Source organism: Nuphar pumila, chromosome 7 (assembly GCF_984573655.1).
Source record: "Nuphar pumila chromosome 7, dmNupPumi1.hap1.1, whole genome shotgun sequence".
Taxonomy (NCBI): domain Eukaryota; kingdom Viridiplantae; phylum Streptophyta; class Magnoliopsida; order Nymphaeales; family Nymphaeaceae; genus Nuphar; species Nuphar pumila.
Window position 1 is genome coordinate 14,839,380 of NC_143255.1, and position 72,089 is coordinate 14,911,468.

The following is a 72,089-nucleotide window of genomic DNA, read 5'->3' on the forward strand; positions in this document are numbered from 1 at the left end:
AGGATGTGCAGTTTCTTGGTCACATAAAAAACAAAGTTATGTAGCTCATAATACTCGAGAAGCTGAGCATGTTGCATGCAATGCTGTTGCTACCTTTGTCATTTAAATATGCTGCTTCATCATTGATTTGAAGTATGATATAAATATAAATTTGTTGTGACAATCAAGCTACCATCTCTCTTATGAAAAGTGGAGTTGATAATTCAAAAAACAAATACATAATAGTAAAATATTATTATATTTATGCCATGATTGAAAAAAATAAAATTACAGTTAGGTACTTACCCACAAATGATACGATTGTTAATTCTTTAACAAAAGGCATATTAAAAGATTTGTTTTTAAAGCATATATCGTGTATAAGATTAAGATATGTCTAATTGAGACATCTAAATGGATGTGAAAAAAATGAAATACATCATTGTTAGATTTTTTTATGCAAGTGTAAGACTCCAATAGTGAGAGAGAAAACCTTGCATAATGATTCGGTTCGTATGGTCAAGTGGGAAAAGTTGATTATACATGACCCACTCTCTACTTATTGCATGCATGAACTCATTCACTAATGAGAGAGGTGGGCTCACTCTCTACTCAACACATGGGTCACCTATTCTTGGGCCTATCCAAATGAGGGTATATTCTAATGTGCCCCATTTGGATAGTTATCCAAAATGGTTACCTACAATGCCGGAAATCCGTTGCATGATACATTAGCTGGAAAGAACGGCTACCCAAAGGCATCAACCTTATCCCCAGCCTCTGCTCTTTTATATGAGCCGGTTTATCGATAAGGAAAAATATAATTTTGAATATCGATAAACATAACCCCTCTAAAGAAGGTCATTTCTCCTCCATCTCTCTCCTCTGTTTTATCTCTCTACGCACATCATCAACATCCTATTCCTCCAGGATCAGCTTGGAGGTATCTGATGCAATCATGACCTTGTATGCGAACAAGGTTATGATCGCAACTATGGTGCTCAGCCTTTGCGAAAATGTGATGAGCACCACATTACTGGACGTAAACTATTAGGAAGGTGATACGGTCTTTGTAGACATTGATGCAACTGAAAACACCTTTGTCACGAATCCCTCGGATCACAACATACACTTGTCATCTTTGTAACTTGAAAGTGATATTGTAAGCTACAGATTATATTAGCGTGCAAGGGCTTCATTTTGTGTAGTATTGTATATGAATCTTTCTATTCATTATACTGCTGTGGGCCTTGTTTCATTTCCTCTTCATTTAGGTTATGAGCATTAATTGTGCAGTGCGTTCCCAAAATGATTCTCTTCTCGGGTATCTCGGATATGAAAGATTCTCATTTGTGGTCCAAAGCAAGGGAGGATAGGTTCAATGTGATTGCACACTTTTTGTGTGATGCTGCACCTGATCACCTATGATCCATGGGTACAACCTGTCAGCTATGAGCCCAACATTAGATGGTGGGTGAGCAGGTGCAACAACACACTTGAAGTGCGCAATCACATTGCACCTGATCTCAATTCATCTGTTCACAATTCATATAACTAACATGTTACTCAAATGAAATAATTACATAAGATAGTAACCTGGAATCTGTAAATCTAAAATGCCAAAATCTCTTCTGCAACAATAAACAATAATTTCTTTATAAATGAAAATATATTCACATCAATGTCCAGGCGAGAAGTTTCATCCCCTACATACAAATGAAATTACATATGATATGTGATTGCAGTGTCTCAATTCCAAATTGCAGATGTACGCTATTAGAGGACTCTTCCTCAACAAAATCATCCTAAAACAAGAGCATCAGATACTTTCATCAATGGCTTATATTCTCGGTTTTTGCAGCAAGTATACAAATAACTGAACCATAAACAATCGTTCATCAGTCCAATCATACCCAAAAAATAAAAAAACCAATGGTCAACATATATGTATAGACAAGTATACCCTCCTATCCTATCTCCATGTATCAAAAAGTCAAAAATTGGTTCGATAAATCAATGGTCAGCATTGACACTATTTGCCTTTATCCACACTATCTTAAATTAAAAAGTCAAAAATTAATTTTATAAATTACCCAAAAAAGTAAAAAAAATGTCAATATATATGTATAGACAAGTATACCCTCCTATTCTATCTCCATGCCTATATCCACATTATCTCGAGACAAAAAAATAACAATTTGGTCTTCAATAGCAACATCTTCAAAACCTACATTTACCAAAACAATCACTAGTTAAAGATAAAGTATAAAAATATATAAATAAAAGAAATGCATTATTATAGCAATTTCAACTATTGATTTGCTTTTTTTTTTACTTCTTCCTGCATGCAAAATACAAGAATTAATGCTGAACATAAATTTCATATATATTATTTTTATCAAATACTTCTATGACATCAACAAAGTATAATATACCATCAAGTGTGTGAAAGTGAGTGTATCATGGGATTGCTGAAAAAAATGAGTATAAATTGTGGTGGTTTCTTCAAACTAATATGCTTCAATTGTACATCCTCCAATTCTAAAAAAATATCAAAAGGACAAACATTTTTTAATGGAGGTGCATGAAAGTTTTCGGAAATAGTTAAGCATTATTTTGTTTTTACCTTACATTCTATAGAAGGATTAATCATGTTGCACCTATTACATTTTCGTGTCGAACACAAAGGATAAAATAATTAAAATCATTATGATTGGCATACAAAAACATAATTATAAATGATAAACAAAATAAGTATCAACCCTTGAAACACATGTAAACTCACATTCAATGACCATATTCACTTGTGATTTAATGTTCTTTTCTGCTTACCCTTCTCGAGGCAGCTTTTGTTTCTTCTTCTGGTACGATCAACATGCTTCATTTTCTTTATACCTCTAGCGTTTTTTGGTTTGTCTACGTGATATTGATATTCTTGTGTTTGAGAATTATCATATATAATATCTGTTCTTTGAGATGACTGTTGAGTTAAGGATGACACTGGATGTTGGCTTGAAAATCTTTTATGATTGATTTGATTTGTCTTGCCTGTGTGCTTTTTCAATATGTGCTCAACCTCTTTCAAAATTGTTAAAGCTTAAGTTTGAAGATACTTATATGCCTACTCGTTTTCTGATGCTATTGCTGAGATTTTAATCATCTTGGGACTTAATGAGACTATATCGTATTGAAATAATTGACAGTGGATGTTTACAACTCCATCCTTTGCAGCTTTGGTTCACCTTCTCAAAATATAGTGTTGCAGAATTTGATTTATTCCCACATGATTAAATGCCGTTAAAGCATAATTAAAGACATAAAATGTCTTTGAGCTCAAAACTTTTGTATTTACAATGCACCCTAGTATTGAATGAATTATAACTTACAAAATATTCTTTAGGAGGTTTGCCTCTTTGCTGGTATATGATTTTATATATTTTTTTTTTCATTTCCCTTGAAATAATAAATACTATAATGTAAGACCACTAGTGTCTCTTCTCTTACCAGTTCAAAAACATGTGGAGTGTAAATATTTTGCAGCTTCTTTTACTAAATCTGTATACAACATTACTGGAGTTGTTTGGTTCCCTATAAGATCCTCTCCCGATTCAAGATCTCTTCAATCTTGCAACAACCTATTATAATGACGAAAAAATCGCAATAAATCCATGCTTGAATTCACGTACCTCTTCAAGGAATTATTCATGCTTTCGCTACGTTTACTTATAATATCAACACAAAATATGTCTCGATCATACACTAAAGCCAATTTTTTCTTTTAAACAATTTCAATAACCATTTATTATCTTCAAGGTTATGCTTCTGTAAAATGTTCTCCCATGCCAATAAGAAACTTTCTTCATCTTCACAAACAAACACACACTTATTAAAATCATATTTAAAGTCGGTAAGCTGATAAAAGGATAATGAAAAAACCACAAGAAATCAACAAAAAAGTTATAAAAAGAAATCAACAAAAAACAAATAAAGATATGATTTCACCGGATGCCAAAACCACAAAAAGATTTAAAAAAATTTAACAAAAATCAAATAGAGATCTGATTTCTTGTTGTGTTGATACGATTTGTACACAATTCACAGAAGTGTCGTTGCACTACGGCCATTATGGTTTCATATATACAAATATAGCCGATATTTTGAATTTCTTGTGATTTTTAACAGTCCATAAAAGTCCCAATAAAATTACAAGAACTTCAAAATATCACTTATTTTGGATATATTGCATTTTTTACATGTTTTCAAATTTTATTTATATTTTAAAATATAAAATACTAATTTTTTTATTAAAAATTCTGATTTATTGCAAGATTTTCTCTAGCCCCCCAAAAGAAATCCGAGAACGAGACTCATGACTATAACTTTATGAACTTATAGAGGAAACGCTTTGGGATTTGGATGAATCTCATGGTATGATACAAATTGGATTAAGTACCTGACCAGGCCCAACCCGACTCCTTTCCCCAGGTGAAAAGCCCGAGAAAAGTTGGACTCAACCTATATCCAACCCATACATCTGGTTTCCTTCCAGCTAGTACTTAGGGATGCAAATGGGTAGGATCATGGGTGGAGGTCGTTTTGCAATTTTTAGCTGTTACGGATCCGACTCTCCATTCATTTAGCTGTTCCGGATCTGATCCGTTTGAGTCCTTACTAGTAATATCAAGATCCAACTCGATTGACTCCACATATTGCCAAGTCCAGGTGGTGGCCTACTGGGTCAAAACTGATCCCACCCGTTTGTCACCCCCAAATATATATGTGCCCGAGAAAAGTTGGACTCAACCCATATCCAAGTGACTGCATCAGGTTTCCTTCCAGCTAGTAATTAGGGATGCAAATGGGTCAGATCCTGGATGGAGGCTTTGCCATTTTTAGCTGTTCCGATCCGACTCTCCATGTATTTCTCTGTTCTGGATCCGGATCCTTTTGCATCCTTGCTATCCAGCTCTATTGACTCTGCATATTGTCAGGTCCACGCAGAGGTCTACAGGGTTGGAACTGATCCGACCCGTTTGAAACCCCAATCTGTGTACATTATCCCAACTCAACCTCTCCTTATCTTTTTGTACTTGGGGAGTATCCTATACACCACACCCTTATATATATATGTAACTCTTACTTTTGACACTTACAAGCAATATCCATAAAGCTGAAGAAATGGGAAATGAAGAAACAGAGTGACTTCTGAAACGGAGCGCTGTTGGGGTGCTGAATAGCAGTCACAAACAATGGATGGCCGGAGGGGGCACATATGTCAATGCCTGAGCCGGATCTCGACGACCCGGCAAGACTTTCCAGTCACCGTATGCGAGGGCCGGCTAAAAACCGGCAATCTATTCGTCGAGAGCGTGCTCGGCATCGCCGGCTGGTTGACTGAGCTCTGCCTAAGACCTGGGGAGGTCGTCGCTATTGCAGCAATGAACAGGTCAGTCTCAATTGCTAGTCTTGTTGGTTTCTCCTCTGTTTGTTGTGGGCTGTCTGTGGTGCACTATTCATGATTGTGTCAATTTGGAAAATAACAAGCATGTCCCTTATCACGAAACCAAGATTTTTGGCCTTTTATTTTGTGGCTGAGCCTGTGTTCTTTACCATCATTTCAAATAGGATGGGTTCATCTAATATTCTATCCTAGCCATCCAATCAACGACTAGATGGTTATGCTGGACGGCTAGGATTGAATGTATGATGAAACCCATCATATTTCAAATGATAGGATCCGTATTCTTCGATAACTGTCCTGGGAGGGTAAAACTCCGTGGGCTTACCCCTTGCACTAAAGGAGTCGTCACCCTTTGGTTTGTGCAAGGGGTGACTGACGCCCATGGAATTTGAACCTAGACCGCCTGCCAAGAAGTCTACACTATGCCAATTCCCTTTGTGGCTTGGCTGAGTTGTGGTTTCATCAGCTAGGTGCTCACTTTGCCTTGGATGATCCTTTGATTCCGGCTGTTGGGTCTTGAATATAATTGGATGGTCTTGATTTTTGCCCCAGTTCACTGAGGATGTTACTTGAAGGAAGCACAGGCCTTGCTGCACATCTGGACCAGTGATTTTTTGGGTTTGATGGTCCAGATGTGAAGCTCATCCAAGCTGATTGAGCACCATGCTCATGTAATCATTCCTCTCTAAAAGCTTCATATGGTTTCTTGTGGTCTGTCCTCGGGTCGGATTCTGACTGCAGAGGGAAACCGTATCTGCAGGGCAGCCTGTGGGTCGGTCAGCTGGGGCTGTCACCGTGTGGGAACACCCAATCCAACTTGAATCATAATATACAGATATCGTTACAAAAAAGACATGTAACAATATTCTGGTGGGATTAATGGAGTTGACCCAGATATTATTTGGCCCGGTTTGAGAGCTGTGACTTTGTTGGATATCTGACCTGATCCAGACCTACCCAAGAATTTCTATATGAAATTTTAAGCCAAAATAGTTCTTACATTCTAGGGTCCAGATTTTGGATCTCATTTTGTCGGCTTTACTTAACGCAGACCCGATTGTGTAATCTGATCAGATTCGGGTATATACCCAAATGGGTCATGTGCCCGACATGTTGAGAGCACTATCCGTACCAGTGACTGCAAGCCTCTTGAATGTATGGTCGGATCCATGTGAAGCACAAGCAATTGGTGGACCATAATCCGATTCATCGTTTTATACATAAAACTTGAAAATTTTGGGTCCCAAGCCAGAGCGTTTGGGTCCGATTCTATCCCTGCTTTAGGTTTGCCGGGATCTGGACATTTACATTGATTTGGATCTAGATAAGGATCCAATTGAACTATCAAGCTACTTGGCACTGGTTGCAATAGCAAGACGACCTAGTCTGGATCCAACCCATCATTAATTACCACATAAACTTTTTGGCTGGCTCCAAGCTGGATTATTTTGTCACATTCTATCCAGATGTCTGGAGCCCTTCACAATTAGAATCTTTGACAAGGATGTGGACCAGGTTGAGACATGACGCTAGATGGATCTGGATTTGGGTTGTTCTAACATGGGTTGGATCATCACTATGATGTGAAGCAAACTGGATCTTCATCAATTCCAACTCTATCCAAATTACTAGTTGGAGTCAATAATTGCAGTATCAAGTCTTCATGCTATTTCTTTTAGCAACCAATAACATACTAGAAATGTTTTACAAATGTAGATGTGATTTTAACTTCCAATTTTTCCTATAATGGTGAACTTTTTTTTTGAAAGACAAGCTGGGGTTAGGCAGACCCTATCAATTTTCATTAAAATTAGAAACGTATTACACTATGTGATTTCCCTAGAAGGGATCCATTCAGGGGATGGTCCTTTCAAGATTTATGGACTCCCCCCTTTCACCAATTTGGCAAGTTGTCTAGGTATCATGTTGGACTTGAATTACTGTTGAAGAGGCCCTTGGAGGCTCTTATTTTCTTTGGATGTCTCCCCATTACTGGGCACCTTGGTTGGATTCCTGGATCGGTCCCGTATGTTCGGTTCTGTGAGGATGTGCTCCATACCCGTATTCTCGACCTGGTCCATTTTGGAGGAGAGATGTTCCATGAACCAGAGGAGAAGCCTAGGCCGGCGTTCAGTTCATTCTCAACTAGGTGTCCTTCCTTGTTTTCACTAAAAGCAAGATTAAGCTTAATTGTGAACTTGATAAGCTCTTATTTTGTAATATAAATTTATCATTTCTTTTTTTTTTAAATCTAATTTAGAGGGTGTGACCTTGTGGGCAACTGATCATGCTTTGTGTGTATGTTTGTGGGGTCCATGCAGTGACTTTTACATGGAATGGATGATGGCCATCACATTTGTTGGTGGAATTGTTGCCCCCCTCAATTATAGATGGGTAAGAGCCAAGGCTTGCTTATCATTTCTTTTCTTACCCTTACATCTCTTGTTGAGGATGTGAGGCTGCAGTATTTCTAGGTTACCAAAAGAAGATTTAAAATATATATAAAAAATATGAAATAAAGATAATTTGATTGTGGCATCATCTTCAGATAATTATCGCTACAGATGATTCTAGAAATTAAAAAACCTTACATTAATTAGATATTATACTTTTGAACACAGTTGGTAGAAGACCTCATCAGACTCATTTTCAAGTCTGTTCTTAGCTTTCTTTGGATGTAACTTCTAATTCTTAGCTTACTGAAGAATCTGAAGTTTGATTACAAAAACTACAAGCAAGGATGAAGTGATTTAAGTTTGCATAATGATGATACATGTAGAGCATTGAAGAGGCAAGGGCAGCCATGGAGTTGGTAAATCCAGTCATTTTAGTTGTTGATGAATGCTGCAGATCATGGCCATCAAGGGTTGGGGACATGCCTTATCTGAGGTTCTGCCTCTTCACTGACCCTGCACTAAACATTCAAACACTTGGTAAGTTCTCTTCCATATTACCCCATTGTGTGCAGGGATGTAAACGGTTCGGATTTGGGTCAGATGTTTTTTCATACCATATCCAACTAATTGGATGTTGACCAAATGGACTCAAATTCGAATTGGATTCTGGATAGTGAAGAGCTCTTTTTTCTTTTTCTTTTTCTTTTTTTATGACGAGGAACCCTCGCCGAAGCGAGGGAAAATCCTGGGTGGGGCCCCACAACCACCTTGCCTTACATGGCCAACCTCTTAAAGCTACGAACACACCTGTGTGCCAGCGAGGTTTGATCCGGGGTCTTCAACTCAACACCGTCACAACCACCAGGCCGGCGACCGCCACGGTTGTCTGGATAGTGAAAAGTTCATACTAAACCTGATTTTTTTTACGTACAAATAGATTTGGATATCGATCAAATCTGGATATCGAACGTGAATGTGGTTTTGGATTACCAAATCCAACTAAATGGAATCAGATTCATGGGATATCGGATAAAATCCTGATCCATTGACATTGGCATCATGTGACTGTGTTAAATGAACTCCAATGTTCCTAAGTTTGGCCTCACATAACAAATTTTATGACCTCATTTATTGCCTCTTCATTGAATGCTTTGTTTTCTATCTTTATATATTTTCCTTTTTAAATTCAAATCATTGATTGGATGACCTTGAAGAGTCATCAGGGCAGGAGCCCATGCTCCCCCATACAAGTCACATAATGGAGTCCTATATATGCCCTAGGGCCCATAGTATCCTATTCAGATGTAAACGGGTCAGATATAAGTTGGACCCAGGTTTTGCTCCACCGGTTTTGATCAAGCTCTCTTCTAGGCTTCTAGCCCCTAACTGGATAGGAACCTCCAAATGGCCGGTGGACCATATATGATCAGATCTGGATCCAACCATACATGTACCAGATCTAGGCAAGCAAACAAATTAGACATGGGTCGGGTCAGAATCAACCCAACACTGTCTCCAGAATTTGAACCATGGATCCAGCTATTGTTCTCTATCTGTCTCATGTCTCAAATTGTAGTTCCAGATCTGATAAAGAAACATGACCATCTGGTATTGGATCCAAAACAGGTATAATCTATTGATTTAAAAGTGAGAAAAGATAAACTGGTCGGGTTAGACCAAATTCCAAAACGGGTTGGATCGTATATTGTTATGTGATTCTGACTTGGACCTGAATAGACTGTGTATCCGTTCCAGATCCAACTCAGCTTCAGATGCTTACCATCCAAACCTGACAATATGGGTTGATCCAGTGAAGACACAGAACTCCGACCCATTTGTGATCCTAGCCAGATCTGAACATCAGAAATTCATCTACCATAAGATTTATGAGTTCTATCTACTACCTTATGTTTAGGTGCTTCTATTAATCACTTACTGAACATCATGATCATTAATAATATGCTTAACACATGCTTTTCTTCTTTCAGTTTTAAATTTTTGCTTTTATTTTTGTTTTTTGAAATTCATAGCATTTGACACAGACCATCTCAGGCAGGGTTGCTGAATATAATTCAGAACTAAAACTAGCCTGTTTTCATTTAGCGAGTACATGTGTAATCAGGGTTAAGGATTTAGTGTAGTGATGTAGGAATATAGCAGAAGATCCGAGTCCATAAAGATTAGTGTGAATCCATGTTGATGTTTTTGGATTTTTTATTATTTGGATCATTTTTAGTATTTGGATAATTTTGTAATGAATCTTTGATTGATATTCAGCTAAGAAATTTTTTATTTTTAGGAGTTTATCAGATTAGGTAGTTTGTTTGGATTGGGATTTGGGAGACCTCATCTATAAAAAAAAGATGAGAGCCCTAGGTAATGATTAGAGTTAAAGATGAGATAAATTTCAGTATTTTATTATTTTAATTTCCTGTTATTTCCTATTTTTCCAATATCTATGGTAAAAAATAATCATAGTTGGTAGTTTTCTCGTAAATTGAGCCCTCCCGATTTGCATCGTCTAGTCACATAAGTACCTGAATTGGTTGGATTGGAGAACTAGACTTAGATCTGGCTGGGCCTTTTAGTACTTAGTTGATCCAAGGTTGAGTTAGGTTGGACTTACAACAAAGACTCGGTTTAAGAATTTTACTGTCTTTTAAAGTCCTAAACCATTGTCTTTCAAGTGTGAGTTCAGTTGACAGTCATGTCCCCACATGCCAAATTTGTCAGATGGATCAACCATATAGTGGAGTTTGCTTAATTAATCAAGCCAGTAAAGTCATGTAATCTAGCTAGATCTGTAAATTATCAATTTAATTTTGTTTAATTATTTTTTTTTTCAAAGGGATAATTACAAGCTCCATTCGACTATCTCCACAAGAATCACCATCAAAATTTAGCTTCCGATCGTCGCCGGAGTCCGTCGCACTCATATGCTTCACATCAGGTAAGATGCTCAAAACTTGCCCTTAAATTCATTTGCACAAAGCAGTGTTTGCCTTTTGTAATTTCGTTTTTGTTTGGTTTCTGTACAAAAGCATATTTTTGAAATACCTGGTGTGTTTTGGAATCACATTAGGCCATGTTCATAAATTTCAATATTTCTGGATATGTCAAAACCTTGAAATTCATGAGCTTGGTCAGGTTTCATGAACTCCTTGTAATCTTGATTTGGGTTACTTAGACAATTGATTAGTATGTTTCTATCTAAACAAAGTTTTTGTAAACTACAATCAATCTCTCTCTCTCTCTCTACTTGGTGTGGAATTATGATGACATTTATTACAGTTACCCTTTTAAACAATGTTGTCAGTATCGGCTTTGTATCGTTTGGCCAATGATTCAGGTGAATCGGCCGATACTGATACTCAAGTGAATCGTTTTGAATCAGCCAAAAAAAAATTAAAAAATATTACATGTCAATCAGGACAAGACATGTGTTAAAGCTATTAAAATGGTATTTAAAAAAATTAAGTATTTTTTTATATTTATTGAAAAGTAGCTGATTCGTGGTGAATCGTATCATTTTTTTTGCATCGATACTGACAACATTTCTTTTAACTATTATCCTTGTCAGGAACCACAGGTAGGCCTAAAGGAGTTGCCTTGAGCCATGCTGCTTTGATGGTTCAGTCCCTAGCCAAGATTGCTATTGTTGGCTACAATGAAGATGATGTAAGTCCTCATCACATGATAGCATTCCATGGAGTATACGGATCCAGGATGGGTTTCATATCCTACATTCAATCCTACCCAGCCCATCAACAGCTAAGATTGGTCTACATTTTCACCTGGATGGACGGTTAGGATCGACCCATCTTATGTTAAAAGACTTGATCATTTTTGCATTCTATGGGCCCCAGTGCAACAGAATGCAGGCCCCAACTCAAAATGCGGCAGTGTAATTGGCTGGGCCAAATAAGGGATCAATCAAGAGATCCCTGGATCCCAATTAAGCCTCCCTCTACTCATGCTTTTCACCTTTCCTTTGAGATGCTCTTACATATGCCCCGGAGGGTCAATTAAATCTGGGTGAGTTCTAGAAACCATAATCTTGATCCTGGGTAGATGGGACCCAAACAGAATTAAAGGGTTGGATCTGGATTGAGCACATGTTATTGTGATTGGATGTTTTGGGATCCATACCATTGGCACTGGATAAAGATCCACCATAATCAAATCCAGATCCATACTCCAGTTGGTTGTGAATGAAGTTGACAGAACAGAAATTTTGATAAGGTTCTAGTTTGTCCCGTAACCTTCTGTACTTGCACTCTATTACTATTCTTTCCTTCTTTCTTTGTTTCTTTTAATGATGAAACCGGATCACTTAATGGGCCTCCCCTGGTGGGAGTCGAACCTGGGACGAAGGGTCAGCACCTTCTCCTCAGGTCCACTGCCACTCCCGCTACACCATTCTATTCATGAATATATCTAGTTTGTTTTGTAACATTTTTGGATTCACATTCTATTACTATGTATTATGGAATAGGTGTATCTTCATACTGCTCCCCTCTGTCACATTGGTGGCATCTCCTCAGCTTTGGCAGTGTTGATGCTGGGAGGTTTCCATGTCTTCATACCAAAATTCTCTGCAGAATCAGCCTTTCAAGCCATTGACAAGCACTCTGTGACCTCTTTCATCACTGTCCCCACAATGATGGCTGACTTGGTCTCCTTTGCCAGGTAATTGCTCGCCTTGTTAATTTTTTTTTTTTTACGAGACGAACCCTTGCCGAGAACTGGGCCACTTAATCGACCCGCCCTCAAGCGAGGCAAAGCTCGGATGGGGTCCACAACCACCCTGACTTATGTAGCCCAAAGCTAAGAACACACCCATGCGCTAGTGGGGTTTGATCTGGTGTCATCATCTCAATGCCTTCATAACCACCCCTAATTGCTCACCTTGTTACCACTCAACTTATTCCAAAAGTTGTAATGATGTCATATTTTCTGAAAATATCAAGTAAATAACAAAAGTAATTATTATTAGGCTGGCGCACACACATACACAAACATTCTATTGTTTGGTTTGTAAGAATTTTGAGAGCATTTACCAATGGGGGGCTCGGCTTGTCTGGTAGGAGCAGCTAGTGCACATCACCTTGTGTTGAGACGTTGCAAGTTCAAATCCCAATGGTATCATTGTATAACTGATAAGGGTCTGCCTAACCCCAGCTTGCCTATCAAAAAAAAAAAAATTTTTTTTTTGAGCGCATTTTCTCATTACTTGCATTGCCATGAAAGAGATCTCCAAAACTCCTAATAGTTGCCCACCACCACAATATAAAACTTGACTGAGTTCATAACCTCGGTATTTTAGCTTCAATTGCGTTGGGACCAAATTCATGAACTCTTACCAACAAGGGCTCCGCTTGTCTGGCATGAGCAGTTAGTGCACGTCACCTTGTGTTGGGACATTGCAAGTTCGAATCCCAATGGTATTAGTTGTATAACCGGTAGGGGTCACTTTGTTGCAGTTCCTATCCATTATCAAGAATTTGCTCAGATTTGCTAATCCCTTGGTTTTGTGGGATCATGAATGCCATGCAATTATCAGAGACCGAATTGCTGGGGTGAGTGTCAAGAAGATACTCAATGGTGGTGGAGAGCTCGCGTCTAGGCTGGTCAGGCAAGCCTCTCAAGTATTCCCCAATGCCAAGCTTCTTTCTGCCTATGGTATGTTCCTTCACATGCAATGTAAACATGACCAAGTTACCGTTAAAATTGTTGACTTATAGGCTGTCACAAAGACAGGGATACGAACCATGACTCTCTATGACAATTTTTTTTGTTGGTAAAACCCTTGAGGTCCCCTCTGCCCACCGCAGAGTACACCTAGCTTCAACCTTGTCACAAGGGATGCCACTCATGGGTTTCGAACTTGTGACATCCTGTCAACTTGGTGACATTCACAAGTCGCCCCTACCAATGAGCGGAGCCCTTGTAGGCCATGACTCTATACTAGTTATGGGTTAGAAAATTTTTCAAAAGTAAGACCATGGATACCATTGATTTTGTTCATTTTTTCTTTTTACAAAAATACTAGTGGGTGCTTAAAGGCAGGTTGAGTTGCAGAGTCTCAGATATTTAGGCATGTAGTTTGAAGCGATCCAGGCTCAGGAGTTTTAATATGAGTCAAAACTCAGTAGAATTGATCAAGTTGATTTAAGATTAACTTGGCCTAATTGCCAGTTCATATCGCGCACCCCAATTGTTTTGGGATGAAGGCGTAGTTGTTGTTGTTGTTGGCCTAATTGCCAGTTGATTGGTGGTTCATTGTAGTACTAAGTTGTAGACCAATCTATGCCAAAATATATAGATGATATTTTCAAAAATATCGTGATTTAAACCTATGCTGATGTTTTTGACAACACCACCAATTATAGGCTGATGGCCAAATTATACACAATAAATACAAGTAACAAAGGTTTGCCAAGTTACCATCTAGGTGGTATCCCATTTGCTAAGCTGGGTCCTGTGCCAAGCTGAAGGCTCAGGTTCGAATCCCTCTGCCACATGGGGCTTAAGAGATATCTGGTAGGGGTCTGCCTAACCCCAAAGAAAAAAAATGCCAACTATGTAAGATTCCAGGGAAAGGGGTAAGCCCACAAAGTTGTACGCTGTCAGGACAGTGATCGTAAGTACGTCCGGCAGAGCCAGACTAGGTCTTTGATCCTGAGGGCTGTTTGTCTGTGTAAATGTAAAAATAAAAAGTCCCATTTGATTCAATTGAACCCACCCGCGGTGCACATTAAGTAGGTCCAGGTCTATTCACACAGAGTGAGATTTCAAATTGGATCTGGTCATGATCCTAGATCCAATCCAACCCATAACATCTTATGTGATCCCTGTTTCTTCCTTCTGTAGGGATGACAGAAACATGCTCCTCACTAACGTTCATGACACTCTACAACCCAGAGGGACAAGGTTCTGGTGGTGGGCATGGTGAACATCCAGGATATAGCCATGATACAGTTCGGAGGCCTACCGGCGTGTGCGTTGGAAAGCCGGCACCCCACGTCGAAATACGGATCGGAATCCATGGAGATGTGGCCGGTGCTTTTGTTGCAGGGAGTATACAAACAAGAGGCATGCATGTCATGGAAGGGTACTGGAGCCGGAAACCAACTATGGTAACCATGCCTTGTTCTAGACAGAATGGTTGGCTGGACACAGGTGACATTGGTTGGGTTGATGACCAGGGCAACTTGTGGCTGCAAGGACGCAGTCAAGACAGGATCAAGAGTGGTGGTGAGAATGTTTACCCACAGGAGGTAATAATACTATTCCAGTTTTTACCCGTGACAAAGGGCCTGTTTGTTTCACAAGAAACCCCTCCCCGTGGAAAAGGCCCACTTTCTCACCGAGTGAAAATGGGAGCGTGCCATCTGGTTTGGTGGGTGGGCCCCACCATTTTACCATACACTTTTTTTTGTTTTTGAAAGGCAAGCAGGGGTTAGGCAGACCGCTACCAGTTATCCCACTATACCATTAGGTTTTGAACCTTTAACGTCCCAACACAAGGTGACGTGCACTAGCTGTTCTTACCAGACAAGCAGAGCCCCCTTTTTTACTTTTTACCATACATGCCTGGGGAGGTGGGTAGCCCTTTCCATTGAAAAGGGCATGCCAATTGTTTTTTTCCGACCATGTGCATTTTCTCACCAAAAGCATTCCTCCTAGGTCTGCTGAAACAAACAGCCTATGTCGCAAATATAAGTTGACATGCGATGCGAGTACAGGACCCGTAAGTTGGAAAATTTTGAGGGGAAATAGGACATGAGGACACAGATTTTCTTTTTTAATTTTTAATCAATATAAAACTAATTTTGCAATGTTTTAATAATAAAAATGTATAGAAAAATTAGAATATGCATACTACATGAATATGTTTGCTCCTATGTCACATGAGTGCGGCTACGGGTACGGGTGTGACACAGGTGGAGAGCAAATTCAAAAAATTTGTACACGGGGACACGGCTATATATATATATATATATATGGACAAAAATAGATTCGATCAAAGTTCACCGAGTCTAAAATTAATTTTAATAAATAGATAAAAATAGACTCGGTCAAAATTGATCGAGTCTAAAATGTGAACGAACTCAGCTCCGATGCATTGACCGAGTCTGACACTTTGTTGACCGTGTCTGCCTTGTGTTCGAAGCCACACCCATGTCGGGACGTGCCGATGTGGGTAGGTAGACCTTTTAGCCAAGTCCGTTCGACTTAGTTGCTCCCCACTACCCTTGATCAGAAACAACTTGTGTTGGTTCAAACCAGCAAACATATATATTCTAGATTTCTTTTATATAAATATATATACATATATCAACCTGCAGACATAAGTTGTGAATAATAAACCTCACAAATATTGCTGCAATATTGAATTTCTCACAATTTTATCAATATAAGTTCACAAGCTATGGACATCTCAATAAAGCCATAAAAAATTCAATATCATGACTATTTCAAATATATGCTACATTTCATGATTTTAATCTTTTATTTCTGTTAATTGTTCATGTTTCCATTGATTTTTTTACATATTTAATTTTAAAATGTGCCATGATTTTCCTGACCTTTTTTTTCAGAAAAAACAAAATTTCAATTTATTTGCAAGATTTTCTCTTGCCAAGAAAATCCTGAGAAACAGAGGTTTAGTGACTGTGGTAAGGATGGATGGAGTCATAACTGGGCTTCTGCTCCAACCTTTCTTCTGTTTGCTTGCATGGAGCAGGTGGAGGCTGTTCTATCACAGCATCCAGGAATCATGGAAAATGTCATCATCGGAGTCCCGGATGCTCGGTTAGCAGAGGCTGTAGCAGCATGCATTAGAATTAAAGATGACTGGAATTGGATCGACGGGAACTCGAGCTGTTTATCGTCCCAGAACACGAAAGAGCAGATTCTGACATGCAAGATTTTGCAGTCTTACTGCAAGGAGATGCATCTCTCTGGGTAAACATGCACTGTCTACGAGCTCAAGGATGCACACATGCATTTGCACATATTCTTAATGAATTGTTGTGCCTGTTTCCACCATATTCCACCTTTGAGGTGGACAGCCATTCAATGAGGTAGTTGTGGATGGTTGCTGGGCCATACTTTCCACTCATGTCACCAAGTTGATGGGCCGTCACAAGTTTGAAATGCACAAGTGTCATCCCTTGCCGCAAGGTCGAAGCTGTGTGCACTCCAGTGGGCAGGGGGACCTCAAGGGTTTTACCAACCAAAGGCGAGCCGATGTGCGGTCGGTGATGGTTTTTTTTTTTTATCTTGGATTATAAAAAAAAAGGGCCCTGTAACGGGAGTCAAGCATGATAACATTATGCATGACACTTTTGAAAAAAATGGAGACAGTGATGGCCAACTATCCACAACTGCCTTAAGGTATATCTAAAAAAAACAGCACAATTTTAGTGGTTGGACCAAGCATAATAGTACTATAGAGGGTGTTTTGCAAGAGGGTCTTCCATGGCAGACTGACTCTGACTAGAAATGTATTTTGTTTTGCAGGTTCAAAATTCCAAGGATCTTCATTCCATGGAAGAAGCCATTTCCAATGAACTCAACTGGAAAGATTATGAGAGACAAAGTGAGAGCAGAAGCCATGGCACATGTACATGTACAAGCACTACACAGTAGTCTATGAGGATCTGCATTTTCAGGCATTCACCATTTCTTGAATACTACCACTCCCAAAAGTTCTAAATATGAGACTTCTCAGTTGCACAGTCAACTGCCACAGATTTTTTCCAGGAGAACAAACTCATATTTTTTTTCCTTTTTCTTTTTCTGTAAAAATAGAGATGTCAAGTTATTTAATTTTATATTCACAAAGAAAATGTAAGTCCATTTCAAGAGTGCAACCATGTGATACTTTCTCCCCTCTGTGCAATCAAATTGTTCAGGCACATCCAATAGATATTTGACATGGCATGAGATGCCATCTCACAACTTGAGCTTCCAATTAAAATGCCAATTAGCAGAAATAACTTGCACTGATTACTACACAAAAGGAACTCAGATTCACCAAAGCAAGCTATGATGCTCCCATCTCAGTACAAACGCTGATCATTAACTCAACCAACTTCAAAAGTGTCAGGGTGGAACCTGGTTAACTGGGCGGCAGATCTGGTGCAATGTGATTGTACACTTTTAGTGTGCTGCTGCACTTAATCTTTTTTTTTTTAATGAAAGGAAATCCCTCACAGAGAATGGGACCGCCTCCCTGAAAGGGGAAACTCCAGGTCAAGGACACGACCACCAAACCTTATTGGAAGGCTGATCAGGTGCAATGTGATTGTACACTTTTAGTGTGCTGCTGCACATAATCACCCACCATCTGCTGTAGAGCCCCATAGTTTACAGACTCTGAAAGATGGTGGATGATCAGGTGCATCAGCACACTAAAAGTGTTCAATCAGCATCTGATCTCACGTGGTTAACTAAGCCTGATCAGCCCAGGTCACTAAGTCGGTGACCAGCAATAAAAATAAAAAATGACCTTCAAAACAAAAAATTAACAAACACAGAATGATGCAACATGCATATTTTGCATATACAACCAGAATAACTCCATCTACAACAGGCTGGGTTTCATACACTGTTTTGGTAAAACTTAGTAATTACTGATACCAAGGCGTTGCCTGCAAACGCCTCCTGATCCAAACCCGTTTTTGTCGGTCAACCATGAAAGCATAAACCCATTCTAACAGACCCCAGCTGCACACAAGCAGGAACAAAGAAACGATAAGGTATTCCAAGAGCACCTACACCTAAGGGTGGGCAACAAGTCAGCCCGGGCAGCTAATGGACCAGGCCGACCAGGCTGTTGAGCGGGCCAACCCAGTCAAAGCCTGGTTCGGGCCAGCCCATTGGGAAACCCCAGTCCTATGGCCTGCCCGTGAACCCAATCGGGCTGAATAAATAAATAAATAAATATATATAAATAAATATATATATATATAAATAAATAAATATATATATATATATATATATTGCAAATCTAACCCTGAGATGCATTCGGGGTAGTCCATTTACTAGGAATAGATTGTTGGATCATTGTAATTGGATCAAGAAATGCGATTTTTTATGCTTGAATATTTATGAAAATTCTAAGCTATTGGTTTTCAGCCCTTAGAAGATTCTTCTTATACATCATAATTGGATGATACAATAGTCTTTTTTTTTATAAAACCAAGCGTCTAGATCACATCCCCACAATTTTTTTTTTGAAAAAAAGTAAAAAAAAAATATAAAAAACTTGGTTCATACCAGTAAACATATTTTAGTTACCTTATATATATATATAGATATATAGGTCCCAACTAGACATGAGTTCACAGCCCGGCCTGTGTCGGGCCAAGCCTAGGCCGAATTTAAGGGCCCAGGCTCGGCCCATGATAGGCTGCACACGGCTCATTGCCCACCTCTACCTGCACCCACATATTAGAAGCTAGCAATTTTCACAATTCTTGACTTATTTGTAGATCAGACCTATATATATATATATATATTTGCACATGCATTCGTTAGTTAAAAACATTTTTTTGGATCATGTGATTGTGATGTACATGTAGGTTTTTTAAGATCTTTAAAAAATTGACAGCCAGCAATGTACCAAAATATATGACTTAAAAAAATTCTATCTTTAGGCCCAGAAAACATGATCCAAAGCATGATCCCTATGAAACAAACTATGCTGAATACATCTGTGAGGTCTGATTTCAAATATGCAGCCCATACCTATATAGGGTTTCGAGAAGGTAGGTGTCAGTGATCCAGAGAACCATTACTCTGTAAATTTTTGTCCAGGGTCTAAAAGCATTGTTACCAAAGGCGTCTAGAAAGCCCAGAAACATTAAATGACATGCTTCTTTTGTTCTTCCAAGACTTTATGGAAAGCATTCTTTCAAATAAGAAAAAAACTTTGTTTTTTTATATGAAATTATTCCATGCTGTTAGAAATAATTATACCTTTTTAATTATGTTTTTATTATAAAACATCAGCATATGATGAACATATGATGAACATTGAATTTCAGTATCATTAAATTGAGTTGTATGTCCATCTGTATAGAAGAGGGCATTCATTTTTTTTCAGATAAAGTCTGGACATGAGTTGCAGGTCCATCAATATGGAATTAGGCTTTCATTTTTTCTCAATTAAGGTCTGGACATGAGTTGTAGGACCATGAATATAGAACAGCGCATTCATTTTTTTTTCAGATATATGATCCAAACAGCCAGTTTCATATGTGCATAACTTTAGCTATTCAGGAATCATGACAATATAAAATGACCTAGCAGGTGGAGCTAATGTTGATCATGCTTTTAAGTACTAGTTAATGTAGCTATAGGCATATCTTATATGTAAGGAAAATGATTGTCCTTTTCTAACATGTGAATGACTTTTGAGTTACGTGGTCTTTATTGGTACACTTTTCTTTTTTTTTTGAAAGGCAAGCTGGGGTCAGGCAGACCCCACCAGTTATACAACGTACCATTGGGGTTGGAACTTGCAACGTCCCAACACGAGGTGACGTGCACTAACAGATCCTACCAAACAATCGGAGTCCCCCCGTTGGTATTGGTAACTCATACTTGCCATTAGACATAGGGGTTGGCCTACACCTTTTGAAAACCATTTTCTCACTGGTTACAAATAGGGGTGTCAATAGTTTGACTTCATCCAGAATCGACCCGTACCAAACTCTATAGGGTCAGGGTTTGGTGATAAGAAAGGAGGTCCGATTAAAATCCAGGTCAAACTCAAAGAAACTGATTAATATATAGATCCAGTTTATAAAATTTCATACTCTAGAGTTGGGTCCTACCCCAGTTCCAATTAAGATCCACAATTTTTTAATGTAAAAAAGGTAAAAATTGTTATTTTACAGGATCCAGGTCTGGTTCATGTAATTCTTAAAGGACCCTAGTATGGTTTCTCTTATAGTGGGTTCAGTTGGACCTTGGGTCGGACCCAGTACCAACACCTCAAATCAGATTTGGGTTTGGTCCCACTTGGGTCTGAATCAGATCCAATCCGTTGACATTCTCCTTACAAACATGAAAAAATGGACCCCGAGAGAATTCTCCCAAAAAAAAAAAAAATCTGCAGCGCTATGAAAAAAGAGAAAAGTGGAGTTTTGAGCCAATTGACTCCCTTTCTCATAACAAAAGATTCTCTGTCATTCAAAATCACAACTTCAAAATACTTGCAGATGTGCCCATAGTTTCATGCCAGAAAGAAAACCAACGCCTCTCTCTCTCTCTCTCTCAATATCCAGTCTCATCATTCAATTCGTGTTGGGGTGTCAACGGGTCAGGTTTGGTTTGGGTCAAGGTAGAATCAGACCTGGCCTCGATTTTTGGGCATGGTATCGGATCCAAACCCAGTTCTAATCAGATCTAGCATAAGAAAAACCATACCCAAACCCGATAAGAACAAAATGAACCAGACTCGGGTCATACCCAGTAAAATAATATTTTTTTTTATTTTTATGTTAAAAAAATTGCAGGCCTTAATCGGAACTCGGGTCGGGTATAAAATTTCACAAACTATACCTGGCTCTATGTATTAATCGGACCTTTGGGCCTGGACGAAAGTCTTAATCGATTTTTCTTATTTATCACCGTACACGGACCCTACAGGGTTTGGTATGGGTCGGCTCTAGGTAAACCCGACCCATTGACTCCGATAAATACATGTGATGCTATTTTTAAACATTAAAAAAAACTATGGATGTTAAATCTGAGGGTGTTGTGCATAATTTTTTTGAGTTTTATTTTTTAAGTCTAGTCTGGGTTAGGCATACCCCACTAGTTACTATTCATATCATTGGGTTTTGAACATGCAATGTCCTACCACAAAGAGACGTGCACTGACAGCTCCTACCAACCACGCAGAGCCCCCCATTGGTGGGTATTGTACATAAGTGACTATAAACAAACCAGCACTTGCAAATGAGAAAGGGCTATGTTGATAATTAATTTGATTCTAGATACCAAAGGAGGGGTGTTTCTCTCCCAAACACACACTGTAGCTGCAGTGCATGTTTTGGGTCTCGACTGAGCGCCACATAGCACTCAGTGGAGTGTACGAGTAAGCCATACACCCGCCTGCGGGATGTACAGCAGTGTATGAATCACTCGTACACTCATCTGAGCACCCCATGACGCTCAATCGGAACCCAGAACACGCACTGTAGCTGCAGTGCATGTTCTTGGAGAGAACATGTAACCTGCCCCAAAGAAGAAGGAACCAGGGACATCAACAAAGTCTCTGCATAAAGATACTCACCAGTTTATCACCATGGATTGTAGCTATCTAAATGGGGGCCCCAAACAAACTTGATAATGAAATTTCTTTGTTGGCATCCTAGTGAGCAATCAGTACCTTAAGAACAGGAGCACGTTAGAAATTGAAAATTTGTGGTTCAATTATTGCTATTGCATTTGCTTCTGGTGCACGTTGCATATACAAATAGAACACCATCCCCTACTTCAACACTCATAATGACTAAAAAGAACCGTTGTCTTTGTGCAACGCAAGTTGCATATCCTTGTAACCAATGTTGGGTGTTGCAAGTTCAAATAGTATAACCGGTAGGGGTCTGCCTAACCCAGCTTTTCCTGTAAAAAAAAAAAAAGTTTGCATTTCCTTGCCCTCAAAGGGGTTTAGTGTAGGGAACGGGGCCTACCCGCCTAGGCCGCTGGATAGGTGGTTTAGGTTTAAATCTCATGGGTGTCACCCATTGCGCAAGCTGAGACCAGTGTGAAAAATATAGGGAGAAATTGCCCGAAAATTTAAAATGGCAATTTCTCGCAAGATTTTCAAAATATCGTAAGATTTATCGAAAAACATAAATACCACGATTTAAATGCAATATTTACGTTTTAAACGGCTATTTATTACAAAAAACATCTTATATTTTTATTTTAAATTACTTTTTATTAATATTTTCTTATAAAAAACAATTATATATTTTTTAATTAATTTTTTATTGCCAAGATTTTGCCAAAAAAATGCTAGATTTATAGATTTTTTTCAATTTCTCACGAGTTTTTGAAAAACGAGAAATTACCGGTAAAAGCTTTTGTCAAAACAAGAATTAAGCTCATGAAGTTTTATCCTGTCAGGACAGCGACTGTAAGGACAGCAGACAGGCCATGGCTATGTCTCTGTTTTTAAGAGCGGTTTCTTCGTGTAAATATAAAAAGTTGTACTCTCTCTCTCTCTCTAAGACACTGGTGTCTGCGCATTCAAACGCTCCCTAAAAAGTTCATTTTATGCCACTTTTTACCGTAAAATGACAGCAGCAGATAAGGCTGACTTAAGTTCTCCCAAGTAAAGCCTCTTAGCTTTTAAGAGGGAGTCCTCATCCTTATTCCTCAAGTCATCTCTATCTCCGTACTCCTCTTTAGGATTTCATTGATGCATGTTGTTTCTATCAAATCTGATTTCATAGATGTGATCTACATCGTCCATTACTTCAAAACCCAAACAAGCCATCAGTTTTTTGAGTCCGAACAAACGAAAGAGAAAAGCAGAAACCCTTTGACCTTTCCGTCAAACAAACAAACAAAAAAAAGTTGGAAAAGAGACGCGTCTTGTGAGGCGAAAAGCCGGAGATCCTTGAAAATCGTTTCCCCCTGCTTCCGCTTATCAAGGGATTCGGGAAGGAGTGAGAGCACAGGCGTTTGTGGGAAAACATAAAGCAAGGAAACGGAAGACTCTCAAAGTGGATTTAGAGTGCACGAAAGGAAGGAAAAGTTTGATTGGATTATGGAGAGACTGCAAATCTGTTCCTGGAAAACGAAGGCTCAGGACAAAGGAAACAGTGTGAAGGAAAAAAATCGTTTTTTTTCTTCTTTTTTTGGGTGAATTTCTGCGAGTTTTCTTTTGTAGGGAAGGCGGCAGTAAAGAAGGGAGAAATCGAGTTTTTTTCTGATAAATATCTAGAAATTTTTGCTTGCAGAGAAGGAATAAGTGAATAACTAAAGGGAAATCGGAGATTTTAATTTTGCTTTTCCGCTGAAGATTTTCGTTTTTCTTGTTTTTGGTTTTAATCTTATAAGGATAGATGTGAAGAGCTGTTGAACAGTTGAATAATTCCAAGTGTGCGTTTTTTCACTATTTCCTGGAAGATCCGGGAAGAACTGAGGCGTTTGAGTGGAATCGTGGGTGAGATTTAGCAATATAGTGTTTCACTGTTCCTGAGAGGCTTAACTGCGGTTTGGCGAGCACGGAGAGGGAAAACCAATATTTTTTTCTGGGGAAAACTCGTTGAAGGATGGAATTATTCTGATTTTTTTTTTGTTTTTCTTTGTTCCTTCATAGAAGAGGCAGAGCTCCAAAGAAAGACGAGCGGGTCTTGCTGAATTCGGAAGCAGGAGAAGACGAAGACGGATCGGCGAGTTTTGCCCAAGGAAGAAGATTATGGTTATCCAAACGAGGAATTTCAAGAGAAAATCGGAAGCAGATCGTCCTTTTACGACACTCTGAAGTCAAATTGCGGCTAGGATTGCAATAGTTCTCGAGCGAAACCGGGGGCGTTTTTGGTAGTAGGTGAAAATAAAAAACCAGAATTTCTTCGCAGTTTCTGAATCTACAGGGCAGAACCATCGGAAGAAGGGAAAACATTTCGCTCTCACTCCTCTAGTAGTGAAACTCCGCCAGAAAATTGCTGAAATTAGGTTGAATTCTCAAAGTTTCACCGAAGAAGGTGAATTTCAGAATCCTTCCACCGTTTCCGTACAGAGAAATCGGATCAGAGTGTTAGAAAGAAGATACAACTAGGATTTCTTCCCACTGTGGCGGTTGGAAGCAAATTTCAGAGAGAAAAAGAGAGATTCCGAAGAAAAATCGCATTTTTACCATTCTCGGAGAAGAAATGCAGTAAGAGAAGACTCTTTAGTTTCCTCTCCGTCCGCTTTCTACTGCCTCAAAGATAGATACAAACCCCAGAAAGAATTTACTGTATCTGGAAGCAGAAATTCAGAAACCCCAAGAAGAAGAAATCTGAGGCGAAAAACCCTCAGAAATTTTAGCTAATTTCGGAATGGCGGGATGCGCTTGGACTCCGGTTCTCCTCCTCCTCCTCCTGCAGCTTTTCCGGCAACCGGCGGTGCCGGAAGCGAGAGATATCCGGCCGTCGATGCATGGGCTGCCGTATCAGAGACCGGTGGCGGTCGTCTCGCCGTCGACGGTCACCTTCTTCACGAACTCCTCCGACGTCGCTCTGCCGGAAGGCCTCGACACCGACGCGGGGCTCCGGCCAGCGGCGGGAAACGCGTCGTCAAGATCGGTGCCCTTCTTTCCGGTGAGGAGGAGGTCCGCCGGACCTGGCCGGACGGCGAAGGTCCTGTTGGTCGTCAGCGTCGTCTGCGGCGCCCTGGGCGTTGTCTTGGTGGTGGCCGCGGTTTACGTGGTGCTCGCTCGGACGCGGAGCTCCAAGTGAGTTCCTGTTTTGTTTGTTTTTTCCTTTCTTCCGGGTATTCTTTTTCGTGATCTTGATCGTGAAAAAGATTGGAATTAGTGTGACTTAGATCCTGTTTTCGCCCTTTTCTCATCTCCTCTGTTCGTGATTTGGAATCTGAAATTATTGAAAATTGATATCATGTGTATTTCTTTATTCTTTTGTGCCGTTTTTTTTAAACGAATAATTTTCCAATTCCGAATTTTTTGTCTTAAATTAATATAACGACCACAATTTTCATTTTTTTTCAAAGGACTGCCAAAATTTTGCCAATCCTCTACAACGCTTGGTTTAGTCTCTTCTTCTTCCGATTCCTGTCCAATGATCTACGACGTAATCTTGGAATAAAGAAGAGTAGATTTTTCGTTTCCTTTGATCCAATGAGATTTTTAGGAAATTTTAAAAAAAATGCACCTAAAGTTTGGGCATTAATAAAAAAAACACTTAAGTTTTGATTTTTTTTAAAAAGGCACATAAATTTTTGCACGTTACTCAAAAACAAACTTCCATCTAATCGAAGATGAGTTAAAGGAGTTGATTTACTACTTAACCCTTCAAAGACTCCTTTGAATGATGTTAAGGGTAAAATGGTAATTTCATCCTACATAGTTAACCACCATATTTTAAGTGTGTTTTTTAAAAATATTTTAAAACTTATATGGTTTTTGTTAATACTCAAACTTTAAGTGCCTTTTTTGAAAATTTCTCTAATTTCTTTTTAGGGTGTATTTTTTTATATGTACACGAAGAAACCGCTCCAAGGATGAGAGACATAAACACGTTAGTCTGCCCGCCATACTTACCATCATTGTCCCTGGCTTATCCCTTGCTCCAAAGAATCACCAAGCTTTGGCTTGTGCAAGGGGTGATGCACATGGGATTTGAACCTAAACCTCTTGCCTAGCGGCCTAAGCCCCGGGTGATGCACATGGGATTTGAACGTAAACCTCTTGCCTAGCGGCCTAAGCCTCATCCCATTACGCCAAACTTCTTTGGGGCATTATAAGAATGCAACACGGGAGCTTCCTGAAGGTTATCCATCCTGGCACTATTCTCACCCAAGCACACTTAACTTCGGAGTTATAATAAGATCTGGTACATTAGTGCTGGTATGATCGCACCAATGAAATGAGGTTAGGAAAAAGGAAGAAAGCGGCTTAAAGCATATATTACTTGAACGCCCATCGTGGGGCTCAAACACACAACCACAAGGTCAACAGCCTTGCACTCGACTAAGCTAGATAAACCTTGAGAAGAATTCTCATTCCATAGAAATGTGAAGAAAGAGAATTCTCAATCTGAAGAATTCTCTTGTTAGATAACCCAAGCATGCTCAAAGAATTCAGTTGATAAGTCTCTTGTTACTGTTTATTTTATCATAGAATCCATGTGAGAATTCTGACTATCTATAATTGGATAAAGACCTTATGAATATGGCATGTGATGAGTGTATTTATGGGTTAAAATGGACAAAAACAAAAAGCCAAATTTTCTGCAATATTTTAAAAAATAGTGCAATGAGTTGTCACTATGCCATATACCTCAACTCAGCCAACCATGTGCCTCATTAGTCAACTCTCACTTGCCCTGAAAAAGGCTAACCAACTTGGCCAATCCAGCGAAACTGAGCCTCACACCTACAAAGCTTCAACATGGCTAGAAGTAAAACCACATATAATCAACCACCACATATAACCTGATAAACAAACACAATCACCTATTCCACTCCAATTTGAACATCATTTAATCAACCACTATCCATTCAAACACAATATTATCATTGTTTCAGATTGTTTCCAGACATAATTTCTTCATTTTAGTTGACACCACCATAATCTTCTCACTATAAAACCAACATGCCAAATAAAACAAACTGAAACTAGTGGTTAAAAATAAAAATAAAAATAAAATACTATTTTGGAACTTAACACAATCCTGTAAGAATTGGAAGACCTTGGTTCCTCATCTACTTTCACAGATAAAACTAGTGGCTTCACTGAAAAAACATAGCATGCACAGAAAGTAGAAAATATACAAAAGATGGAGAAAAACGTGTTCAAAGGCAGACAAAGAAGAAGAGAATTGCAGCCTCTTCATTCATGCATTTGTGAATACCAGAAACCAAAAATTAATAACTGCAAAATCTGTACTCTTCTTTGCTGATAATCAAAAGAATATGCATTAAGTAGCATAATGAACAATCCTCACGAATTATGTGGTTCAAATTCCAACGTCTAACTAGTTATTGGAGCTGAATGAAAGCTAACAAAGGCTTTATATTTTACAGAGAACACCAAGAAAAAACCATGGCACAATTCATGCTCAAATTGAAATGCTAATGAAGTCTGTCTGTGTAACTAACATAAAAATTGCATGAAACCCATTTATTCCCACCTGAGAATTCACTAAAAAAACTCAAACAATCCCATCATCACCACCATCACCATCACCATTATCATCATCAGTATTGCCACCAACACTATTACCATTGACTCTACCACCACTACCATTGTCACCATTACCACTCTCACCACCACCATCACCATCGCCACAACTACCATCCACCACTCTTTAAAAAAAAAACCCAACTACCATCCACCACCACCATCACCATTATCACTACCACCACCACAATAAATAAAATTATATCCAAACAGGGCCTAAAAATATTACATTTTTTCATATATCATACCTAATCGATCAATGAAAAAATATATGATCCATTAATAAATAAAGCACAATTTATGTGAAACAAAATATTCTAAAGCATTTATAAAACCTACAACAATGAAAAATAACAGAAAAAAATTATAACAAATAAGAATTGAACATAACACTAAATCAAGCAACTAATCCATTGCCTATAAGAGGAAATTGATAGCCCATATATTGTCATTGTGTCAAACCGAAAAAACTACATTGTTATCAAGTAAAACCATAAAAGTTTTTGCATATCTGTAAAACGTATAACTATGCAATGATGTAATGCTCCCATATGCTGTCCAAAATATACTCAAATGCATGGATGTATGAATGAGTCCAATATACTCAAAATATATTGGATCCATGCAATTCATTAAAGGAAGAATCAGATTGAGAGATTTTAAAAAAATGGCTGATATTTGTGACTATGGGCCCAAACCAACATGGGGTTGAATCAAAATTTAATATCGTGCTGAGATTTTAGCTAACTCAATCCACTAAACATGCATGTTTAATTCAACATAATATATGATATATAAAACCCAAAGTGGAATTGAAAGACGACAATGAATTGGTTATTTAATTCCAATGTGCAGATTACTTCAACCTCATAAAAGCTTGGTCAATTTGAAAACCAGTTCAGAATCTCAGCAAAAATTCTAATCATCCATGGCAAGCAGATATCCAAGGTCCATCGCTTAGGATAGAAGGATATGCCAAAATAAGAAAAACAAAATTTTCTAAAACTTAGACAAGCATATGCATATTTGTCTTCAAAATGAAATGCTAGAGGGAGCCATGTAAAGTGCATACATATCTGTTTTTTCTTGATAATATTTATAATCTAAGTCACAGGAATTCGGCCAATCGGGTGCCGCACCCCGTTGATGCGACACGACGCAGGTGCGCGTGTGGGTGCGGCACCCAGTGCGGTCAACCAAACCCTGGGTACGGTCAACACACCCAGGGTCATTTGTGTTCAATTTTTGGACAAAAAAAAAATGCCCGATGAAAAGGGCCGAGGGGAGGAGGATTAAGGCAATTTTTTTTGCCCTAATCCTCCCGAGTTTGCTTCCTATAGTTGACGGCTTCGCCGACGCCGACACCTTCACTGACACTGACTCCTTTCGGCCGCTCCTCAGTTACCAGGTCTCTCTCTCTCTCTCTCTCTCTCTCTCTCTCTCTCTCTCTCTCTCTCTCTCTCTCTCTCTCTCTCTCTCTCTCTCTCCTCTTCGTCACTCTCAGTCACTCTCTTTCTCACTCTCATTTTCAATTGGGGGTTTTGGGCATTCCAAAAAAAATTCAATAATGTTATTTGGGGGTTTTGGGCTTTCCGAATTTTTTCGATGAATTGGTGATGCTATATCCTATAATCGCGGGTGCATGAAAGAGGTTGAACTCTGCATTTGCTAATACTGTGATTTGATTTTTTTTGACTGATTTATGTGATTTTGTTGTTGGCTATCGGGTTGTTAACATTGATCGTTAAGTAGAAAAAAAATTTGTGTATACACAATCTCTTTAAAAGTTTTCCTTGAAATAAAATATTTTTTATTAGATTCACATGTAATTGTTATTGTTTTCCTAGTACTTGGCGTCAAATTGATTCTCTGTGGAGTTCAGTTTTGATGTCCTCTAATGTTTGATAGTGATCATATGTCCTTTCTAATGAACAGTTTGATTTAAAATAAAATAGTTTTTTTTGCAAATCTGATTATTGTTCTTTTAATCCTGTTGAGATACATATCTAAAATTTTGTTCATCCATTCTCTGTCATCTGAATGCAATATCGAAAGTTTGTTTATTGTGAATATGCTTAGAAGGTACTGCAATAGTGCATGTTTCATTATATGTTTTTATATTATTGTTGCAGGCTTGCAGTCTTGAATATGCATTGAAAATTCAGAATGAATGTGAATTTGTCCAACTGATTCACATTTTTTGATATTAGCATGTCTGTCCAACTAAAATTTTGGTAATACCTGTTAAAACTGACTTTTATTGCTTTGAAGTTTGCACTCAATGTGGTTTTTACTCTTTTCTATTTCTCACATATCTTTGTTTTCAGTTGTTGTATACCGATTTCTTCTTTGCACTCAATATTATAAATCTTGATTGTGTGCATAATTGATTGATTTTAATATAAGTTATAACTTTTTTTGTATTTTCAAGAAAAAAATGATGGATAAAGGAAAATGACTTGCATTATCCTCATCCCCACATGTGAGTTCTGCTGTTAGTATTGCTGATAGTTGTAGTGAGAGTGATGATGCGAGACCATTATGGATATGTAGATAAGCTTGAAAAAACTGGAGGACGAGGTGGTAGAAACAAGAGATTTCGATGCAAGTTATGTGAAAGAGATTTTGTTGGGTCTTACACAAGAGTTAAAGCTCATTTGTTGAAGATACCATGACATAGCATTTCAAGATGCAGAAGAGTTGATGAAGCAATGTGAAAATAATACAAGAAAATACAAGAAGAATATGAAAAAAGAAAGACAATGAGTGATTCTTGTGCAATTAGTGTGCCATTTTTAAGCCACCAAAAAGATGCTAAAAAAAAAGAAAAGTGAATGTAGGAGGTAAAGTAAGAGGAATGATACAAGCATCATTCAATACATATGAAAGAGAAGAGATGGATAGAAAAGTAGCGATGTATTTTTATTCTAGTTCACTCTCATTTAATGCAGCTAAAAATCCTTATTGGAAAGATTTAGTTACTTCTTTGGCAAATTGTAATTTAAGTGGCTATGTACCTTCGAGCTTAGAAGAAATATGAATCATACTTCTTGTAGAAGAGAGGGCAAATGTTAAGAGATTGTTAAAAATTAAAAATATTCATGGGAGCAAAATAGAGTTTTCATTGTTTCTTATGGGTGGACAGATATTCAAAGGCATCCACTAATCAATTTCATTGCTTCTTGAAAGCCCAATATTCTTAGTGGCCCAGTATTCTTGAAAGCAGTTGATGCATCGAGAGAATATAAAAATATTGAGTATTTGAAGAAGTTGTTTATAGAAGCAATAAAAGCAGTAGGTGATCAGAAAGTAGTACAAATCATCACAGACAATGCTTTAGTTTGTAAAAGTGTAGCATTGAGTTTGGAGAGTGAGTATCCTCATATTTTTGGACTCCCTATGTAGCACACAACTTGAATTTGACCCTCAAGAGCATCTGCAACCCCAAAAAAGAAGAAAATTCACCAACATATGCTCTATGTTCATGGATTGAAGAATTAAAAAAAAATGTCAAAAGCATTAGGAATTTTATTGTCAACCATCATCATACTAATGTTATATTTAATAGGCATTCTGACTTGAAATTCTTGATTAAAACACATTTTGTGTCCATCATTGTGATGGTGAAGAGGATTAAGTAAGTGAAGAATGCTTTGGTTTTTTTAAAGTGTTGCACCCCTGCACCCGCATCCATGTGACATAGTTTGTAATCGATATAACAGACAGAAAATTGAACCTAAAATAGACAAAATATCAACCATGGCAAAAGATGAAACCAACCTTCAATATATAACTGTTTCATCTATAAAACAAACAAATGTGGTAACGAAAATCTGTAGAACAATATGAAGCAGATAAGTAATAAACCAATTCATATGGAACAAGAAGTGTCAAAACCATATAAGTAATAAACAATACATCATACTTTTACTTAGATTAATATATAATCTTTCTAGATAAAAATTAGCAGCATTTCCCTAGTTTTCATTATGGGTTCCAGATTGGTCAGAAACATTTCTTATTAAAGGGGTTCCCATTTAAAAATATTCCCAAGTTTTCACCCAAACGGATATTACACTGACGTGGCTCATCTAGAGGCTTAAAATTTAACAAATTTATTCCCCAAATCAAATTATAGTTGACAAAAACAATACAGGAAAATCATATATTCTGGACTACATGGAGCCAATCGAGTGCTTAATTTCTCTCCTTCAAAACATACCACTATAATCATAATTTTAGAAACATAAATCAGAGCAATCATATGCACCAGAAAAACACCAAAAATCACCATAAAATTGATATCGGTAGAACAAGCAACATGAAAAGAATAATCAAATCATATCAAAACTATATAATATCTATAAACAATAACAAATCAAGAAAAAATGATGATGAAGAAGAAAGAATGGCAGATTTAGGATGAATGAAAAAAACACTTCAACAGTTAATCAAAGCCTTGAACTCCTCCCAATCACATGTAACATGGAAAACCCTAATGCCATTCTCCGAAACTATCCTTGTTTTGAAAAATCAGCAACAAGTAGAGATGATTCATTTTAGGGTTTCTAATGGCACCAAACAATTTCATTCATATATTGATTTTTGGGCTCAGAGAGAAGGTAGATGGAGGGGAATCTGATACGTTTCACATTTTAGATATTAGGGTTCAAACAAAATCCACTAAATAAGGAAAAACAGAAGATCAAACATAGATATATAACTATAAAATAAGGATACAGAGTGCAAGAAAGGGATGGACGATCGGGAGGGAGGAGAACGAGAGAGGTATCAAGAGAGAACTCCCAATTAGGGTTGGGCATCGGGCCAGCCCGTGCCCGTTTAGAGCTCAGCTCGCTCGGCTTTAAGTGCGGCCCAGCCTCAAGATGGCTCGGCCTGTTTACTAACTGATCGGGTTTCGGCCCAGATCTTAACGGGCTAGGTTTTGAAGAGCAGCCTATGGCCCGACCATTAACACCTCTAATAAACACCCATCCCAACTACCACAAGGTAGTTTGACCAAGTTTTTGCCAAATTCATTAACTCCTATCCCAGCTCCTAGTTTCCAAAGAGGGCCTTAATTACCATGTGCATACATTATAGGGGTTCCTTACCCTTACCCCATTAGATTTTATCTAATATCCATATGGATTTGACTCTATTTATTCAGATTTGGTAAGTCAAAACGATATTCGATTATAATGAAAAAACATTTGGATTTGATGGATATCCGAATTCGATAGCTTATAAAAATGAAAAAACTGAATATGGTATGAACTTTTTGCCATCCGAATTCAAATATGTTTAGCCAAAATTCGATTTGTGGATCTGGTATTGGCCACATCTGAACCGTTTACATCCCTACGTGCTAGGGTAGCATCTTAAACATAACTCAAGTTAAAAGGTTACAACAGGCAATTTATGTGAATCTATGAGTGAAATATTATTCCATTACATTGGTCCTTGATGAGAATTATTTGCCAATGGCAAATCTCGTCTTAGATAGGGGTGTCAACAGGTCGGGTTTACCCGGACCAAACCCCATAGGGTCTGGGTATGGTGACAAACAAGAAGACCCAATTAAGACACATGTCCGGACTTGAAGGTTCGATTAATACATGGACCCAAGTATAGATTGTAAAATTTTATACTAGGCCCGAGGCCAAACCCGAGTTCCGATTAAGACCCGCAAATTTTCAATGTAAAAATGATAAAAAATCTTATTTTACCAGTTATGGTTCAAGTCTGGTTCATGTAGTTCTTATCAGGTCTATGTATGGTTTCTCTTATAGTAGATCTGGGTTCAGACCCGATACCATATCCGAAAATCTAGTCCAAGTCTGGTTTCACCTGGGTCTGAACCAAACCCGACCCGTTGACACCCCTAGTGTTAGATATCGAAACACGCTTGTGATCCAATTGGAGGTAGGATTACATTCGAGTTCACTGTGGAAATTGTTGTAATCTTATTGCCCTTAGTTGGATTCTTACTTTTGTTAAGCTCTTAAACTTGGCATGTTATGCTAGATTTGGACTCGAACGGTTTGGAAGTCTATAATATGGATAATGGGTCAAATAACTTCATTTTTGGATCGTACGACTCGATTCATTACACCATACAAGCCTTTTGACATTTTTATTATGAATTTTACCCCTGAATATAGATCTCAATTGGATTCAAATAAAAAATATATATAAAACTTATGTAAAACAAATAGGCAATCATATTTTTGATATACAAATGTTATAATAGGTATTATGTTGGATCCAATTATTAATGTGTGTCAAAAAAATTATGTATTTTTGATCTGAATATGAATCTAAAATTGGATTCATATACCAAAATAGTATAAAACTTATGTAATTTGAAGAAATAAATAATAAATAAAAAATAGGAATTCATAAACTTTCATTCATTCAAACATAAACTTGCTCATATATTCGTTTATTAAAAAATAAACCTACTCATACAATCATTCATTTATTTATTAAAAAATGAACTTACTCATACATTCATTCATTAAAAAATAAACCTGCTCATACATTCATTCATTTCAATCATTCAAAAATGAATTTGCCCATACAATCATTTATTAAAAAATGAACATACTCATACATTCTTTTATTTTATTCATTCAAAATGAAAATACTCATGCATTCATTCCAAAATGAACATGCTTATACATTCATTTATTTAAAATACCAAATATACATAATAAATCATAAATTTGTATTCATTTTAAAATAAATATTCATATATTCATTCATGCATTCAAAATCAAGTATATAAGAGAGTATCATAGTATACGAAAAGCCAAAATGTTATCAATAAAGCAATATAACAAGAGTATATAAGAGAGTATCATAGTATGCTAGAGTGTATCAAGTAAAATCAAAGCCAAAATTAAGTTATATAGTATGTCAACCGCCCACCTCAGCCCAAAAAAGTTTATATCACCCTAGCACAAAAATACATCAAAATACTAGAAAAAACCAGAAAATTAGGAAGAGTAACACAACAAGAGAAATGTAGCATCCCCTCGAACATCATCTAGTCGTTCCTAGGTGCACCTCTCGTTGTTGCATCCACCTTCTCTTCGCCATATACTCTTGCAACTGATTATCAACTTCTTCAAAATCAGTGAATGATCTGTGCATTGCTCTACTATATTTGTGCATGTGTGGTTGGCATGCCTCCCAAGAGTCATAGAGGCTTCTAGCTCTCCCCTCGAATGCAATGCAATATTTACGATATAGCATCATCGTCTCGACTCTTAAAGGCAATAATATAAATTAAACATACAATGTTATTAATCAAGCACACATAAAATATAAATTTTATTAAAACACTTTTGCTAATCATACAATTACAATCATGAAACTCATTTAATAAGTAATAAAATCATCAAATATACTTACTGTGTCACCAATCATTCTACATTTGAATTGTTATTGCATCTCTCAAATCATTGTTGCTAACACAATTAACTCATTGTCTTATATTTTCCTCTTCAGATTCAAGTTGACGTAAGATATTATTATCATTTTCAATTGTGAATTGTTTTGCATCTAAGTTCTTTTTCAATATAAATTTATATAATATGCACATTGCATGAGCAATTTTAACCAGAGTGAGAACTGAGTATTGTACTTGTCACTTTAAAATTAAAAACTGAGCTTTTAGCAAACCAAAAACATGTTCTATTGTTCTTCACAATTATGAGTGTCTATAATTGTATAACTCTTGTAGTTTGTCGATTGGTTTTACATCGGGTGTATTAAATTTGACAAGTGATAATGATACCCTTTGTGCAAAGTTATAAACCCAACAAAGTTTGGATGTCCACCATCTATGAGATAATATTTGCCTACATACACACATTTGGTTTAGTTTGGCAAAATTTATTAGTCATTATAAATTACACACATAATATATATTTAGTTATCTTCAGGTATCCATAGAGGTTGGTCAAGATCATCAAGTGCATTGTACAACATTTTTGCATCAATTGTGCTTCCTTCCCAACCAGCATCACATAGTGAAATCACATGTCAAACCCTACCACAACAAACATGTCTTGTGATAACCACCTTTTTTTATTTCAGGACATCATTTGTTCTTTCCTTGATATGTGTATAGGAATATGTGTTTCATTTATAGCCTCCAAACAATTTTATCATAAATAATATAAATGCAAGTTACTATGCATGCACACACGCGCACGTGTGTGTATTTAGCTTTAAATATGAGTAGAATCTTGACTCTCCCCTAATTTTTGTTGGGGCTATCATCACTACGTTGGCCCATGAATCAATGTTCAATGCTATCAAATTAAAATACTTGTTAATTGTTTCTTCTTAGTGTTGGAAGACATACGGCACTACTCTATTTCGCTCGTTGTGACCCAATGTTAATAAAAAAATTGTAACTTGTTTTTTAACCCATACATCACAGACAATAATCCACTGCTAGGAAGAGTCTCACGTAATGATATGTATGTGTGTTTTTTCACATCTAAGAGGTCTGACTCCTATATATAAAATAATGAACAATTGCCCTATGTTAGGGTTCACTCAATAACAAAGAGAGCACATTCGGTAAGGATGCCGTGCCGGAGAGGATGCCGCTGCTGGGAGGGGACATTGGAAAGAGAAGGGCAGTCAGGTGTGGTAGAGGGGAAGGGGAGGAGCTATCAGTGGGGAGGAGCTATCAGTGTCGGTGGGGAGTTTTTTTTTTTAAGGGGTGTCCAACACTGTTCGGACACCCCTGCTCCATGGGGAGAGGTGGAACAGCTATGGATGCCGCCCACGCACCCACATGTTTGGCATTCGTGTGAGCATGTGGACCCCACGTTTTGCAGGGACGGGGAACAGTGCCATCCCCACAATCAAATAGGCCCTCAAGGTCCAAGGATCCCCTACCTTCACAGGCACATGTTTGCTGCAACATTTCATATTTTAAACCTCTTGTCCCCATGAGCCACCAAGGCTTTCAGTATGGCTATATAAAGATTGCCCTTATGAGTTGTGTGATGCATGGAGGTTGAAGAGATCACGCTCACGACTTAAAAAAGGATACACGTAAGTTTTGATCAAGGTCGCCTCAAAGGGGGTTGTCGTACTGAAGTTGGGCTCACACCCTCAGACAGGTATTGAGGTTCAAATCCTGCAGGGATCACATCACTTGGTCTAAGCCGAGGCCCAGCATAGGCCTTAGGAGCAAGGGTCCTAACCTCAGAGTTTTATCCCTTGGAAGGTCAATGTAGGATCTACCTGACACGAGGGTGTGGGCTTCTCTGTGTAATATACCAAAAAATAAAAATAAAAAACTTGATCAAGGTCTTAGCAAATATGGGATTGCCACTGGGTCTCAATCGAATCAAGATGGTAATCTTTCTAGGTCATGATGGGTTATAGTTTGGGTCTTCACAAATCAGCTTTGGACCATGATCCCTCAAGTTTACATCAAGGAGCTTTGTGCAAACATAACAAGTTTAAATCTGTTATACACCTTAGATTTGGGCAATGGTCTGCTATCATAACTTGTTTTGGTAGTCAAGCCTAAGTGGCTGCAATCATAATACAAGTTTAAAGTTAATGAAAATTAACAAAAGAGATGGAAAAGATTTCTTTTACTCCCAAGCATTTTTTCGAATTATCACTGCTTAGCTTTCAATTTAAATCAATTAAATGAAATGTGATAACCCAACACCCCTTTCTTTGAAGCAATCACAATACCTGCCTATAAAAAAAGAACGCCAAGCGTCCTACTTATAGTACATTATCTCAACTTATAGTACATTATCTCAAGAATAAATAAAAAATATATGACATGAATGAAAAGAAAAATATGAGCTTCGCTTTAAAGGAAATGCTGGGATATTTACAATGAGCAAAATGTTAACTTAGTTTACATTAACACAAAATGAAAAACGAGATTGTATTGAAATTAATGAAGATAGTGCTGCGAAATACCATAAATTCAAAAAAAAAAGTCCTCACTTCTAAGAATTAAAACTGTGAAATGCATTAGACCAACCATACTGGACCAGGTTTATTCCATTGGTGAGATTAGGGAAAATTAGATTTTAGAATTTAGTGAACCTGAGCCATGAAAACCTGATTGTCTAATCAGAAAGTATATTCTTCTACTAAGAAAACAAAACCGGCACCCTGGTCAGCAGATCACCCAATATCAACCAGTAGTAGCAAAAGAATAGCAGTTAGTAGATTAGCACGCCAGATGGGGACACAATCTGTCCCCAATTCATCAAAATCCAAAAGCTCTATGAATCAAGTAAACCTTGCAATTCATAACCCTGCAGAACAGGTAGAAGACAGATTAGCCAAGCTTTCCTTTCTGATTGAATGATGGCTAAAAGAATCATAAAGCAGCAGAAAACTTCACAGTACAACAAAACATGTACAGTACTTGCAGAGAAAAGGAGATCAATAGATCTATTTACAACCAGAACAGGCATCCAACCTCTGTTCAGAACGTTATTCCCTTGTTTCCTTCCCTTCCCTCTTTTACTGATCTCCAACCTTCACTTCTTTTTTCAACCTGCACGAGCTTAATGAATTTGGCAAGCCTTTCGTGTAACCGTTTTTTTTTTTTACAGCTCTTTTCTTGATCTTTTGGTTTTCTCTGCAGTTTCCTTTTGAAACTGTCAATTTACAGACCACCCAGCCATTGTTTCTTAAACTTCTTTTGGTTGATCAAGAAAGAACCCCAGGACCTTCTGCGCCTGGACGATGTTTCTGTGATATCAGAAAAGAGACCTGCAGCCAATGCTTGCTGAAGCCAAACGTCAAACTCTTCATCCCCTTTTTCATCTGTCATCTCGGCATCCAAATCCCATGTGAATCTGCAGTCAGATTTTGACCTTTGAACCTTCTTCTCTAACCCAACCATATTTACATGGAATGTTGGCCTGTGAGTATTTGGCTTGCAAGCCATTCCCTGCCCAGACAAATAAATCAAGAAATGTGTATCAGTTCCGGTCAATTATCTTTTAGTCTGCCAGGCTGGAAGTGATTTCCTTGGTTTAAAATTTTACTGTCATTGAGCCAGCAGAAAAGAAGCAGCTGCTGGTTTTTCTACAGCAGCATTTTCATATTATCGTCAGGGTCAGTGGTACTTTATGCCTGGTGGCATGACCGTGTTAATGGAAGTAAGGAAGGCAACCAATACTGAAAGGATATAAAGAATGTGACTGTTTAGGTGTTAGGACAGATGCAAATTCCACAAAACAGATTATAGAAATGGAGCCAGGAAGCAGATAGTTGAATTTGTAGTTTTCGGCTGGTAATATGGTTACTTTTCTATTTCTAAGTTTTCCATGCTGTCCTTTTCATTGCCTTCTATAAAGATAAATAACAGCTTCATAAACCTGGCAAAGCTGGCCTTTCAGTTGAACAAAAGAGCTGGTACAGAAGGTAACCTTGACAGGAAATAGATAATTTCATCACAAGATTATATTACTGCTCATCTTTAGTACAATCACCAGGACCATCTTCCAGCCAATAAGAGGCACATACTCAATGCACCTGACAGACGCATAATTAGAACCAAGAGCACTCCCCATACATCATAGTGCATAAAAAGTGTCTAACATCTGCCTATCAAAAAAGATAGTCGAGGAGAAGAGTGGATAGGACAGATGTTGGAGCTTTTTACTCATACAAACATACAGTGCACACGAACCCTCATAGTGTATAAAAAGTATCTAACATCTGACTATACGAAAGACAGTTGAGGAGAAGAGTGGATAAGACAGATGTTGGAGCTTTTTACTCGTACAAACATACAGTGCTCACTAACCTGCTGAACAACCACATGTTGAGCACCTGCATTGAAACTGTGGTTGACGCAGGCATGACACTTCCTACATAATGGTGTATAAGGATTGCTATCTGAACAGAACCACACAAAGTAGCAAATGCTTTGTCTTTTCTCCATTTATTTCATATAACATAGCATATGACAAAATCAACCAATGTCACAGGGGCACACCATTTTGGTGGAGTGTCCCTGATGACATGAGCGGACATGTGGACACTGACAATGACACATACGGTCCATATTTTGATATTATTTTATTATTTTATATTGTTTTAAGTTTTATTTTAATAAAAAATACATTTTAAACATTAAAATATATAAAAAAAGTTAAAAATTGATTAAAATTTTCAAAAAAATCTGTGTCCTCGTGTCCCCTTTCCTAAAAAAATCAAACGTTCGAGTCGAATCCGTATTACGCGTCCTCATGTCCGCATGTCTTTGTGACATAGAAATCAACATATCTGCAGATAGAGTCTCACATTTATTGTTTTAAATATGATAGGCTGATAGCTGTACCTTTGACAATATCATAAAACACAGTTAACATTCAGAATGAGGCTCACTTTCTTATAAAAATTGTGCACGCTTATTTTCAAAGGAAAGAAAATCAGCATAACCACAGTTGTGGAGTTAACCCATCTATATGTCACCAGGGTGGGTCTATTCTTTTAGAAGAAAACTGAGAACTGTTTCTATGCATTACCTGACAAATAGCCCATTCTGAGACATCAAAGATCTTGCTTTCACCACAAACATAGGCACGAGGAATATCTACCTGTGATGCCAAGTATTATAAATATGTTATTCATAGCAGCACAATGTCCAGTAGAAACAGGAATAAAATTCAAGAAAGTTTCCAAATAGCTAGAAAGTTTTTAAGATACTAATAATAACTTGCACCATGTTGAATAAAGGATGACAGAAATATCAATGTGAGCATTTAGAATAAACAGCTCAGCACTCTTTGAGGAGCTTATGCAGGAATATCATTATTACGATGAAATAATTTTTCCATGTGTATTTTATAATTATCTGATAGAATTTCATCTGCACCTGCATTAAGAGAGAAAACAGAGAAAGAGAGGGGGAGAGAGAGAGATGAGAAGAGAAAACCAAAAGGGGCCTCTGCGGCTGTCACGATTTCTGTATCTCAGAAATCGTGACCTAATGCATTGTATAAAGGCACTTAAGTGTACATGGGTCGGGTCGGGTCTAATATAATATCCGAACCCAACCCAGAAAAAAGAAATACATTTAAATTTTACACTAATACATAAAATGGAATGAACTCGGGTCTGGTATAGGATCCAGATCCGAAACACTATACACCTTTTTCACCCCCCCCCTCAAGTTGATCATGGTTATGAACCATGCACAACTTGCCTTTGAGCGTCCAAAAACGATCCTTTGTTAATCCTTTCGTAAATAGGTCCACAACTTGTTGTTCAGTATTGACGAACTCAGGCTCAAGCTTTTTTTCTTCAACTTTCTGTCTCACAAAGTGTTGGTCAATCTCAATGTGTTTAGCACGACTGTGATGTACTGGATTGAATGACATGTTAATAGCACTTTGGTTGTCACATAGCAAGGTAGTGTGGGAGATCTTTTCTCCTACTTCAGTCAGTAGATGTCTGATCCATGTGACTTCGGCAGTGGCAGCAGCCATAGATCTATATTCAGCCTCAATACTTGATCTAGTGATAGCTTTTTGTTTTCCACTGCTCCAAGAGACTAAATTTCTTCCAATGAAGACACAATATCCTGATGTAGATCTTCGTTCATCAAGATCCCCAGCCCAGTCTGCATCACAATATACAGTGAGTCCATGCTCATCTTTGCCATATGATTGTGGTGAGTAAGTCAATCCATCCCCAATAGTCCCTTTCAGATATCTAAGGATCCTCTTGACAACTTCCATATGTCCAGTACCTGGCGCATGCATAAATTGAGATACTTGATTGACTGAATAAACAATATCTGGTCTAGTGAAGGTCAGATACTGTAACATTTCTATTATGCTTCGATACCTGGTGGGATCATCACACAAATCTCCATCATGGGCACTAAGTTTTTGATGCAGCACACTCGGAGTTCCCAAAGGTTTGCAGTCTTTCATACCTGCCTTGCGGAGAACATCTACGGTGTACTTGTGCTGAGTGAGTGTCAAGCCATGAGTTTGATTATCAACTTCTACACCAAGAAAATAGCGTAGAGTTCCAAGATCTTTCATTTTGAACCTCTGACCTAGTAAGTCTTTCACTTCTTGGATGTGAACCACAGAGTTTCCTGTGATAACAATATCATCAACATAAATTAATAACAGAGTGGTCACAATCTAGCTTCTAAAAAAGAACAATGAGTGGTCCAGCATGAAACGCGAAAATCCATGTTTCTGAATCTCTAGTGAGAAGCTATCAAACCAAGAGTGAGATGCTTGTTTCAGATCATAGATAGCTCTCTTTAACCTGCACACATGAGTTTTACAATTTTGTTCTTGATATCCAAGGGGTTGCTCCATATACACTCCCTCCTTCAAGTCCCCATGCAAGAAGGCATTCTTTACATCAAGCTGACTCAACTTCCACCCATGTTCAACAGCTAGAAAGATAATAATCTGAATTGTTACCATTCTTACAACCGGACTAAAAGTCTCATCATAGTCTTGCCCTGCTTCTTGAGTGAATCCTTTTGCTACGAGCCTTGCCTTGTATCGCTCAATAGTTCCATCTGGCTTGTACTTTATCTTGTAGACCCATTTACATCCAACAACATTTTTGTCAGGCGGTCTGGGAACGACTTCCTAAGTTTCACATTCATGCAAAGCTTGCATTTCATCATTCATGGCTTCTACCCACTTGGTAGAAGTGGCTGCCTGGTAGTACATAGTGGGCTCATCTTCTTTATTGAGAGCAGTTAAAAACAGCTGAAGATCCAAGGAGAAGTTGTTATAGCTGACCCACCTGTCAATGGTATGTCGTATGCGGCTTGATTTTCTGATCTCAGGAGTGTGAGAAGGGGTCGGATTGATGACTGAAGCATGATCTGAATGGCTTGATGTCATCGGTCTCTGTCTGGAATAGACAAAGCCTTTGTATCTGCCAGGTATTTTTTCTGAATTCTGTGACCCCGACGTCTCAGTGTTTTCAGACATCTCTTCTTCTTGCTGCACGCAATCTGGTGAACATGCTTCGCTAGAGCTAGCAAAAAGTTCTGAACTCAACCAAGGATAATAAACTTCAGTTGGTATATTGGTTGCATCAGCTTTGTCATCGAAATTTTGCTCATCAAAGACAACATTTCTTGAGATTTTGATACGTTTGTTGGTGGGATCATAGCACCTATATCCTTTGTAGTCATCTACGTATCCCACAAACCTACACTTCTAGGCCTTGTCTTGAAACTTGTTTCTCAGGGACCGATCAACCTGCACATAGCAAACACATCCAAAAACACGCAGATCATGATAACTAGGATGAGCTCCAAAGAAACACTGATAAGGAGACTTGTTTTCCAGAATGACCATTGGCAATCTATTTATCACATGCATGGCAGAATGAAAGGCTTTTTGTCCATAGGTTGGTGGGAATATTGCTGTCATGAAGCATACTCATGGCACTTTCAACGATATGTCTATGTTTTCGTTCAGCAATCCCATTTTGTTGAGTGTGAGGGCAGGATACCCTTCTTCCTATTCCATTATCTCGAAGAAAAGAAATAAAATCATGGGATGAAAATTCCCCACCTCCATCACATTGGAAAAACTGAATGGACTCAGAAAATTGGTTTTTGACCAAGGAAAAGAAATTTTGAAACAAAGAGAAGACTTCTGACTTATTTTTTATGAAATATATCCAAGTGTATCGAGAATAGCTATCAACAAAGATTAGATAATATCTGCTTCCAGACCCAGAGACAATTGGGGCGGGTCCCCACACATCAGAACAAATGATCTCAAAAGGTTTTGAAGCTCTCTTATTAATTGAATGGAAAGACAATACATGACTCTTGCACAAAAGGCAACCGGAACATTTATGACTACTCTCATCCCCTTTAAGACTTTCTTTTGGAATGGGATTATTAGAAACAAGTTTCTCAATCAAATGACTCCCACAATGTCCTAACCTACTATGCCATAAGGATGGCTTATTGCATTCAGAGATACTAAAAACACTAGCAGAAGAGGAGGAACATGACTCTGATGAAGGCTTCGAAATCAGGTGAGAAGGGCAAACATCACGACATGGAGCTTCTTCAAAGACATACATGTTGCCTCGTCTCTTTCCTTCAACGAATGTTTCCCTCGTGCGTAGGTCCTTGACCTGCACAAAGAAGGGAGTGAATTCAACTGAAGCATTATTATCATCAATAAGTTTAGAAACGGAGACAATATTTTTCTTAATGTCAGGGGCATGAAGAACGTCAGAAAGAGTAAGAGTGGAATGTGACATGGGGATGACAGTCTTTCCAACATGGGAAACAAGATGGCGGGATCCATCTCCAATGACAATCTTACTTTTTCCAAAATAAGGAATAGGATTAGAAATTTTACCTGCATCGCCTGTCACATGAGTCGCTGCCCCGGAATCGACAAACCAAGTGCCTTCATCATTCTGCTTCAATTTTAACTCTGACAAGGCAGATATCAGCAAATCTTTAATCTCTCCACTGTCTCTGGTATTTGTGAACTATCTCTTGATTTCTATTTGTGGACTCTTTCCTTTATTCTCTGGATTATGCCAATAATTCGCCTTGATATGTCCCTTTTTGTTACAAAGGAAGCAAGTATGGATGGATCTTGTTCCCTGCGCATGAGTAAACGTGTTTGGAGTGGGAAGCAAACCACGCCCTCCGTGTCCACTTCGCCCATTGTCCTCCTCGTCCTCATCCTCGTCCTCTACCATAGGTCACTCCTGTAGCAAAAACTTCTTGAGAATTTGAATGATTATGAGTTTCTTCAGAGAATCCCTTCAGAGTCATTTCATATTGGATCAATTTGGCTCGTAATTCATCAAAGGTAGGAAGAACAGGGAGACACAATAGTGAAGTGACTATCATGTTGTAGTCAGATCCCAATCCACTCAGGGTTTGTTGCACCATGTCACTGTCACTAACGGCACATCCTATAACTGCAAGTTGATCTGTGATGGTCTTCATCTTGTTCAAATATTCCATGATGGTCATGGAATCTTTCCTTAACAACTGAAATTCTCTTTTTAAAAAAACTACTCTTGCTTGAGAAACCTGCGAATACGTTTGAACCAGTCGTTCCCAGAGTTATAGAGCTCTACAATTGTCAGGAATGGCAAGAAGGATCTCTTGAGACAGGGTGGATGTGATGTATGCAACAACTGACTGGTCTTTTCTTTCCCAATTGAGGAATTCAACATTTTTGACATACACGATTGAACTCGCCCCTTTGTCATCTTTTTCTTCTCTCGGGCTAAATTTTGGTGGAACTGAAGTGGTTCCATCCAGGTGACCTAAGAGGCCTTGACTCCTTATGAAAAGAATAATCTGCCTCTTCCATATCAATAAATTTGAGGTATTCAACTTCTCAGAAACAAGTTGGTTGAGAAAACTTGAAGAAAGATTTGATTGAGGGTGGTAGGGATCCATAGAGAATAAGAATCAACAGACAAAAAGTTCAACCTTCTCCCAACACTCAGAGAAGAGAATCGTAGACTGTTAAAATCAGAAAATGAAGAAACTTGGGCCTTTCTGTGCACCAAAAGGGGCTTGCGCGAAAAGATAATCACACGTTAAGAAGTAATCACACGTTAAGAAACCCCTCCTTTGACTGTTTCAGCAAAGGGAAATCAAGAATGATAATGTGCAGCAGAGCACAGGGAATCAAAGGGAAGCACTATAACATCCGAATATGCAGAGAGATTTTGGAAAAGACAGAATGAAAAGGGAATCAAACGATTAATAGAAACAAATTTAATATCTCACGTGAATCAGTTCACGAATTCACGTGAAGAGATGTTAACCCACGATCTGGGAGAAGACTGATGCTTCACGTGAACCAGTTCACGTGAAATGCAGTCAATCCACGATCTGGATTCACGTGAATAGAGTGCCCGTGAATCACAGATTCACAAAAATGTAACTCACGTGAGGTGTGAGTACACAGGAAGATTCAGAAAGGGGGAAAGAAAAGAGACGAAGGAGAAAGAAGAACAGAAAGAAAATGAGAAGCGAAAAACCTCAAATTTTTTTGATCGTTGTCACGAGCCAGAGTTCTTTTTTGCCTCTAGAAGGATCTACGCTCTGATACCATGATAGGATTTCATCTGCACCTGCATTAAGAGAGAAAACAGAGAAAGAGAGGGAGAGAGAGAAAGAGAGAAGAGAAGAGAAAACCAAAATGGGCCTCTGCGGCTGTCACGATTTCTGTATCTCAGAAATCGTGACCTAATGCATTGTATAAAGGCACTTAAGTGTACATGGGCCGGGTCGGGTCTAATATAATATCTGAACCCAACCCAGAAAAAAGAAATACATTTAAATTTTACACTAATACATAAAATGGAATGAACTCGGGTCTGGTATAGGATCCAGACCCGAAACACTATACACCTTTTTCATTATCTATCCACCAATTAGGATAAATTACAACCTACTCATGTTAAATTTCTCACATGTCATAGATGTAACTGAGTATTCAAGTTTTCCTTCATTGTAAGTTTTAAAACAATGCAGTATCTTCCATTCAGAAAAGAAACAGGGTAAGTGTAGCGTCCATAGTGCAAAAATACAGTCTAAACAAAATTATATATTTTTCTAAACTTGTAACAATTGGCTTATTGGAAATTTAGGGCAGGCAAGTATATGCGCATAATGCTTGCTTGCACATTTTTTAACAATATTAAATACTACAAGACCGTAGTAATAGCCATCAGGAAAAAAAATAAAAGAGGGACCTTCACATAAGAGTAGCAGATCCTCAGGGGAGAGAGAGATGCAGATATTAAAAAATGCAATATGCTAATTACTGCTTGCAATAAAAAGCTAATCACACTCATTATACTAGCTATGAGCCTGTGGCTGTATCTTTCAGGTTGCTGCAGTTGCTAACTTTGAATAGAGAAATGCTATGAAATAAGGGAAAAAAAATTCTACTCCTGTCAGTGATATGGACATGATACTAAGATAAAGATAAGTAGATGATGTAGGCACTTGTTATCGCACATGAATTTCTTAGTCCATGGTTTGTGAAACAGCTTACAAGGAAATGATAAGAGTTCAACAATCAGCTATGTCACATGGGTGCGGGTGCGGGGGTGCAGCACTTTCAAAAAACTTGGGTGCCGGGGTGCGGCAAATATATATATATATATATATATATATATATATATATATATAAAGTCCAAAAGTTGGACATAAATGACCCTGGGTGCGTTGACTGCACCCAGGGTCAGGTTGACCGCATCGGGTGCGGGTGCGGCGCGGGTGCAGCACCTAGTTGGAGAGTCCCTGTGACATAGACAATCAGCAATCCATGCCTTGAAAATGCACAATTGTAACTTACCAAAATGTGTTAAAATAGCGGCCATTTTCTGCAGGAGGAAATCACTAATGGCACATTTGTTCATGGGAAAGGGGGCTATTTTGCATGAAAATGGCTTACTTTCTTGCCAGTATGAAACAAACAGGCCTGAAAGAAAATGTGGGGCTAACACAGTGCCTACATTGCAGCACATCGAGTACCGCATTTTCCCATGGGGCTTACCATTTCAAACGAAATGGATTCCCCATTGGGGGGAGGTGTGGAAACCAATTTGTATGAAAGGAGAGGCAGGATGGTTTTTCGAATCATGTGCCCCTTTTCATATGAAAGGGGTTCCCTCCCTTCCCATGAAATGAATGGGCATCAAGTGGATAATAGCTATGTTACAATATTCAAGCTTGATGCCTGGAAAAGCCAAATGCTTGGTAAGGAAGTGTAGAAGGGTCTTGCTAATTTCATAAACTACCTCTCCACTCCCAAAGCAATACCAAGGATTTGGTTTACAACAGAGACGGTTAAATTGTTATTATGCATTATCCAAGCCTCACAATAATGACATAGTAATGAATGAGTTGAAGCAGAGATAAGCAATTCAATTCAACTGCAATCAGAATGAATATTTTTTAATTTTTCTAATTCTCTCAATTGATTTGAAAAAGAAAACAAAGGAAAAAGAGGAACATATGGAAACCAACTTCTATATGAAATTCCAACTTATAACAAGATTTAAGACACTTCATAGCTCTATCACTTCCTAGCAAGGCTACAAAAACAGCTCATTCCCAACCAGAATCCAACCTATCCAATTCCAGTCATTCAAGATACAGCGCTGCCCCATATTGCTCAAAAGATGGGATATTGATTGATGTTGAGTTCATGTAATAACACCCACGAACTTTCCTGCATCTCCCACACATATAGTAGATATTTCATATGCTTATCAAAAGATACACTCCATAACCATTTGTAAATAGGTATCGGATGACAAAGAAATGATCTAGGTGGAAGCAGAGATAGATACAAGCTGGAATTATTTGGGCACATCCAGAACCAGGTCTAAGTCCAGATGAAACACCTTAAGCCAGTTCAAGATTTGGTTCCCCAGATATAACCTTGAAATATAGAAGAAGGTTACCAGATACTGTATTCATATGTGATTCCATAGGCTTCCTTCACCTGACCAATTGAGGCCTAGAACCTCCCCGAGTTTTTGTGCATTTGCTGAGTTCATTCTACATATCCAATACAGATATTTTTGAAAGCTATAAGATACCAGTTTTTCTTTCTCTGTAAACATGCCACTGAAATGGGGTACTATATCTATAGCTCTTGCAGGTTCAATAGGAAGCATTTCCTGGTATCATGGTCTGATGGCTTTGGGTATGCCCAAAGTGACCCCATATTCCTGGTTACTGGCTAGCATTAAGAAAGTTCAGATGTAACAACTCTTAGTGGCTTCTATAGCTGGTGGTGCACTTTATTAGAACTTCTGCATGAATCCATAGCCAATTCATTGTTAGTGCAATGCAATTGGTACGACAAGCACCTGCAGGAGGGACTTCGGATGGTAAAGCCACACTATCATACTGAGCGGTCTCAGGTTCGAAACCTAGGGAGATTAATCCCTAGATTTCCCATAAAGAAAAAAGACCCAGGATCGTTTTCCACTGGCTAGTGTGAGAGGATTCACTGTTCTGTCCTCCTTTCTTGCGCCCCTCCAGCCCTTCACCTTTTTTTCTTCATCTTGTTTGGTTGACACCTCATCAAGGATTAGCTCCTTTGACGTGTGGTGGGATTGAAGAAAAAGAAAAGATGGATATCTGAAATTTCTTATTGTGCAGACCATGTCAATTGAAACTTTTAGTTATTTCCATTTTCAGTTTTTATACCCGCCTTCTCTCAAACTAATTTTTATCAATCTCTTCTACACAGACATGGTTCCAAATTTCAACTGCCAAAAGAGTATAAAACATCCAACGTCAAGAATAACTAAGACTTGTGAATCATTCATAGATTAGTAAATACCTTCGGAGGCATCCTGGCTGATGTACACCCAAGTTCAACCCAACCATCCCCATCTCTGGCTTGATGGTATTGTCTACAATCCTAATAACAACAATAAGTTTTCACTAAAGGCTCAAGACTAGGTCAGCAAACTGTCTGTTTGATGCAATAACTGATCTATAACTAGCAAAGCAAATCAAACCTGACACCACCTCGCCTTTGCCTTAGATCTACTTGTGCACACCCATATATGAAAGTTTCCACATTTTGTGCAATGTATTCTTCTGGATTCCTCAGACCGATAGTCAACTCCATCCTAAAAGACAAACACATATTCAGCTCAAAGCTTATTGTAACTAATGATGGTGAGGTTAATGGCAGTGAAAACAGAAGTCATTTGTTGTTACATGGGCATGTGAATAAACCAAACAAGCATGAAAACTTTTCCAACTTAAAAATAACAAATAACTACTAAGATGAAGCTCCATCTTTTTATGGTGCAACTGAATGTTGTTACATAGGAATTCTGATATCTTTGAGTTCAACATGGGAGTTGGAAATGCCTGGGGATTTCTCATGGTCAATATATCTGCCCAGGCAAGTCGAAAGAGTTCAAACCAATAACACTAAACTCTAAAGAATTTTGTTGAGAGAAAACATTTCTTTTCCACCTCAGTTGCTGAATGAATTACAAATGTATGACACTGAACAAATTACCGGTTGAGAACTGCCACGGCTCCTCTGTTGAATACTGCTAGACTCTCTACATTCTTCCTTTCTTAATTGCTCATCATAGTTTTTCCTCTTTATTGAATCTGAAAGAACCTGAACAAAAGTTTCAAGGAAAGATCCTTTCATAAACCTTCAGGGAAAGCACATCCCAAGAAATCACACAATATAAACCATGAGTACTTGAGAAAGGCCTAGCATAAATTTTTAAGCTGCATCTTTTCAACATAGAAACTCACCTCATACGCACACTGAAGCTTCTTAAATGACTCACTCGCCATTGGAATTCCCATATTTTTATCAGGATGAACAAGCACAGCCTGCAAAAATGATGCCTTCATAAACCCATGAACATGCAAGTTTGGAAAGCATATTGCAAGCTTAAAACTGTAGAATGCATTTCATATAAATGAATGGAGGCCAATGAGTATATTCTAATCAAACCTTTTTCCGATATTCCTTTCGCAACAATGTCAAATCTATATTACTATTCCTGGGAAATCCTAGAGCTTCATAGTGATTCTTGCAATCTAATATTCGTTTTATCTCATCCAGTGAACTTGAATCTGCTTTAACAACCCTGCTAGCAGAAGCCTCTTGGTGGATTTGCACTGGTTGTGAGACACTGGACATTCTGCAAGATGCTTTGCAAGATGAAAATTTCTCGGATTCATCACTCTGAGCAGAATATTCAGAATCATATGTAAAATCTTCTACATGGGAACTAGCTTCATTGTTCTCTGCTGAAGTTGAACCCTCGCTCCCACATTCATATTCTTGAAGCACATAGTTCAATAGGTCATTTGATAAAAAGGCTAGGTTTAGTGACAGGAAAACTCCAAGTAACCCAACACGAACTTTAACACAGTAAATGGCATATGCAGTTGACATGAAGACCACTAACCGTGCATGATTCAAGGAGAACAGATAGCCTACATCATCAAGTCAAAGCCTTTAGAATACATATAAGAACAGAGAAACAGTAGATATTGTCAACAAACAAAGACAAATCAGTAATAGGAAAAGCATAACAGGAAAATCAAACTTCACAACATGGTTCTAGATACCATATAGGCCAAAAAGTTTTCCAAGGACTTGCAGACTAGTACAATCATAGAAATTGAAACTATTGTTGCTTCTGTATTGACACATGGACCAGCAACCCATGAGGCAAGAGACTTGGTTCTCCATATTCATCAACAGAATGATTTACAACCGACTATGGCTCAAGATGTGGCTAGGTTGCTGGAATTTGTTAGCCTACATTTTGCATATGAAAATAGTGTGAAATATAGGCTACACTCTAGAGTACCGTACTCTCTAACTAAAACTCATAGGTGCAAGTTTTATTTCATCAATTTGACCCTACAGATGCATTCAGCATGGTCCTTATACTAGGGAATGCACTTTTTGTCGAGTAGTTTCGATGTAAAAACATGACTATCTCAATCATAAAATTTAAACATGACTATCTCAATCATAAAAATTTTACACATTGTGCAACATTGAATTTTGAAGCCTTTAAAAATCTGCTTACACAATGCAATCTGACAATCTAAAACATGTTTTTGACTAAAAAAATCACATAGATCATATCCATAGGGCTTGATCCACAGAAAAATCAAGAAAATGTAATGGAACAGGATGTTTCCACTAGAGGGTACAGTACAGTCGACGGTAACCAATCATTTCCCAAAAATAGTAAATACATCATATAAACAGAAATTTTCTATATTGAATGGCAGAAGTGTTCATGACATCACCAATATATATATATATATATATAAGGTGGTTATGTACCATGATACCATACGGTGGTAAACATTCTTGATTGTATGGATCTAGGCACCAAATGGTAGATCTAACCCTAGAGATGTATTTAGCACAGTTTATTTACTATGTTAGAAGGTTTTATCATGTCTAATACATCATAAGATCCTATTTTTGAGACAATAAAAATCAACGGCTCACAATTCATGAAAATAAGAGTGGTCTAGGAATGGCATAAAACATCATATTTCAATCAACTTTAACACATGGAAATAGTAGATAGAGCATGTTAAACATGATCCAAAGGTTAGATTTTGCATTTGGAGCTTAGATCTATGTAAATCAAGTGTGTACCATAAGTTATGGTGGTACGGTACCACCATATAAAGTACAAACATGAGATTGATGCTTCCACACCTTAATAGAGCAGGAACTGTCATAACTCAATTAACACTACTCACCATGCACCTAACAAATATGCAGGATAAAAGAAAGAGGAAAAAACAAAACATTTAACGGAATAGAAGCACACAAGCATGAAAAATACACGGATGCCAAGGAGGGGTGACACCTCCAATTATGAATATCATCCCAGTTATCCACAGATTGCCATATATAGACAAAATCAAAACCCCAAATAGTCCAACGATGAAGAGTCCAGGGGTATAGCCCAAATAACGAACCGTGGCACCAGAAGCTCCCTGGAAAATAAAATTTTGTTAACTTGTCTTCTCTTAAATAAATATGTTCAGAGAAAACCAGTAGAATCTCAAGGTACATCAGTCACATCAACAACAAAAATTCACCAAAATTATCAAGACATATGGTACATACGGTTGTAGGTTCCTCTAGCACACAGATTTAGTGTCTTCAAATGGTCCAAAGGGCTTTCAGGAGATAACTGATTATCAAATAGTTCTAAGACAAATAACTAAATGGGTTTTGATAACGCTAGAATGAAAAGAAAGGCATATTCAGTAGCAGATATAGATGCAACCATCATAATTCAACATAAGGATCTAATAATTCCAGGAAATATCTTTGAAAAGAAATGCACAATTAAAAGTAGATGTTTTGCAATGAAGATATGGAGTGAAACAAGCACAATAGGAGGAAGAAACCTTTGAAATAGAAAAGTTCCCTAAAATTTATAGTTCTAAACAAACAATATGGCTAGAAGAAGGCCATGACCTAATTGTTAGAAAGGAGAAGACAATTCCCCAACTTCAGGTGTCCCAGAGAAAGTAAGGAGACCGCTGGAGTCCCTAAGACAACCAGTTCTCACACCATATTATCATATACTTCATATCATTCCATTTGCAACTTCATATTTATCCCTTTTAAATCCCAACAAGCCTTGGAAGCATTTTCCCACCATTTAAGCAGAAAATTTGAAAAAGCAATAGGGGTAACTTGGAACATCACTTATTCCTTGCCAGTTAACATGGTCCAAACTTAAGATTTCACTGGCTTGACCTATCGAAAGAGGCAAGATGCCCATCGCTAGCTTTCAAAGTTTAAAGTTGCTTATCAATTTTTTTTTGCACAAAAATATGCTCTTTCTGGTTAAGAAATGGAAAATCTCTTCTGATGCATGACTCAAATGTTTCAGTTTATCATGGAAAAGATGTATTGTTTTCAACAATGACTTTGCTTTTGTTCAAAATTTATCAACCACTCCAGGTTAAATGGAAAATGAATGCAAAGCTCCTAAAATTCTAAGCATATTTTAGGTAAAAAATGCCACTTCTTACCTCTAAATGATGAGATATTTTCATCAAGTTTAAGGGTCAAGGTGGTCCAAGCTCAAGATTTAACTAAGTTGACCTATTGCAACAGGTAGGATGCATAGCTTTACCCTTAAAAGCTTTTTTGGTAATGGATTTTTTGTCATTAAAAATTGTGCACCTCTTCTTCTAATGCATGACTCAAATGTTTCAATTCACCAGGAGAAGACTTTCTAAGCAACCACTTTGCTCAAAATTTTATCAGCTGCCCAATGTAAATTTCCTAAAATTCTTTTAGGTCAAAATTGCAAACAAATGTTTAAAAAAGATGAACATAAACCAATAAATATTTTGGTATTATAACAAGTTTCAACTTCTGGTGAAACGTAACTCCTGCTCTCAATGATGCAAAAATTCCTTTCAACAGAACCCCTTTCTGCAAAATGCACTCTTCCACTAAATACTCTTAAAAGCACTAGAACCTTTTATATTTTTAGAAAAAGCAAAAGAGCATTATTTATTAGAAAATAGGTACAATAAATTTTCAGCAGAAGTCAAGCAAAGAAGAGGACGAGAAGAAGAAGAAACATAACTAAATGATGCATAACTTAATCAAAAGCCCTGAGTGAAACTGATACACACTCACTCACCACAATAAGTTAATCTGCATGCCTTGCAACCCTAACCAAAGTAAGATCTCCTGTTTTATGTTATAATTTATTCTTACGTGGTCTCGGTCGACCCAATGAACCCCTTTGGTGATGTGAACTTTAGCAGTTGTGCGTAAAGCAAGGTGGTCATACATACATACATACATACATACATACATACATACATACATACATACATACATACATACATACATGAGGGTCAAGATTTTGTCAGGTCATCATGACGTCCAAATGAGTTTCTTTTTCATTTTTTTCATTTTTTTTTTGTTTTTCATGAAACCAACCTTACAGATGTGATACATGGTTCAGTTAGCGGGAACCATAGTAACAAATATCACGTGGAAAAATGTGATATAAACCTCAAACACAATATTTCCATTCTTTTCACGAGATATTAAAAATCTCGCTAAACTGAATGTCTTGCAATTTTTTTGCAAGATATTAAAAAAATCTAGAAATTCTTCCATCATCGTAATGGAATGATTCCTCCTTCCCTTATTTATATAACAGCATTTAATAATGCTGCATGGCGGGAAGCACATTTAAATGATGCACGGAAGGCAGCATTGATTGCTGCCCATCTTCGAAAAAAGCCTTTTAGGCACAGCGAACGAAGGCAGGAACCTCCTCATTTTATAGGATGTGGGAGGCACTCACTCCCTTTGATATGGGATTATTCCAAATTCCTTGAAAACATGTATTAGCAGTGCATAACGACATAAGCATTCCCATTAAACTTCCCCTACTCGTTACACACTTCACATTCTTGCTCAAGCCCAACACCTTTCTCTCTCTTTGTATTTATTTTTTATTTGCCAAGATTTTCCCAAAAAAAATCTGAGAAAAACTCATCTTTCGAAAATATCCTGAGATACTCTTTTACTGAGAATATCCCGAGAACGAGATTTGTGACTATGGTGGGAACTGGCCCTTGGATCGCCCATTTATGACATGTAGGCAGTATTTTGTGAGGCTTCAATTCAACATCCTACAATGTGTGGCATTTTCTTGGCTTATAAAATCATGTTTTTTCGGAGAGAAAACACGATTCAAGAGCTGACTGCTAGTGATTGGACCATGTTGAACACATCTATAAGGTCCGATTGGGTCAACAATATCTGCAACTATGATTTCCAGCTCATTCAGACTGTCAGGGTGCCATAATTCAAATTTCAAAAAGCCCACTCTTTTGGTGATTAAAACAAAAAACAAAAACAAAAATGAAAACTGTCTGTTGACTGTGCATGCTCAGTACCCTCTTCCCAAAACATAAAAGAAAACTGTAGACTGCCTTAAAAAACAAAAGATAGAAAAGGAGACCATTAATACTCTCTCTCTCATCCTTCACATGAAGAGTTGAAGAGTTATTTTGAAAGACAGAGAATATTGGTCATTTTCAAGATAATTATAGATTCTACCAATTTAACAAATTTCTAAACAACTACATGATTAGAATGCCCCTCTATCACCAAGGAGAAACTACATTTTTCGATAATTTTACAATACATAAAACATGTGACTGCGATTGGAATACAATTAACTCAATACGACCAGGGCATTTCTTTTAAAGTGGACTGGTATAGTTTTTCTATTAGAAATTCAATTTAAGAGACTAAGAGTCAATATCAACCTGATCTCCTGAACAGATTGAATCTAGTGCACTCTATTCAATCTGATATCCATGCCAAACTTGACCTATTGGCATCTTGACCTTAGTTATCAATGCTTTAGATTTTGTCCTCGCCATAATCCACCTATAAGATTTACTTTTAATTGGATAATCATGCTCAGATTTATAACTAGCTCAGGCTCAATTAGGTCAAATATCTTCAATGGAGCTAATGTGATGCAGTCAACCTAATGCAAGAAGGCAAAAATGACCATGCTAACAATGTCCTCCATAATCACATCAGACTCACAAGTCTTATTCTATTCTTATTGCGATAGATACAGGTGTCATGGACAGATTTTGTTTTCACTTTCTTTACTATATACCAGTTTTTACAATTTTTAGTTGCAAACTTGCAATACCATATCATTAAGCTACAAGCATTTGAAATAGTACATTTATGCAATGAATAGAGACCATAGTGTATTAACTATTCAATGAATATGCTTATTACTGTCTGATACCGGCCACTAAAGCTATTACCTATTAAATTATTTGGATCTAATCATAGGGATGCAACTTGAATGAACTTTGACAGCATATTCAATAGAAAAAACCGTTTAATAGGGTTTTGACTATAAATATATTTGATTAAGTAATTGGACGTAGTTAAGTAGTTTATCGTGTCTTTGTGTATAGTAAGGCTATCTAAATTTATGCACATCTAAGATGAAGCATGATGAAATCTTAAACATTGATATGAAAGTATAACTTCAGAGTTCAGTTGGCCAATTAAAAAAAAATGGTTTAGAATCGCTTCATGTTGATATTATGGCGATTGAATCGACAAAGACAAACCTAAACACTTCAACCTTACTACCTTAGTAATGTACAAGTTTAACCTAATACAATGCAGCCTATTTATCACCAACAGAGTAGGAATGTCCTACCAAAATAAGAATTTACTTTAGGCTTAATTAAATCCACACAAACACTTAGTGCTTGCACCAGATCCAAACCACTAACTATAAGCACACACGTGAACACAAGAGTGCAAAAAAAAAAACTTATGGTAAAAATTTCATATCTTACCAGTCCAGTTGTATTTTGGAATCTCCCCAGCTGGGTTTGTGCAAATGTGAAACTTGATAATAAAATTGATTTGTTCAGATTAATAGAGAGGGCTCATCTCATGCTAAATGAAACTAAGATTGGCTTTTAAACCTAATTCTATCTTTGAAATAGCATTGACTTGACACATTTTACATGCAACACATCATAAAATTTATACATATTATATCAGTATTAAAGTGAAAAAAATGTTATTAAAATACCAGTTATTTGTAATTACTGGATCATCAAACTTAAATTCATAGTTCAGTGTGGGATTCACTAAACCCAGAACCAAAATGTTTGATTATGGCTTGTGTCCAATTAAGACAAGTTTAATAGACTGAAGGCTTGAGGGGCCAGAGGAGCTTCATCTTCTCTTTCAGTGACTGGTGTTTTGCATAAAAAATCATGCAGTCTTTTCAGTAGCTTAACCTTAAAATGCAACAAAATCCAGTGCAATATCTATCTTGTATCTTAATGTCATTGAACCATTGATATATTGAACCTTATCAAACTATTTTACAATATGGCATGCATATATACTAACCTTAAAATGCAACAAAAGTCCACACTATAATATCTACCTTCTATCTTAATGTTATCGATATATTGAACCTTTTCAAACTATTCCCAATTCCATTGCTTGCATATACAGTAGCTTTTTATAAAGGTCATAATCAAAGGACCTGATAAAACTAACTTTCAGGCACCTTATTTTCATATGATAACACTTCTACACCAATTCTCTCCACCTCAACTTAGGACCGGGCAATACCACTTGTTTATTCTACGTGTTGGGCATTGTACTCAATGGCAACATATGGAAAGCGAATGAATGATCAAAACCTTGCCATCCCCTAAGTGAAGTATTCTCCGTGAAAGATGTCAACGTCTTTCCGTATTGTGGTCACGGTTATACAAGAAAGGTCAATGAAACCACAATATGAAAAGGGAAAATAAGTAAAAACATTCATGTATACAGACTTATGATAAAAGAGGCAAACTATGCACCACCACCACCACCAAATGAAAAAAATAAAGAAAAAACGAAAAGGGAAGCAACCGAGAATATGGACGAGGAAGAATTACCAGCACCAAAACCACACAGACCAAGCAAGATGTCGATGTTAAACTAAGAAAGCAGCTCCAGATTATGACGAACAAGGCCGCCGAACCCAATCCAAGCATCGAGCTGATGCCGCGGACAGCGCAATCCCTCCACTGCAACAACAAGAACAACAAGAACCCCCCCAGCTGCGAGCACCAACTGGAGAAAATAGGCCCGTGCCGGTCGGCGAAAACCGCAACCCGTTCCCTCAAGCAACTCATGAAGGCCTGCGCGCCCAAAAACACATCCTTCTGGGATCGAACCCATTTCAGTCCCTCCTTAAGCAGCCCTATATCCCCCATTGTTTCCCCCCTCTAAATCATCTCACTTTCAACTTCAAAAAACTCAAACACCAATTTCTCGAATTCCACCACAAAAACGATAAAAAAAAAACTCTAACTCGAGCAATCAATCACTGCCACTTCAGCTCACATACTCATCAAAACCACCACACCAGCATTCTCAACAAACCACAGAAATAAAAAAAACCCTAGATTTCTTCCATGTATCAATCAATTCCCAACTAAACCACTTCACATGCTTGCCGTGAACAACGAAATCATAGCAAGAAAAGAAGATCACCAGACGCCGGATTTCACGAGAATCCTCCGCTCCCGCCGAACCCAAAAACGAAAAAACCTAGAATTTTCTCGTCGACGAATTCACGTATTCCCCGCCGGGATTCCTCCGACATATTCTCCATTAACACTTCCTACATTGAGAACACAGCACTCAGAGCGATCTCAGAGAGGGGAAGAGAGGGGGAAACGAAATCGTTCGGAATCTGGCGAAGTACGATTTCCGGCGAGTATCCGGCATATATCGCTTTCGTTCTTTTTGTTTCCCGGCCGAAGTCTCTCTCTCCCCCGCTTCAAATGACGACTTCGAGACTCGTCTTTTTACCAATCAGCCACGCTACTGACATCACTAAATTCCAGAAAATGAAATTACCCAAATGGACAGAAATTTCTCCCTGAAGGACGAAAATCTATCTCATTACGTCCTTTTACTTGACTTTTGCAAAATGACGAAAGCACCCTTCATGCTGGATTCGGGTTGTGGTCTCGATTTTGGTCCAAGTCATGGTTAGTTGAAAAACGTCATGTGTTTGATACCCGAGGTGGGAAGCAGATCAGGTCATGCTGAACAAGAGCGTTTTTGCTCATGCTGACATCGTGGCCGTCTGTTTGCATTTTGGATGAATGCCACGTGGTTTTGTTTACTTTTGAGATGCAAATGGATGGCCATGATGTCGGCATGAGCAAAAACGCTCATGTTCAGCATGACCTGATCTGCTTCCCCCCGAGGTGTGTGTCCTTTGCCGGAAGGCCGAAACTAAGAGTATTCTTGACCGAAGTTAGGGTTGGATCCGTTTATACCATCTCGATTTGCGGCCAATGAGATCCAAGTTTTCCTTTTATGAAGTGGTTGAGAGAAGTGATACACAAAGTATGAAGTGAAAGTGTTTGGAAAATGACTTATTGATACTCATAGGGGAGGTTGTTTTGATCAAATTTGATATCATGAATGTGTTCAGCATAGTCAAAATAGTAAGAATCCTCCCTTGGATCATAGTTTTTCATTGTAAAGGCACATTTTTTATGTTTGAAAAATTGGTACATTGTATGAGATATTTTTTTTTTCAACTCTTATAAAAACTGATATATCCGTCCCAAAAACATGATCCAAAGGTCAGTATCTAATAAACTTAATATGTAGTTCACATCTAGAGGGTCGGATGTGTAAGAAAATTAAACAAATAAAACGTATATTTTTTTATCAAGAGATTTTTGTTGAAGGATGACCGCTATGAAGTTAAAGATCGACGATATTGATCATGGTGTGACCTAACCATCCAGCTATCTCATTCGACTCTAAAATCAGTGGTTTTTTTTACAAGAGGATCTTTCAAGGTTTTTTTTTTTTTTAAACCAAGTTACTAACCTAAACAAAATATTAAGAACTCAATTCTTGTAACATGAAAAGTGCATTTTCAGTATCAAAAAGTTTAATTGTATTGCATTGAAAGAAGCAACACTTTTCATTCTTTCATTCTCCAGAAGAAAGCTTTTCATAAAGTTTTACAAAGCACAAAGCGTGTATTTTTTAACATTTCTTCAAGGAGCTTATTGTAAAGTTAGTTTCCAAGGTTTTTAAAATGTTTGGTTCATATATGTATAAATATATATAGCTAGAGAGAGAACTAAGGTTATTTTTTTCAAAATTAAACAAAAAACAATATTTTTGGGGAACTGGCTTAAAATGAAAAGATTTAATTATACTAAAAGATATTAAAAGCACCTATTATTTTGATTCAGTTTTATCAAATATTGAGTTCAAATCAGACTGGACTTGAAGTTGAATCTCGTAGCTATTTTGCTCTAAGTTTTTTTGTCAAAAATTATCTACTAATATATATATATATGTGTGTGTGTGTGTGTGTGTGTTTTCTTTACTTTTATCTTAAAAAATAAAATAGAATTAAGCTTATACGCATGGTTTTCATATATTTTTTCTAACTCATTTTTGTGTAAAGCATTTTGAATGCCTTGTTTGTACTTTTAATGAATTTTTGTTGCTAATCTTTTGGGGATGGTTGTATTAATAGACTTCACATTATATGCAGCATTGCTGCATGGTGGGGTCGATCTCAAGAAATGTTGAGATGGGTGATCATTAGGAGCTTTTTTTTTATTTTGGATTTATAACTCGAAGAAACCGCACCCGGCACGAAGATCTGATCATGCTGGCTCAGCCGGCCAAACCTACGGTCATCGTGCCGGCAACGTAAAACTCTGAGACTAGGACCCCTGTCCCCCGAGCTGATGTTAAGCATTGGCTTGGGCAGAGCGATGCTCATGGGAATTAAACCTTGACTACCTGTCTAGCAGTCATGGCCCCACCCCACTAGGCCAACTCCCTTTAGGGCGTCAGCAACAGAGCTGCATGCTAATATTAATAAATCCTACATATTTTTGATATTCTGATCTAGCATGGTCAAATTCCTGGCAGGCCAAGAATATGGATCAGAAAATCACTGCTAGATCAGGACCCGAATGGCAATGTCGTGCTCACTGCGTGCAAACTCAGTGCATCACTTTTTCTTTTCTTTTTCGTAATAGCCATAAATGTAGCTAGTATTTTTGAAAAGATCACATTTTTTCATGATATTTTTCGGCAATCATAAAATCCTAACGAATCAGGATATATTCTACATACTTCGTATTCTAAAAATATCACAATTTATTGTTAAAATTTATATAGTAACCCTTTGTACATGTTACATTAATATGTTGCCTATAAACTTCAACTATAGAATATACCAATATTTTTCTAACAATTTTGCAGAAAACAAACAAAATCATTCATTATAAGATTTTCCCTGTCAAAAAAACCCGATACCAAGATTGTGACACCGCATAATGTCTTCAAAATTGGTTTTTAAATCGAATCAGTTTTCAAAAAGTTTCGGAAAATCAGTCCTAATCGAATTGAATCAATTTGAATTAAACCATTTAAAAAAATTTATTTTTATTAAAAAATAAAAAACATTAAAAACTTTATAACAAACACCGAATCAGCTTAATCAGGCTGTATCGGTTCGATTCAAGCTAATACAGCAGATTCGAAACAAAATCAATTGAATTTCTTAAACCCTTGTATCAACCCAATCTGATCGATTGCAGCCTATTTGATTCCATTCTTACAACATTGGCCGCCAACACACACACACACACACACATATATATATATATATATATATATAGAGAGAGAGAGAGAGAGAGAGTAACCCGTATCATCAAACACGTAAATTATATGACTAAATCGGCGGACTTAATTGGACGATTTTGCGCCACTGATAAAACAAATTATAAGCATAATTGTAAGATCATGTAGTTAGAGGTGGCAAAATCTGACCCGACCCGCCAACCCGCTTCTTAGCCGGGTTAGGGTTTGGCTTAAATGGGTTCATATCGTAAACGGGTCGACCCGCCTAACCCATTTATTAAACGAGTTGTGTTCGTGTTAGGGGTATGCCAACCCGCCAACCCGTTTGACCCATTTAATAAACGGGTTAGGCGGGCGGGTCAACCCGTTTACACGAACCCGTCAACCCGCAACCCGTTTATATATATATATATATATATATATATATATATATATATATATATATATATATATATATATATTAACTTGTCGTGTTACTCGGGTTGGTTATCGTGTCTATGTTATCGGGTTGCGGGTTACTCGGGACGGTTATCATGTCTATGTTCTCGGGTCGACCCGTTTAATAAACGGGTCACCGTGTCATGTCGACCCGACCTGTTTATTAAATGGGTTAACTGTGTCGTGTCGGGTTACCCGTTTAATAAATGGGTCGTGTTCGTGTTTGCCACATTCGAGCTCCGTTTAATAAACGGGTCATGTTTGTGTTGAGGTATTCTGACCTGCCAACCTGACCTGCCAACCCGACCTGCCAACCCGACCCGATTGCCACCCTTACATGTAGTGGGCAGTCCACTTTGAATCTTTGACAGAAGGTCCATAAAGGTGGAGTTCAGCTAACTTAGGGTCCATAAACAGAAGGTCAGTCCGGTAACTTCATGTCTACAACAAAAAGGTCCGCATTGAAAATGTTTGAAGAGTTGGTTAGTTTAGTTAAACCGAGTTTAGGTCGTCTGCCCAAAATCCAACCGATAGGAGACGGGTTAGGTTGTTAAAAAAATGGTCGCGGGCACATTATTGGGGAGCAATAGCATCAGGTCGTAATCGTTTTATAATTGATGAGCACGAAATACGTTGCCTGTGGTTGGGACCCACGGAGACGCATCGCCATCGACAAAAAGGAATAAAATGGAGCTTTGGGAGAAGGCAGAGGTGGGGGCCCACATTATGACGCATGCAGACATCCGTAAGCAAACTCCAAATGGAAACCAAAATTTGGCATCGGTTACTATGGTGGCAATTCATCCATGTTATTCTGTTTAAGTCTGTTATAAATATAAAAAAAAAAAATTCCTCACTCGTTTTAATCTCTCTCTCTATATATATATATACATATATACATATATATATTATTGAAATCTGTTTACATGTTGAACACCGGCAATCCAAAAGCTATTTCTCATCACAATGCGAGAAGAGAAAAAAAGAGGTTCTACCATTTTGCTAATTGAATTGTATTTATAATCAACTGTAGCGCACTTATATATATATATATATATATATATATATATATATATATATATATATATATATATATATATATATATATATATATATATATATATATATATATATATATATATATATATATATATATATAGGAAAAGTGGTATCACGTGCCTATGTTTTTTTATGTGATATTGTTTTATGTATACTATGAGTGCATTAGATGCACGTGAACAATTAAATGTTTTATTCGTACATTCAAAGATGAATGAACTATGAGATGCCATATAATGAAATATCTCAACCAATGTATAAATGCTTATGTAAGTGAGTATGCTCATACATTCATAAATAAGATGCATATGTCACGAAAATCAATTATTCATTTATGTGAGCATGTTTATGTCAAAATATGTATAATTGTGTTATAGAACTTGCACATCATGAATGAATGCCATATAATGCATGAAACAACATAAGATGATAATGTTCCTTGATGATGTCATAAAATACTATGTTATGTCATGTATATGGTTTCTAATACCATGAATTCATTATGAAACTTATACATGAATAGCACATAATAGAAATGTACAATACATTTATATGTATATCATGTAATTAAATATATCTTGTGCTATGTTGTGAATGTTAAGGTATAAGGTTCGAGAAACCTAAGTGAACATTAACTTTGTGTGGATTTTCTATGCAGGTAGGAGTAGGTTCGTCTGTCTAAATCAGTGGTCAATTATGTTGGCCGTCCGTCACCTGCATTGATGGACAGTTATACACAAAAAAACTAACATCAAAATGATGAGTTTTTCTGTCAAAGGGGCATTAGCAGTGACTAGGGATGGCAGTGGACCGGGGGAAAGCGGGGCCCCGCCTCGCCCCGTTTGGACCAGGGATGAAGAGTATGAAACGGGGATGGAGGCGGGGACGAAGGTTAAAATCCATCCCCGTCCGGGGGTGGAGGTGGGGATGGACGTGCACTTTTCCCCTCCCCGCCCCGTCCCCGCCACGATCCCCGCCTCATCCCCGCCCCGACCACTTTTCCCCGCAATATTCCTGTTTGAACCGGGGATGAAGGACATGAAACGGGGATGAAGGCGAGGGTGGAGGATAAAATCCATCCCTGGCAGGGAGGCCGGGCGAGGGTGGAGGATAAAATCATGAGGCGGGGCGGGAGTGGAGACCTTGTCCCCCGCCCCGCCCCACTGCCATCCCTAGCAGTGACAAAATTGTCTCCACAATGTCACTAACAACAATTTTTGTCGCTGCTAATGCTTATTTTTTTGCCTAGAGCATTACCTCTTTGATGAAGAAACTTGTCAAAAATGCTATTTTTTATTTTGTTTTGCGCTGGTCGTCCATTAGCATGCTTGATGGACTGTTAGCTAATTTGGCCACAGATTTAGTACCTATGGATTTCTCAGCTACCAATCTCTCTCTCTCTCTCTCTCTGAGAGAGAGAGAGGGAGGGGGGAGAGGCCATTATAATTGCCTACCGACTTTCTAGCTAGTTGTCAATGGACACAAGCGTTCATCACGTGCATGATGGACACGCAGTGCACATCCAGTTTTTAAAGGGTCTTTACCGTCACTTTACTAATGCTGCTAAAGGCCCTTTACCTTTTAGTGCGACGTCTGGCCATGTGAGTGGTATGCAGCTACAACTCTCTCTCTCTCTCTCTCTCTCTCTCTCTATATATATATATATATATATATATATATATATATATATATATAGCCGCCTATGACTTCTTCATTCACACTGTTAACCTACCGGGTTTTTGAAGGTTTTTTCTGTGTTTTCTTTAAATCTAACCATATGGATGTCTTCTAAATACTTGATTTTATAAAAAATAGTCTCTTTGATCATATGGTAAGTTTTTATAATATTTAAAAATCATCGGTTTAAGGTTTTCATAAATATTATAGGCTTTAAAAATCATGTTTTTATTAAAAAAAAAAACAGGATCATGATCCAAGTATCATTTTCTAACAAATCCACCAAGCGGAACACATTAGAAATGCCAGATTTTTGAAAAAAACAACCTGAAAACACATGCTCACTTGCGGTAGGCTGGTGGTGGGCCAAAAATAGGGTAGGCAACTAGCCACTTTTCATATATATATATATATATATATATATATATATATATATATATATATATATATATATATATATATATATATATATATATATATATATATATGATCAATATTGTGTTATAATAACTTTCATTTGCATGATAACCCTGGCCAGATGTTGCAATGCAGTTGGTGGAGGGCTATCCTCTACAACTTGGAGACAGATTTAGATTTGGTTGCTGTTAACCATAATCCATCACAAGCCGAGTGCTTTTTCAAACGGTTTAGGATTCGGCCCACGGTGACATGACTCTTACTGCTTAAAACCAAAATGGACTTTTCTTGCAGGAGAGGCCTTTTTTTATGTAGACATATAACTCTTTTGGATCAGACAAAATTGCAGCTACAAGGAGTTAATGTTACACCAACCTTGTGAAAATGGATTTCAGAAAAGAGATCTCAAGCCTAGAGGCACATTCTTAAGATCGCTATCTTTAGAACTTCAATCGCCCCACTCCGGGAAGACCGAAGATGCAAAAAGAGGTTTGATGCGACTGAGTTCCCAGGATACAACTAGGCTTGAACCTCCAGAGAGTCACTGCTTTGCAAGGACAGATGATCTCTACCACACTTGTACTCTGCAAGCCAAATCGAGAACAAGGAAGAAGAAGATTTTGGAGAGTCGTAAAATTCTTGTGTTCTCAAAAGACGAAAATAGAAGATATTTATAGACTTTTAGAGAGGCCAAAATGTTTTGCGATAAATGAGATTAATGGCCATAAATCAGACGGTTTGAAAATAGGATGAAAAAGTACCTGAACGGTCACCCACCTTTGACTGTCAATCAAAGGCCTCCAAAACCGCCCAACAGTCACAATGCAACATTAACTCGATATGCATGCAACTTAAAGCTTTTTTAACGGCCAGATAACTCAAACCGAAAAGCAAAACGGATATTTTCACCTCATAAGCACCTAGCACTGCTGCGAGCGTGCGAAGTGCAAAGTGCGCCATCAAAACGCCACATTGCGCCTCAAGCGCCTTGCGCACGCACGCGCGTGTGCGCGAACGGCGCGTCCGTTGTTGCACGATGCGCAGCAACGTCCGCAATCCACCTAAAGAATCAAGGCTTACCAAAGTAAAGAATAGATAACAAGCTCTCTATTTAAACCTCTTGAAAAACTTTTCTCTCTTACATATGGGACTAAACTTTTTCAAAACTCTTTTGGTAGTAATCATTAATATTTTTAAACTTTCCTAACAATCCCCCACTAGTTTTAAAATATATTTGGCTTGCATAGAAACTTATGCATTAGTGAGAGTGTCTGCATGACTTGAACCCCCACTATTTGAAAGAAAACCTAAATTAACCAAGGTGCTAAGTGGACTTACCTTGAACTTAGCTCCTTATATTGTTAACGAAGTTTTCAATCATACATAGGTTTCCAAAAGTACGATTGTGTGGATTTCATGTTGGCACATTTAGAGCCTTGTGCTTTCCTAGATTCATGAGTGCTCTAGAGAATTGCCAATTCTCATAAGAAACGGCTCACATTTCTACACTCATATAGGTGAGTTTGTCTAGGTGTACTGTAACACACACCTTAGCCTTAAGGCCTACAAACTCATTAAGAGCTATTAGCTCAACCCTCATATTAGTTACAGCTCGTGAGCACACATCAGTAATGAGCTTACATAAATATCCTCAATATCTGTCATTCACCAATTTGTTTCTCATTGAACCTATGCATGTGGGATCTCCAGCGCTCTAGGTTGGGTATCCTTAGATGATGACTTAATTGGCTTAATTCCCATTCCCCTCGATGTTTTATTGATGACATCTCTCGAAAGGCCTTTCGTAAATGGGTCTGCCAAATTTTGACATGACTTCACATATTTCAATGAAATAATATTGTCATCAATCATTTGTCTTATAAAACTGTGTCTTAGACTAATATGTCTATACTTCCCATTGTATTTCATATTACCTGCTTTACATATAGCTGATTGGCTATCACAAAACATTGAAATAGCAGGTATAGGCTTCTCACCTAGTGGAATATCCACTAGCATATTTTTAAGCCATTCAGCTTCTCTACAAGCAGATGCCAAAGCAATAAACTCAGATTCCATTGTAGAATGAGTTATACAGGTCTATTTCTTAGACCCCCATGCAACTGCTCCTCCTCCAAGGGTAAAAACCCAACCACTCGTAGACTTGGAATCTTCAAAGTCAGTATTCCAACTTGCATCACTATACCCTTCAATAACAGCAGGAAACTCGGTATAGTGAATTTCATAGTCTAAAGTATGCTTTAGATATCTAAGAATCTTGTTCACTGCATTCCAATGTTGATGACCAGGATTATTAGTGTATCTACACACTTTACTCATTGCATAGGCAATGTCAGGCCTTGTGCAGTTCATTGCATACATAAGGCTACCTACAACACTGGCATATTTTAATTGTTTAACACTAGCACCATCATTAGGAGTCAATTTCATATTTGGATCATATGGGGTGCATGCTGGTGAACTATTAAGATATCCATACTTTGTAAAAATTTTCTCAATATAATGTGATTGACATAATACAATGTCATTTTTATTTCTTATAATTTTGATTCCTAAAATAACATCTGCAACACTCAAGTCTTTCATACAAAACAAGGAAGATAAAAATCTTTTTGTTTGATTTATGCATTCACTATTGTTACCCAAAATAAGCATATCATCAACATATAAACAAATAATAATAATTGAGCTACTATCTACTTTACTGTAGACACATTTGTCCGCATCATGAATTTTAAAACCATTATGCACCAGAGAACTATCAAATTTTTTATGTCATTGCTTAGAGGCTTGCTTTAATCCATATAAGGATTTCTCAAGTTTGCAAACTTTGCGCTCTTGCCCTAACACTACAAAACCTTCAAGTTGCTCCATATATATCTCTTCATCTAATTCTCCATTCAAAAAGGTTGTTTTCACATCCATTTGATGAATTTGAAGCTTATATATGGTAGCCATGGCAATTAGAATTCTAATAGTAGATATTCTGGTTACAGGAGCAAAAGTATCAAAATAATCAATACCTTCTTTTTGTTTAAAGCCTTTTGCAACCAAACGTGCTTTAAATTTATCGATTGTACCATCAACTTTTAATTTCTTTTTGAAAATCCATTTGCAACCAACAGGTAAATCCACTAATTTCCATACATTATTAGACATAATTGATTCTATTTCATCATTAATAGCTTCTCTCCAAAAGGCAGCATCTTGAGAAGACATAGCCTCTTGAAAAGACACAGGATCATTCTCAATTAGAAATATATAAAAGTCAGAACCAAAATTAGTTGGTTTTCTAATGCGTTTACTGAGTCTAACTTCAGTTTCTGGTTCATCAACACAATCATTAGAATATTCAATCATGTCATTTACAGGAAGTTCATCTACTATAATCCGGCTGCCATCAAGAAGAGAATCAAATGCATTTTTATGTTCTATGAAAGATGCATCTCTAAATTCTACAATAACATCAATAACAATGTCCAAAAATCTATATGCTTTACTATGTTCAACACACCCAACAAATGCACATTTAAATGCTTTAGGTCCAACCTTCTTCCTTTTATTTTCTGGAATTTTAACATATGCTAAACAACCCCAAACACAAAAATAACTAAGATTAGGTTTCTTACCAAAACACAATTCATAAGGTGATTTATCAGATTTGGAATAAGGAACTCGATTAAGAATATAACAAGCAGAAAGTATAGCCTCTCCCCATAAGTTGGAATGCAAACCCGTATTAAGCAGCATAACATTCATCATTTCTACAAGTGTTCTGTTTTTTCTTTCTGCTACTCCATTCTGTTCAGAAGTTCTAGGAGCTGACGTTTGATGGATAATACCATTATCTTCACAGAATTTATCAAATTCTTCACCTAAGTATTCACCTCCTCTATCTGTTCTTAAATGTACAATCTTTGTTTTAAACCTATTTTGTACTTCAGCTAGATAAAGAAGAAATTTAAAAAATGCTTCATATTTATGTTTCAACAAATAAACATAACAAAATTTTGAGTAATCATCTATAAAGGTAATAAAGTACCTATTGCCACCACGACTCAAAACATTATCCTTCGTACACACATCAGAATGCACTAATTCAAGCAATTTATAATTCTTTTCTACACTAGGAAACAGGAGTCTAGTTAGCTTAGTTTGAATGCATGTCTCACACTTATGTTTATATTTTATTCTCACATGACACGGAAGAAGACCAAAGTTATTCATATTATGAATGCAACGAGAATTTATATGTCCTAATCGTGAATGCCAAAGAAAATAGGAGTCAACCATATAAACAGAAGTAGTAGCTTCATTTATGCTCATCTTGAACATACCACCAGTGGCAAACCCTTTTCCTACAAAGATTTTTCCTTTGGTCACAGTTACAATCCCAGACTCAATAACAATCTTAAAACCATTTCGTGACAGGAGATCTGCAGAGATTAAATTTTTTCGAACTTCTGGAGCATAGTGGACATTCTCAAGTGTTAGGATTTTCCCAGAGGTGAACTTAATTTTCACACTCCCTTTTCCCAGCACTTTAGTTGAGGAAGAGTTTCCCATAAAGAGATTGCATTCCTCCCCCACTACTTCATACGACTTGAACAAGTTCCTGTCGTTTGCCACATGAATAGTGCTTCCAGTATCCAGGTACCAGTCCTTATTTGCAGCCACCATAAAGGTTTCAGAGATTACAACAACAAGCCTCTCCTCTGACTCATTTGGCTTAGGACCAGTCCTCTTCCGTTCTCTGCATTCTCTAGCAAAATAGTCAAACTTGCCACAAACATAACAACTAATTTTCTTTTTATCAGTTGGCTTTTTCCCTTTCACAAAATTCTTTTTGATTTTCTGGGTTTTCATGATTTTGCCACCCTTGTTACTAACAAATTTCACTTTAGGATAACCTTCTTTAGGACTCGAATTCTTTTTGTCACGAAGACGAGTCTCTTCCTCAATTCGGATGCCCTTAAGAAGGTCATCTAAAGTGATTTTCTCATTTTTATGTTTTAGGTGATTCCTATATTCTTTCTAGGAATCCGGCAGCTTCCCAATGATGACAGCAACTTGGAAGTCATCACCAAGATACATACCTTCTCCTTTGATCTTATAGGTCAGTATTTGCATCTCATGAATTTGAGCAAGTATAGGCTTATCATCAACAATAAAAAAATTAACATACTGATCTACAATAAACCTTTTGTTACCAGCATCTTTTGCATTGTACTTGATCTCGAAAGCATTCCACAACTCTCTAGCCGACTCCAATGGTGAATACAAGTCAAAGAGAGAATCGACTAAAGTGTTCAGGATATGCCCTTTGCATCGGTAGTTGTCAGTAAATCACTTCTCTCGTTCTTTCTTTTGTTCTTCTGTCTCAACTTCTCCAGCAGCGACAGTGGGACAGGGCTTTTTGAGAACATAGTCAATATGCAGCTCGGATAGCAAGAAAGAGACATTTGATTGCCACCGCTTGAAGTTTGACCCATCAAATCGATCAAGTTTTTCAAGGTCATGGCTAAGCAGGTTGATGGAGTTGGATGTCAAACCAAAGGTCATATTGAAGTTCTAAAATTGTTACACCAACCTTGTGAAAATGGATTTTAGAAAAGAGATCTCAAGCCTAGAGGCACGTTCTTAAGATCGCTATCTTTAGAACTTCAATCGCCCCACTCCGGGAAGACCGAAGATGCGAAAAGAGGTTTGATGCGACTGAGTTCCCAGGATACAACTAGGCTTGAACCTCCAGAGAGTCACTGCTTCGCAAGGACAGATGATCTCTACCACACTTGTACTCTGCAAGCCAAATCGAGAAGAAGGAAGAAGAAGATTTTGGAGAGTCGTAAAATTCTTGTGTTCTCAAAAGACGAAAATAGAAGATATTTATAGACTTTTAAAGAGGCCAAAATGTTTTGCGATAAATGAGATTAATGGCCATAAATCTAACGATTTGAAAATAGGACGAAAAAGTACCTGAACGGTCACCCACCTTTGACTGTCAATCAAAGGCCTCCAAAACTGCCCAACAGTCACAATGCAACATTAACTCGATATGCATGCAACTTAAAGCTTTTCAAACGGTCAGATAACTCAAACCGAAAAGCAAAACGAATATTTTCACCTCATAAGCACCTCGCACTGCTGCGAGCGTGCGAAGTGCGCCATCAAAACGCCACATTGCGCCTCAAGCGCCCTTGCGCATGCACGCGCGTGTGCGCGAACGACGCGTCCGTTGTTGCACGATGCGCAGCAACGTCCGCAATCCACCTAAAGAATCAAGGCTTACCAAAGTAAAGAATAGATAACAAGCTCTCTATTTAAACCTCTTGAAAAACTTTTCTCTCTTAGATATGGGACTAAACTTTTTCAAAACTCTTTTGGTAGTAATCATTAATATTTTAAAACTTTCCTAACAGTTAAGTCATTCGGAGATCCTGGCTGGTTAGAGCAGCGATGGGCCTCTCAAGTAGGTCGGATATGGTGAATGGACCCATCAATTGGAGGTAATATAGAAGGTTTAAATGTAACCTTGTCCACTTGCTGCGTCGGTACATCGAACACCATTAAACCATAATATTTAATCGTAAGTGAATGCCGTATTTTCTTGTAGTGTATGAATTAACAGATTACAAAACAAATGAGACAGTGTGCAAATTGGAGCGGTTGTTGTTTGATGTAACTTGCCATATGCATTCAGAACAAAGGACAGAATCGAGAACAGGTTGAATTGTATATCACATGTTTTAGTTTGGTTAGAATCTAGTAACATGCTAACTCGTCTCTTGTGTTGGTTTACTTTTTTTTTATGACGAGAAACCCTCGCCAGAGCAAGGAAAAACCCTGAGTGGGGCCCCACGACCGTGCTGCCTTAGGTGACCCACCTC

General features: G+C 37.7%; 2 protein-coding genes across 4 annotated transcripts; one reads left to right on the forward strand and one right to left on the reverse strand.

Moving 5' to 3' along the window:
* The first annotated feature begins 5,130 nt into the window (after nucleotides 1-5,130).
* Nucleotides 5,131-17,709, forward strand: LOC149831236 (2-succinylbenzoate--CoA ligase, chloroplastic/peroxisomal-like). Of its 2 annotated transcripts, none has more exons than XM_090012017.1 (10): nucleotides 5,131-5,425; nucleotides 7,762-7,834; nucleotides 8,220-8,373; nucleotides 10,685-10,786; nucleotides 11,417-11,514; nucleotides 12,332-12,525; nucleotides 13,400-13,518; nucleotides 14,710-15,116; nucleotides 16,586-16,806; nucleotides 17,365-17,709. In XM_090012017.1, the coding sequence occupies exons 1-10, from the start codon at nucleotides 5,229-5,231 to the stop codon at nucleotides 17,498-17,500; spliced, it is 1,701 nt and encodes a 566-aa protein (XP_089868143.1). In that variant the 5' UTR covers nucleotides 5,131-5,228; the 3' UTR covers nucleotides 17,501-17,709. The 2 variants fall into 2 exon arrangements, 1 of the variants encoding a protein (XP_089868143.1); XR_016433000.1 differs by having other exon boundaries at nucleotides 5,154-5,425; nucleotides 16,440-16,806.
* A 19,899-nt stretch (nucleotides 17,710-37,608) lies between these two features.
* Nucleotides 37,609-58,736, reverse strand: LOC149831237 (uncharacterized). 2 transcript variants are annotated; one of them, XR_016433268.1, is made up of 10 exons: nucleotides 57,843-58,736; nucleotides 52,205-52,334; nucleotides 50,308-50,795; nucleotides 50,103-50,183; nucleotides 49,852-49,959; nucleotides 49,337-49,450; nucleotides 49,156-49,236; nucleotides 40,324-40,395; nucleotides 38,262-38,738; nucleotides 37,609-38,094 (listed from the first exon to the last, which is right to left on the reverse strand). XR_016433268.1 is itself a non-coding variant. In XM_090013760.1 (9 exons), exons 1-9 carry the CDS (start codon nucleotides 58,161-58,163, stop codon nucleotides 38,451-38,453), a joined length of 1,683 nt encoding a protein of 560 aa, XP_089869886.1. In that variant the 5' UTR covers nucleotides 58,164-58,736; the 3' UTR covers nucleotides 38,133-38,450. The 2 variants fall into 2 exon arrangements, 1 of the variants encoding a protein (XP_089869886.1); XM_090013760.1 differs by lacking the exon at nucleotides 37,609-38,094 and having other exon boundaries at nucleotides 38,133-38,738.
* Between the last annotated feature and the right edge of the window lie 13,353 nt (nucleotides 58,737-72,089).

What these genes read in the sequence shown, in the direction of transcription:
- LOC149831236 (XM_090012017.1), top strand. Translation starts at nt 5,229, where the DNA reads ATGGATGGCCGGAGGGGGCACATATGTCAATGCCTGAGCCGGATCTCG. An exon ending in CCCCCCTCAATTATAGATGG is followed by an intron (nt 7,835 to 8,219) that starts GTAAGAGCCAAG and finishes TGATACATGTAG; the next exon opens with AGCATTGAAGAGGCAAGGGC. An exon ending in GACTTGGTCTCCTTTGCCAG is followed by an intron (nt 12,526 to 13,399) that starts GTAATTGCTCGC and finishes TGCAATTATCAG; the next exon opens with AGACCGAATTGCTGGGGTGA.
- LOC149831237 (XM_090013760.1), bottom strand. Translation starts at nt 58,163, where the DNA reads ATGGGGGATATAGGGCTGCTTAAGGAGGGACTGAAATGGGTTCGATCC. An exon ending in CAAAGGCGAGGTGGTGTCAG is followed by an intron (nt 49,237 to 49,336) that starts GTTTGATTTGCT and finishes TGTTGTTATTAG; the next exon opens with GATTGTAGACAATACCATCA. An exon ending in CAGCCAGGATGCCTCCGAAG is followed by an intron (nt 40,396 to 49,155) that starts GTATTTACTAAT and finishes TTGGCATCACAG; the next exon opens with GTAGATATTCCTCGTGCCTA.